Source organism: Bubalus kerabau, chromosome 21 (genome assembly GCF_029407905.1).
Source record: "Bubalus kerabau isolate K-KA32 ecotype Philippines breed swamp buffalo chromosome 21, PCC_UOA_SB_1v2, whole genome shotgun sequence".
NCBI lineage: Eukaryota > Metazoa > Chordata > Mammalia > Artiodactyla > Bovidae > Bubalus > Bubalus kerabau.
Window position 1 is genome coordinate 29,404,739 of NC_073644.1, and position 72,089 is coordinate 29,476,827.

Sequence of the window (72,089 nt, forward strand, 5' to 3'; positions counted from 1 at the left end):
CTCTGCATTCAAAGGGGTGTATTTTTCCTTTTCTCCTTTGCCTTTAGCTTCTCTTCTTAGCTATTCGTAAGGCTTCCTCAGACAGCCATTTTGCTTTTTTGCATTTTTTTTTCTTGGGGATCGTCTTGATCATTGCCTCCTGTACAATGTCACAAACCTCTGTCCATAGTTCTTCAGGCAATCTATCAGATCTAATCCCTTGAATCTATTTGTCACTACCACACTATAGTCTTAAGAAGTTTGATTTAGGTCATACTGAATAGTGGTTTTCCTCACTTTCTTCAATTTAAGTCTGAATTTGCCAATAAGGAGCTCATGATCTGAGCCACAGTTAGCTCCCAGTCTTGTTTTTGCTGACTGTATACAGCTTCTCCATCTTTGGCTGAAGCTGTATAATGTAATCAATCTGATTTTGGTATTGACCGTCTGGTGATGTCCATGTGTAGAGTTTTCTCTTGTGTTTTTGGGAAAGGGTGTTTGCTATGACCAGTGTGTTCTCTTGGCAAAGCTCTGTTAGCCTTTGCCCTCCTTCATTTTGTACTACAAGGCCAAAGGTGCCTGTTATTCCCGGTATCTCTTGACTTCCTACTTTTGCATTCCAGTCCCCTATGATGAAAAGGACATCTTTTTTTTGATGTTAATTCTAGAAGGTCTTGTAATGGGAGGCACTGCAGACCTGGGAGTCACCACGTGTAGTATAACTCCTCTTGGAGCAGGTTGCAATTAGCCCCACCAAAGAGCTACTGAGCAGATGACCCACAAACTGGAGAACAGTTTACCAAGGAAGTTCTGGCTGTTTAGCATAAGGAACTCAACTTGGTGCTCTGTGGTGACCTGGATGGGAAGAGAATCTAGAAAAGTGTTGATATATGTATAACTGACTCTGCTACAGCAGAAACTAACACAACTTTGTAAACAACTCTACTGCAATAAAAATTAATTTAAAAAAGGACATTTTTGGTATTGACCATATGGTGATGTCCATGTGTAGGCTTGTCTCTTGTCTAATTCCATTCATGAAGACTCTACTCTCATGACCCAATCACCTCCCAAAGGTCCCATGTTCTAATACTATCACTTTGGAAATTAGGTTTCAACATATGAATAATAGAGGACACAAACAGTTTAGAGAAAGCATTTTATTTTATTCACCGCTGGACATTACTTTCTCTCCATATGAACCACTGCAAAATAATTAACCATAAATACCCACACAATAAATGTTGATTTGTTGTTGATGTTCAGTCTCTAAGTTTTGTTCAACTCTTTGCAATCCCAAGCATGCCAGTTTTCCCTGTCCTTCACTATCTCCCGGAGTGTGCTCAAACTCATGTCCACCGAGTAGGTGATGCTGTCCAACAATCTCATCCTCTGTCATCCCCTTCTCCTCCTGCCTTCAATCTTTCCCAGCATCAGAGTCTTCTCTAATGAGTCACCTCTTCACATAGGTGGCCAAAGTATTGGAAATTCAGCTTCAGCATCAGTCCTTCCAATGAATATTCGGGGTTGATTTCCTTTAGGATTGACTGCTTTGATCTCCTTGTGACTGAAACAGCTAGTTTTTCCCTCAAGATTTATTCTTCCCTACCTGTTTAGTAACAAAGTTTTGAACTTGTTGGATATGCAAGTGAACAGTTAAAAAATTACATTTCCTAGAATCCCTTGCAAATACATGATATAGTTTTTGCCATTGTGATCTAAGGGAAAGTATAGCGTGTGTCTAATTTCTTAAAAGGAAGCCACCTCAGCCAGAATGGCCCTTTGCACTTTTATTCTTCCCATCTTTCTGCCTGGAATATTGTGATACTGAAGCTCCAATAGCCATCTGTCACCATGAAATGAGGTGAACATGCCAAGGACAGATGAGAAATTGTGTATGTGCTCAGTAGAGTTTGGCTCTCTGTAACCCCACAGACTGTAGCTGTGGACTTGCCTGGAAAATCCCATGGGCAGATGAGCAAGGGGCATGAAGAATGTGAGTCTTTGCTAGTATCGTGGAGCTATAAAGCCTGACCTAAATTGCCCATAATGGAATTTTTATTACTTGAAGAAAAATATATGCTCTTCCTGTTTAAGCCTTTATTACTCACTTGGATTTTCTGTTTTATATGACTGAACTCAATATATTATTCTCATGCAGTACACGTTATTCCATTTCCTGATGACTAAACTGAGGTTGAAAGTGAAAGTGTGGTTAAATGATGTCAAAGATCACATTCCAAGTAAGTTTCAAAGTGGAAGGAGAAACTCTAGTGTTTTGAGGTTTCTTCCCCCAAGCTTTGTTCACTGTAAAACAACTGGAATGCTTACTTGAGGGTAATAACTTACCTTTATTTCTTTTGACATATCTTTCTATCTTCTGGATATGCGAATATGTGCCAGACACTGTTTTTTGTCTTTTAACTTTTTATTTTCTATTGGAGTAGGGCTTTCCTGGTGGCTCAGATGGGAAAGAATTTGCCTGTAATGCAGGAGACCCAGTTTCAATCCCTGGGTCGGGAAGATCCCCTGGAGAAGGGAATGGCAACCCTCTCCAGTATTCTTGCCTGCAGAAGAATCCCATGGACAGAGGAGCCTGGTGGGCTATAGTCCAGGGGGTTGCAAAGAGTTGGACAGGGCTGAGTGAGTAACACTTTCACTTTTGTACTGGAGTGTAGCCAACTAACAATTCTGTTATAGTTTCAGGTGGACAGCAAAGGAACAAAGCCATATATATATACATACATCCATTCTCCCCCAGGGCAGCCTCCCCTCCAGGCTGACACACAACATTGAGCAGAGTTCCCTGTGCTACACAGTAGGTCCTTATTGGTTATCCATTTAAAATATAGCAATGTGTACACATTGATCCCAAGCTCCCTAGCTATCCCTCCTGCCTATCCTTTCCTCCAGCAACCCTAACTTTGTTCTCTAAGCCTGTGACATACACTATCTTCTAATACTGGATGCCTGGAGAAGAAAAACAAGTCTCCTGTCTGCATGAAGTTTATCTTCTAATAAGTAAATGAATGAATGTGTTAATAACTAATCCTTTGCTCTTTATTTCTGAATGACTGACTTACCACAGACAATAATGATTTATTTCATTTTTCATATTTAAAATAGCACATGAATTTGTCTACCTTTTACCCCCTCCATTTTACCAGTGAGTTATCTGAGACCCACTGATATGAAAGGATATGCTCAAAGACACACAATCCTGTAACCAACTTAAGCATTAGATGACAAGTCAATATTACCAAGGTCATGGAGTAAAGTCAGTCCAATAGGATTCATATAAGGAATTGCAGGATCCCTCTACTAGTCTAGCTGTAGCTGGAAGCTGAAGGGAGAACATGGTGGTGGAAGGAATTCCATACATTCTAAGCAGGCTAATAAGATAACAAAGCCAACAAAGGGTGGTGGTTTTGGAATGTCTGCAAACTGAAAGGTCTACACCAAATTGTGCAGAAACGAAATGCTTTCTTTTACATCAGAGCAAGAGATAACCACCTGAGACCAAGGGAGGGACCAAGCAGAGTCTAAAACAGCAGGTGACTCCACAAAAAAGCAGTAGCTTTTGCAAGACAGAACACCAAACATCTCTCTGAGACAGCGAGTCAGTCAGTGCTCAAAGGCTCAGCCCTGGGCAAAGTTGCTCCCTTAGAAGCCTTTCTGTCAAGTGACAGGATAGCTTTAGTTGATGCTGAGTACAAAGGAACCAACCAGAACTGGAGTTTTAAAAAGTACTTAGTCCTTAATGCAATATGCTAACAATTTGGATCAAATCTGGCACTTCTTTGTCATGGGCCAAACAGGGTTTAAGACAAATATTTCTCAACTATTTGAAGGACATGAATGCTATTTACAGATACAATAAGATGTAGTATGGATCTTAAATCTTAACCCTCCCATTACTTGTTGTCTCAGTAAATCCCTTAAATATGGGCTGTATTCCTAGAGGATTCAGACCATGTAGGTGACCGTGTATTTCAAATAGAATAATAGGCTTTGTTTTCATTTTTATTTATTTATTTTTTTAACTTGTGGAACCAAGTCAGGCTTAATGCATTTTATTGATTTTCTGTCAACCAGTTTTAAATACATGTGTGCCTGGTAGGTACAAAGGCATAAACATATCTCAACTACTTCTAACAGTTTTTTTTTCAAGTGCACTATAGCAATCTAGATTTCTGGGCTTTTGTTTTACCTTCTTCAAATTATGAAGGGAATGTAAAATAACTTGCCATATAACTATGAAAGCCTCATGAGGATACTTGCTATCCACATGAGAAGAAACTTCCAGAAAATTTACTGCTTGTATGATATATTGATGAATCTTTTACTCACATAAAGAGTCACTTTATAGAGTCAACATTAAAGCTAAATTTTAAGGTCATTTTAGCTCATGGCTTTTATTTGTGTGTGTGTGTCATTTACACGATTACAAAAAAAATGAGTAAAAGAGAATAGTTTGAAGTTTAGGATGTTTATCCTGAGATTCCATTATTCTTTATGGAAAAAATGAGATTTAGAAAATGATGAGAACTTGAAAGGTTTTCTGTACATGTGGTATCATCTGTGTTTTAATATGAATTTATATAATGTGCAATCAAAAACTTTATTATATTCATCTTATATAAACATCATTGGAAATGATTATCTTTATATAAAGTCTGACATTAGGTATAAAATTAAAGCTTATATCTTTGAATACTGCATGCATTTCAGGATACATTTGAAAACCAAACTATTGTATATAAACTGTAACATTCATCCTTTCAAGAAAGATGTTTATACTACATGCTTGTATTTTTGTAGCTCTAGAAATTATTGGTCTTGTGATAAATGTCAGTGTTTTACACTAAGTACATTCTAAGTGTAACACAGCTGTTAGCTGAAATCACCCTGCACTTTAATAAAATATGTATGTATATTTCACAAACATATATATGAGATGTATATGCACCTATATATGCTAATTTTAGTAATCCATTTACTTCTGCATACCATTTTTTTTTTTTTTTTACAATATACAGACAAAGGGAGGAGGATTGGGTATGGTATACCCTTGATACAGATGTCCTCTTAGATAATTTTAAAAAAACTGACACATTGATATTTTTATCACCACATGCCAACAGTTCTAAATAATGCCAATAATAAAATTATCCTCCTTGAAAATATCTTTGATCTAAGCAATACACAATTGTTACCGTTACTGTTGGACTTGAATTAAGTACACAGATGTGTGTGTATATGTGTGTGTGTGTGTACAGGTGTGTGCTCCAAATTAGCCCAATTTATGATTTGTCCTCTAAGTATTTGCTGCTTCATTTCCTTTGTTCCCTCTGCCCTCTATCTAATCAGATATGAAACATCAACTGAATTTTCATGATGTTCTAACCTACAAAAAACCCATGCAAAACATTTGTGGGTGGCCTTTTCTATGGAAAAGTCAGCCTCTTGAAAACTCAATTTCATTTGCTCTAACATACAAAGAAGTTTAATTCTCTACTCTTTCTGACTCTACCTCACTGTAAAAAAGACTCTTTAATGTGCTCTATTTGACAACAGATAAATTATCTATTTCGAGTCCCATCATTTAGCAGCACAGAAGATATTGAATCACTCTTGGCATTTGCAGAACACAGATGTATTTCCAACCCATCTGAGCTGCCCTGAGAGGGAACAAGTGACTACTGCTGACTTTGGTTATAAATAATATATGTACTCTACTACATAGCAATTTAAAAGAGATTTCATGTTCATAAGAATAGATTTCAGGACAATTTGGCTTTGAGAATAAAGTTGGCATTGAGTGAAATAATTTCTTTAATTTTTAGTCTCATTACCTGTAAAAGGGAAGCTCATTTCAGAATTAAGTATGAAAATTGATGTTGAAGAACCTTAATGGGACTTTTTATGGTTGTCATGATCAAGTGCACAGACAATGCTTTATATTAAGGGTTTTATAGCCTCTGATGAGGCAATCCAACAGGGAAAACAATTTTTAGAATGGCATTAATGAAACATTCCTATGTGCCTGTGTGCTCAGTTCTGTCTAACTCTTTGCGACCCTATGTTCTGTAGCCTGCCAGACTCCTCTGTCCATGGGATTTTCCAGGCAAGAATACTGGAGTGGGCTATCATTCCCTCTTGCAGGGGATCTTCCCAATCCAGGGATCAAACTTGCATCTCCTGTGTCTTCTGCATCGGCAGGTGGATTCTTTACCACTGGACCACCTGGGAAGCCCTATGGTTTGGGCTAAATGCAGTGCATGCATCCTTTCAGTTGATCTTAGTCTTTCCAAGTTTTCTCAGTGAATGGAATTTCTGTCCTTTGATCTGTTCAAGTCCTCAAATATTGGATTCTTCTATGTCTCTCACCCCTACATGCAATCCTTTCAGTGTGTGGCTGCTCAGTCACTTCATTCATGTCCGACTCTTTGTGACCAGGTGGACTGTAGGCTAGGCTCCTCTTTCCGTGAGATTCTCCAGGCAAGAATATTGGAGTGAGTTGCTATGCCCTCCTCCAGGAGATCTTCCCCACCCAGGGATCGAACCTGAGTCTCCTGCATTGATAAGTGGGTTCTTTACCCACTGAGCCACTGGGAAGTCTTTGATTCCTTCGGTGCATCCCTATCAACTATAAGCTGCTAATGCCTTTTATTAGGCTATGATGATGACCTTGTGATAGGTTTTCTGCCTCCATTTCTGTCCCACAATCCATTTTCTATACAACAGACAGAACGAGCTTTTGAAAATGCCAATTAGATCATGTTACTGACTAGTTTTAACCTTCTGGGGGCTTCAGAATTGCACTAAAATCCATTTTCTCTACTGTCAGCGACCTTAGTCCCCACCCACTACCTGCTGGTCCAACCATCTCTGTCACTTCTCCATGCCTCCACTGTAGCCAGCAACCAGGCATTGTTCTATTTTTCATGAATTCCATATTCATTCTCACCTCAGGAGCTTGGCATTTACTGTTTCTTCTTGCCTAGGCAGCTCTGTCCCAGGGCTTCACTCTGCTGACTCTTTTTTGCCAAATGTCACCTTCTCAAGGCCACCTGCTCAGGAACACTTCCTGGAGTCTTATTTTTACTATGTTATATCTCTTTAGTGTCAAAATTGGCTCTCAGGTGGTATCAGGTCTCCTTAGGTTCAGGCCCTGGAGCAATTTGTCATTTGTGCACAGTGCCATGTTGTGTGATTGTGTGTAGGTGCTTGTTTGAAACAAGTGCATACATAATCCATGATAGTGGAGGATTTCTCCCTGGGGCCTGTGTATTGTGTCTGAGAGAAAATCTGTCACATGCATATTTTATATAGGCTTTTGCTGGGCACAAATGTAGAAATTCAGGATAACCCTCCTGAAGGAGTTCACATAATAAACACTAGAATATGTACATTTACACATATATAAAAATAAGAAAGCATAAGTGGATAGCTTGGTCAATTGTTACTACATTAATACCTCCTTTGAAGTAGCATATTAACAAACAACAACACTGCCGATCCATGAGAAGTCACCCCTGTTTTACTTCCAAGTACTGTTACCTCCCTTCCTCCCACCCCTACTAGGAGTAACTGTTGTCCTGATTTTTAAGACATTAGGTTAGTTTTTCCTGGTTTTTAACTTCATATAAATAGAATTATACTGTATGTACTCATTTATATGTGGCTTTTGTTGTTTGTTTCTTTGTATGTTTTTCTAGATTTGTCCATGTTGTCATGAATAGCTGCCCATTTTTCAGGGATTTCTATATAGTATTACACTAATTGAATTGTTGTTGCTAACTCAGTTGCTAATTCTTGTCCAATACACTGCAGTCCCACGAACTGCAGTATGCCAGGCTTCCCTGTCCTCCACTATCTCCTGGAGCTTGCTCAAACTCATGTCTGCCGAGTCGGTGTTGCCGTCCAACCATCTCATCCTCCATCATCCCCTTCTCCTCTTGCCCTTAATCTTTCTCAGCATCAGAATCTTTTTCAGTGAGTCGGCTCTTCGCATCAGGTGGCCAAAGTATTGGAGCTTCAGCTTCAGAATCAGTCCTTCCAATGAATATTCAGGGTTAATTTCCTTTAGGATTGACTGGTTTTGATCTTGCTGTCCAAGGGACTCTCAAGTCTTCTACAGCATCACGGTCTGAAAGCATCAGTCCTCTAATTGAATAGAACAAATGTATTCCATTTGGATCGTTTTTCAGGCTTTTTGGCTATTAAGAGTAAGAGGCTGTGAACATTCTTGGATATGTCATTTGGTGACTGTGTGCACATGTTTGGTTGTTGTGTGACTAGGCTTGGCCACAGAGTGTGCATTAGTTCACCCTAAGTTGATAGCAAGACGATCCAACCAGTCCATCCTAAAGGAAATCAGTCCTGAATCTTCATTGGAAGAACTGATGCTGAAGCTGAAACTCCAATACTTTGGCCACCTGATTCGAAGAGCTGACTCATTAGAAAAGATCCTGATGCTGGGAAAGATTGAAGGCAGGAGGAGAAGGGGATGACAGAGGATGAGATGTTTGGATGGCATCACCGACTCAATGGACATGAGTTTGAGTAAACCCCGGGAGCTGGTGATGGACAGGGAGGCCTGGTGTGCTGCAGTCCATGGGGTCGCAAAGAGTCGGACATAACTGAGTGACTGAACTGAACTGAACTGAAGTCAATACTGACAAATGGTTTTTCAAAGTGACTGCACTGAATTTTACACTTAACAGAAGTGTAGCTCTCTTGCAACTTTTTATTTTTTTTTTTACTTTTCATAGAAGAACATTGTAGGTTCAGAATAAAGCAGTCATTTAATTAAACATCTTTGTCAAATTATGTTCTGTTAAATCAAATAAATAAGAACTTAAAGGGAATTGTCTAGTGGTCCAGTAGTTAGGACTTGTTGCTCTCACTGCCTCAGCCTTGGCTTTGATCCTTGGTCAGGCAACTAAGATCCCACATGTCACACTGCATGGCAAAAAACACTTAATGAGTAGAATGTTTCTTCCCTTTCTGCAGGCATTTCCAGGGCGGTACTGATTTCAAAACAAGAGAACTCTAAATATTATAAGTTAGTGGAATCCTAAAAGAGTCAGGCAGCTTGATATATGGAAAGACCACGGGGCCTCTGGCCAAAAGGCCTACTTTCCAATCTTGGCCTCTTCCTCTCTTGAAAATCTCTCATCCATAAAATAGGGACCAAAGAAAAATTTTATTTAACTAAGTTTTTCAAGGCTTCAAAAAGAAATGTGTGGAATTCTCTCTGTTTATCAAGAAGTAGAAAAATCCCTACTTTAGTAAAAAAAAAAAAAAAAAAAAATGGCTGCCATATTTGACAGACACTTGTATATGCCTTGACTGTATTTGTTGCTTCATTCCTTCCTTTTGAAAAGACCTGAATTGCATTTGGAAATCCATATGGTTCTTTAGAAACTGATTCCATCCGTTGTCTTATGAACAGAGTTCCAGGACTTAGACTCTGCCAAACCATGTGTGTCATTTTCTTGGCCACAGAGATTATTTTGGCAGCAAGCCCTCCAACTCTCAGATCCCTTCGAATATTGCGAGCAGCTTTTTCTTCAATTTTATCTTTTATAACAGTTTTATTGAGGTATAATTCACAAGTCATGTAATTCACCCATTTACAATGTACCATGTAATGTTTCTAATGTATTCACAGAGTTGTGCAACCTCATCACTATCTAATTTCAGGGTATTTTCAACACTCCCTGAAGGAAAACTACTATACCCGCTAACAGCCATTCCCCATTTCTTTCTAGTCCCAGTTCCTCACAGACCAGGCAATCACTAGATTATTTTTGATCTTTTATATAAGTGGCAAAATACAATATGTGATGACTGGCTTTTTTCATTTAGCATGATGTTTTCAAGGTTTATCTATGCTGTAGCTTGATTTTTGGCTTGAACAGCCAATGCATATTTTATCAGACACAGCTCCTGGATTGAGAATGCCTCCTGAAATTATCAAGGCTTAAAGATCTCCTTAAAGACTCATTAAGAAAAAAGGGAGAGCTGCTGCTGCTGCTAAGTCGCTTCAGTCATGTCCGACTCTGTGCAACCCCATAGACGGCAGCATACCACGCTCCTCTGTCCCTGGATTCTCCAGGCAAGAACACTGGAGTGGGTTGCCGTTTCCTTCTCCCAAAAGGGAGAGGACCCAAACCAATAAAATTAGAAGTGAAAAAGGAGAGGCTACAACTGACACCAGAGAAATACAAAAGATCGTAAGAGACTATTACAAGAAACTATATGCCATTAAAATGCACAATGTAGAAGAAATGGACTAGTTCTTAGAAAGATACAATCTTTCAAGACTGAACCAGGAAGTAGAAAATATGAACAGATCAATCACAAGGACTGAAGTTGAAACTGATTTAAAAACTCCCAACAAACAAAAGTCCAGGACCAGATAGTCATTTCTATCCAACATTTAGAGAAGAGTTAATACCTATCCTTCTGAAACTATTTTAACACATTTCAGAGGAACACTTCCAAACTCATTCTAGGAGGCCACCATAACCCTGATATCAAAACCAGAAAAATATATGATAAAAAAACAAAAATTACAAGCCAGTATCACTGATGAACACAGAGACCAAAGTCCTCAATAAAATATTAGCAATCCAAATCTCACCACATACCATGATCAAGTGGGAATTATCCCAGGGATGTAAGGGCATTTCAAGGGCCACATTAGCATACATTTATTGAATGTTTTGCAATTTCCAAAAAGCAAAAACAAACCTGGCAGAGTGTTGATTGTTCATTACTCAAGCTTATGTGATAATTTGAGTGCCTTTCTGGACAGCAGTATCCAAGTACTTTTATACATATATCATGAATTTTTGTTGCTGCTATTGTTACTCAAGGCTGATTATGTCACTTACTTTACAATAATTTTATTAGTTTTGTACTACTTTTATACTTATTACTTATGAAATTGTCCAATAAGTTTTAATTTTGCAATACGAGCCCCCCTTCCGAAGAAAAACACAACAAGGGAAGAGACCATGCAAATAAGAGAACTAAGGCAGAATGACCAGTATTTTAGCCTGGAGAATCCCCATGGACAGAGGAGCCTGGTGAGTTACAGTCCACAGTGTTGCAGAGTCAGATACAACTGAGTGACTAAGCACACACACAAAGCAGAATGAAGAGAAAAATAATAATATTTTAAATTAAATCAGGGTAGAAAAATCACTTCAGGCAATTCAATACAAATAAATGTACTTTCTGATCCATGATTTGTATGGTTTTGGTGTGGATTTGGACTAGACTCATTCAACAGACACATTTTAGGATTCTTAAAGAGATGGGAACACCAGACTACTTTACCTGAGATATCTGTATGCAGGTCAAGAGTCAACAGTTAGAACCAGAAGTGGAACAATGGACTGGTTCCAAATTGGGAAAGGGGTACGTCAAGGCTGTATATTGTCACCCTGCTTATTTAACTTATATGCAGAGTACATCATGTGAAATGCCAGACTGGATGAAGCACAAGCTGGAATCAAGATTGCTGGGAGAATTTCAATAACCTCAGATACACAGATGACACCCTTATGGCAGAAAGCAAAGAAGAACTAAAGAGCCTCTTGATGAAAGTGAAAGGGGAGAGTGAAAAAGCTGGCTTAAAACTCAGCATTCAGAAAATGCAGATCATGGCATCCAGTCCCATCACTTCATGGCAAATAAATGGGGAAACAGTGGAAACAGTGAGAGACTTTATTTTCTTGGGCTCCAAAATCACTGCAGATGGTGACTGCAGTCATGAAATTAAAAGACACTTGCTCCTTGGAAGAAAAGCTGTGACCAACCTAGACAGCATATTTAAAAGCAGAGACATTACTTTGCTAACAAAGGCCTGTCTAGTCAAGGTTATGTTTTTTCCATTGGTCATGTATGTATGTGAGAGCTAGACCATAAAGAAACTGAGCGCTGAAGAATTGATGCTTTTGAAATGTGGTGTTGGAGAAAACTCTTGAGAGTTCCTTGGACTGCAAGGAGATCCAACCAGACCGTCCTAAAGGAAATCAGTCCTGAATCTTCATTGGAAAGGACTGATGCCGAAGTTGAAACTCCAATACTTTGGCCACCTGATGCGAAGAACTGACTCATTTGAAAAGACCCTGATGCTGGGAAAGATTGAAGGTGGGAGGAGAAGGGGACAACAGAGGATGAGATGGTTGGATGGCATCAGTGACTCAATGGACATGAGTTTGAGCAAGCTCTGAGAGTTTTTGGTGATGGACAGGGAAGCCTGGCTTGCTGAAGTCCATGGGGTCGCAAAGAGTTGGACATGACTGAGCAACTGAACTGAACTGGTAGTCATGGCATGAAATGACACTAACAAAGTGAGTAAAATATAGAGCTTGTTTTCAAATCTGGGAGTTTGAACAGTTGCCTGTGGTTCTAATTCACTTGGCTAGAACCAAGAAAAGCAGAATTTCAAAATAAAAAATTCATCAAAAAGTCTCAGGTTCTCAAAATTAGAGTTTAAGAAGCTCATTCTACTCAAATTAAAATTTTCTTTGTTTTCTTTTGTTATTAATTTTATGGTAAATTATTCTATTGGATTTGGATATCCTGCAAAAGACAATGTTTGACTAAAAGGACGGGTACAACTTTTATTAAAAACTAACACCACCAAAAATAAAACAAAAGTCCAAGGATTTCTCAGTTTGAGGATGGTTATTTCAAAATAATATGTGATTCAACTGGGATGCTACTTGAAAGTCTCCAGTCACTAACACAGGGGAGCACATGTTTGTAAATCAACAATTGGAAGCAAATTTTAAGTGGGGATTTGGGGAGAAACATGGCATTGTAGAGGAAATAAGATGAATGGGAGCAGTTAAAGAAAAGCAGAGATTCAGGAAGTATTTGTTTATGGAAGTTAAAGTTTTTGTTAAGATCTTATTACAACCATCTTATTACAGGCTTTTCTAGCTTGTTTATCCTGATAATTTTTAGGTCTAATTCCTAAAGATCTAAGACACCTCATAAGACTTTCTATAGAAGATTGGGATTGAAAAGTGACCTTTGGCCAGAATGAGCAAGCTTATTACATGAAATCCCACATTTATGCCTTTTCTGTTTGGTAGAAAAATGGAAATAAGAGTGATGGAAAGTTAAAAAATAGAATACTTTTAATGGCAGTAGATATGACAAATATACAAATAAGGTTGTGTTATGATTCAAGATGAAGATACATTGTCTTTACTATGTCACAGTTACCCACAGAGATTTGAATTACTGATGTTACACCCACCCAAGTGAGAATTCTGACCAATGGAAAAACATGCTCTCTTCCATTCTTTCATGACTATCTTGCTTAGTGTCCTTGAAAATGCTGTTAGCTGTCTGTCTGGTCTCCACAAGTAAGGAAATGTTACAAGATGATCATTGTTCATTCTTGAGTATTTGTCATGAGACTAGTAACCTCAAGATTAGATTTTCAAGTATTCCTGAGGTCCCTACCAAGACTAAACTCCAGGAATGTTTGAGATCCCTTCCAGCTGTTAAGGACTTGTTGGCTCCTTTAGTAAGCAACTTTAATGCATTTTTTCGTCTAGTCCTCAAAGCAATAGCGAAGTCATTTTCTATTTTTAACTCCACTGTAGAGATTAGAAAATTTAGGTTTAAAAGGATGAATAATTTATCTGATTGAGGTTATATGATTAGGAAGTTATGTTGCTGCTGCTGCTGCTGCTAGGTCGCTTCAGTCGTGTCCAACTCTGTGCGACCTCAGGGATGGCAGCCCACCAGGCTCCCCCATCCCTGGGATTCTCCAGGCAAGAACACTGGAGTGGGTTGCCATTTCCTCCTCCAATGCATGAAAGTGAAAAGTGAAAGTGAAGTCGCTCAGTCGCATCCAACTCTCAGCGACCCCATGGATTGCAGCCTACCAGGCTTCTCCATCCATGGACTGTTCAGCCAAAAGTACTGGAGTGGGTTGCCATTGCCTTCTCCAGGAAGTTATGTTACCATAATCCAAACTCAAGTCTATTTCTATCTGCTATCTATTCTGCTGTACTATTATGTCTGTGTAAGAAATGTTTCCAAATAATATTTCTTTTTTTCCCCTTCCTACTTCATCCATTGCTTTCACTGATATGGATTTCTTTCCTATACTTGAGTTCCACCATGGTGTTTAATCAAGTAAAGATAACTTTATTGTCAAATGTTTTACCTTCATCATGAGGATGACTATTTCTTTAAAGGAAAGAGAATTTTCATATGATTTTAACTTAATTTTATTTACATTCTTGTCATAAGAAAACCTAACGAGGGATCTCAGAGTATATGACTTGGGGAGATAAATAGAACAAAAGTTCATTATTTAAACTTATTTTATCATAAAATCATAGAAGAGTGGTATAAACTAGGTGCAACAGAAACGGTTTGCTTTTTCTATTCATTTCTATTTGGGGAAAACGGAGATCCAAGGATTTAAAGATTGTTCAGACTCAAGGCACAAACCACCCATAGCAGAGCCAGGTCTCAAGTCTTTTGATACAGTTCCAGAGATTAAAAAATAATTTAATTAGATATTTAAAGATGTTTTCTTCTTTTATTCACTAGAGTCTGTCCTGATCCTGTCTTACATAGGGAGGGAATGTGGAAATGTCTTAACAATGAGGTAAACAATTGTGACTTGAAAGTTCAATATGGTGATTCAGATCAGTTTTTGCTATTATTATTCAGTAAAACTTTCTTCATAAAGTTAAAGGATGAAATAATAAGCTAAATGTAAGCAATTTAATGGAGACTTTTTGAATGATGCTAAAGAAAATACACATTATTTGAATATCTCAGCATGATTGGCAAGTCAGAATTTGACCAAACTTAACAATAAATCTTCCTAAATTCTTTTGTTTTTAATTTATTTTTTTTAAATTTTATTTTATTTTTAAACTTTACATAATTGTATTAGTTTTGCCAAATATCAAAATGAATCCGCCACAGGTATATATGTGTTCCCCATTCTTAACATGAATTAGAATGACTGTCTTTGTTTCTGCTGTTTTAGAAAAATGCTGTAGTTGCTGTTTTGGTTGAGTATTCTAGTTCCAAAAGAACAATTTACATTTCTAACTCGAAAATTTACAGAATGATGTAAAATGACAGATATTAGGAAAAGAACTTCAGTTTTGACAGATTTTCTTAAATCAAAGTTTGTTAAATGAACATATTTATAAGAATGTTTAATCAATGGAATTTCTCGAGACAAAAAATGCCACATCTCTAGGAGATATCCAGTTAGAACAAAAAAAAATATGCTGCATGCTCTTTTGGTTGGACCTATATCAATACTTTAAAAGCTTTTTGCTGCTTTGAAACACAGGATTGGTTTCCTGACAATGATTTATGTACTAATATTGCCAGCATATTGCCTCTTTTTCATAATCATAAACCTGTTCAAGTTTGGATATTAGATGTAAACATGCCAATATAAAACATACTGACCCTGAAAGAGGTGTTTCTATCACGTGTAAGCACACCATAGATAATAGCAAATGGGTAGAAGTGAAAAATGCAAGGAAAAACAAAACCTTTTAGCCCATGAAGGACTTTTTTTTTTGAGGATTTTAAATTTATCTTCTTGGACTAAGTGGATTAAATGCATGAATACTCTAAGAATATTAACAATTGGTGCTTCACACAGGCCAAGTAATTTGGCACCTTTTTAAACAAATAAAATTCTGACAATTTTTAGAGGAGAAGTCAAGACCAAGGCAGAGAAGGAGGACTCGTGGAGGCAGAGTTGGATGTTTCCTATTTTATAACCAGGAAATTAGTTCTGTCTCAGAAATTGCAGGCTGTTTTCCCAAAGGCCCTTGAATATGTATAACAGGGCCCACCTTTCTTGGAAAACCATTTAGTGACCATATGTTGTTATTTAAGAAGGGCTCATTGGATTCTTACTCATCTCCACCCAGACCTTACATGATTTATCAACATCTTGCTTCTAACCATATCCAATATTCTGTTCAAGGTGAGTTTTCATTAAGTGCAATTTTATCTGTTTTACTGCACTTCAGGGCCTGGTCAGCTTCTTGTTGGCCCTGCTGTAATTTCACTGATGGAGATGACACTCATTTTATCACTGAGTTTTCTCAATTCTACCTCTTGTTGACTCTAATAGAAAGCATGAATTGGTACATCAGGTAAGCCATTTTCAAAAACATTTGAAGGCAAAGCCTTAGAGCATGATACTAAAAATATCTAAAATATTACTAAAATGCTAAAATATGTTTTTAAAGAGTAGAGAACAATTACTTTATATTTTCTTTAGACCACGTACTTCCAATGCAACTTCTGGATCAATTACTCTAATATCAGTGGTTTAAATATTACTAACATTAGATATCAAGTTTTTTTGACCATTTGTAGAGATTTTATGAAAACTTCCTTATCATGTAAAACCGAAAAAAAAAATAGATTTAAAAATATTCTTTCTCCAGTAACAAATTCCATCAAGGTTTACATAGGAGCTTCCAACTCAATGTAACCTAAAGAAAGCTTTCTTTCCTTCAAACTCTTGCTAAAAACAAGACAAAACAAACTTATTTTCCATTCTATATACCTTGTCTTATTAAGATCATTCTCTCATTAGCCCAATCCATAAACAGAGGACCGTCAGCCTAGATTTCCCCTCTTGTTTACCTTTTGGAGTCAAAACTTAGCACTGTCTCACTGCCTTAAACATCTCCCTTTTTGGTCTGTTCCCACCCCTCTGCCCCCATCAGCCCCATCCTTACTGCCCCTGCCCTAATTCTCTTCCCTCACTCTTCTCAGTTGGATAATTATATTCTCTTTCTTTCTCCCTCTAAGCTTACTTTTCTCTAGTCCAGCCTAAATATCATCTCCAGAGTGATCTTTTCAGCACACAGCTAACTAGACACCTACAAATGGAAATGCAATTAAAAAAAAATTAAAGAATAAAATCTGGTCTTAACCTTACATCCAGGTTGTGTTTCACCTGATTCACCCTTCCACATGCCCCTGGGAATCACTTGGAGTGGCCAGACCCTGTCAGATGCATACCTTCACACTTGATAGTCCTCTCATCTATCATCCCTGCTGCTCACTGTCACCCACAAGCCTCTTCATCTTGTCAGTCTTGAATTCTTCTTGCATTTGGTATATAACTTTACTAGAGCAACGAACCCTTGCAATATAATTTTTGGTTAGCATGCCTATTTCAGTCTATCTCCATTCTATACAGCCCTAGAAGGTTGAAACTAGTCTCTCTCACCCATACTTGTATCTTGAGTGCTTAAACAGAGTAGATGCATAGCACATATTTTGTAGAATAAACAAACATCAAATACTCTCTTCTATGAATGCAAGGATAGAAAAACATTGTACAACTTTTCCAAAATATGATTAAGATCAAATAATTCCTCACTCATAACCACATCATGAACCCTAGCTCTTAAATCTCTTTGGTCTTTGTGAGAGACAAACTACATAGATGCTGACATTGCCCTGCTTTTTGCCAATAGTGATAAACAGGGAATCATTTCCCACTGGTTTCCAGACAAATATTACCTGAAAAAATCATGTTTATTAAATGTAAAAATCCTAAATTTGGATGTCTGTACTTGTTCTGATACCCAACTTGTAATAGAACTGTGCATTTTACTTTCCTATGGTGATAAGTGATAAGCGACTCATCTGTTTTCCCCTACTAGGAATAGGACAAGATATCAATTTCAAAAACAGAGATGCTGATTGTAGCAAGTGGATGGTAAGCTTACTGACTGATAATGTGGAGTTAGGTAGTTGGTTGCTAGGAAGGCAGAAATAAGCAATACCTTATGCAAGGTATCAGAGAAGGCAATGGCACCCCACTCCAGTACCCTTGCCTGGAAAATCCCATGGGCAGAGGAGCCTGGTAGGCTGCAGTCCATGGGGTTGCTAAGAGTCAGACACGACTGAGCGACTTCACTTTCACTTTTCACTTTCATTCACTGGAGAAGGAAATGGCAACCCACTCCAGTGTTCTTGCCTGGAGAATCCCAGGGAAGGGAGAGCCTGGTGGGCTGCCGTCTATGGGGTCGCACAGAGTCGAACACGACTGAAGTGACTTAGCAGCAGCAGCAGCATGCACGGTATAGACTTCCCTGGTGGCTTAGATGGTAAAGCCTCTGCCTACAATGTGGGAGACCTGGGTTCAATCCCTGGGAAGATCCCCTGGAGAAAGAAATGGCAACCCACTCCAGTATTCTTGCCTGGAAAATCCCATGGCCCAGACGGGCCTGGTAGGCTACAGTCCATGGGTCACAAAGAGTCGGACACGACTGAGCGACTTCACTTCATGCAAGGTATGCGTATTCTATGTAAGTTTTGTCAGCAAATATGAAAATTGAATTTCTTGTATTTGAAATAGCATATGTTACAAATACTTTAATATAAAGTAACAGTGTCAACTTACTTTGACTTGAAAATTCCTCACTTGAATAATTGCTGCTTTTTCCAGTAGTAATTTTTAAAAAATATTTTCTGATATGGACCATTTTTAAAGTGCTTTTTGAATTTGTTACAATACTGCTTCTGTTTTATGTTTTGTTTTATTTTTGGCCACGAGGCATACGGGATCTTAGCTCCCTGACCAAGGATCGAACCCGTACCCCCTTGCATTGGAAGGTTAAGTCTTAACCAGTTGACTGCTATGGAAGTCCCTCTAGTTGCTATTTTAAAGTTCTCTATAAGCTGAATCTATGCATATATGAGAAATATTAAAATAATTTATTCATGAGTCTTTCCTGATCTTGAAAATATTTTGAAAAATTTCTTACATACCACTCAATGTAAAAACTGTTAAAGGTCGTTACTTTTAAAAAGCTTAAAGATATATAATGGGCATAAATTATAAGTATATACATGAAATAGAATTACAACCAAGGTTAAGATACTGTGATGGGTGCTTCCGAATTCATATGAATATGATTAAACTGGATAATATATTTTTTATGAAAGCTTTCAGAGTTTGAGCATAAGTGCTGGATTAGGTGCAGTGCTGTGTGAAAATGATTCTCCCAGGGCAGTCATGTCTGGTTTCTGGGTTTAGAGATCCCTTTCCTTGTCTGCATGTGCTTAGTCACTCAGTTTTGTATGACTCTTTGTGGCCCCATGGGCTGTAGGCCACCAGGCTCCTCTGTCCATGGGGATTCTCCAGGCAAGAATACTGGAGAGGGTACCATTCCCTTCTCCAGGTATTTTCCCTGCCCAGAGATTGAACCCAGGTTTCCCGCATCGCAGGTGGATTCTTTATGGTCTGAAGCACCAGGGAAACCCTTGGCAGTTCCTAGTCTGGATACTGCCATTTCAATTACACTCACTGTCCTGTGTCTGCAGCCAAGCATTTTGAACTGAAAAAATAAAAGGGAAGGTGGGATTAACATATACACACTATTGAAACTACATATAAAGCAGATAACTAATGAGAACCCACGGTACAGCACACGGAACTCTACTTAGTGCTCTGTGGTGACCTAAATGGGAAGGAAACCCCCAAAAGAGGATATTTGCATGCATATAGCTGATTCACTTTGTTGTGCAGTAGAAACTAACACAACATTGTAAAGCAACAACACTCCAATAAAAGTTAACTAAAAATTAACAAAAATTAAATTAAAAAAAAGGAAATACATATTTCCTATCCAGTATTTCCTAAAGAGTGACATGAAGTATGATGGAGGGATAAGAAACTCCAAAAGAAAGAATTGTTTCCAGGGAAAGTGAAAAATGAAAGTGTTAGTCATTCAGTCCTGTCCAACTCTTCGGGACCCCATGAACTATAGCCCACCAGGCTCCTCTGTCCATGGGATTCTCCAGGCAAGAATACTGGAGTGGGTTGCCACTTCCTTTGGGAGGGAATCCATGGATGGCTTACTGTGGTCTCAGAATAGACAAAAATAAGACGTTCCTGGCTCTCTGCTTCTTCCAGCTTGGAAAAGGAGGAGCAAAGGGAAGAGGAGAGAATAGGAGAGGAGCTAGGCAGCCCCCTACTTCTTTCCACTTGAAGTGTCCTTGCCGTCAGTGGGTTCAAGTAAAGGGACAAAAAGAAGCTTTGCATTTTATTGAAGTTTACAGTTTTGACTGTTACTTTGCTTGAAAGTAACAGTTACTGGAATGGATCTCTTGGATAATTGGAGACAGTAATGTGACTGAGGCCTTTATAAAAGCAGACAATGACAGAAAAATATATGAACTCTGCTTGAGATTTCATCTGGAAAAGGAGACAGTTAATTCTCATTGAAAGGGTTTGTGGGGACAGGGGAAGAAAAATGTCAGCGTGTTTCATTTTTGCATCTGAAAGTCCTACCTGTGTGGTTTTGATGAGTATGTCATGCAGCAGCTTTATATACTGCTGCAGCTAGGAAGGAGGGAATGCTGTTTTTCCCCTAGTTTGTACAAATTCACTGCATGTGGAGCAAACTAGACTTAATTTATATTATACACAGGAATAATTATAATTATTAGCTTTGTGTGTGAGTGCTCAGTAGCTTCACTCATGTCTGAATCTTTGCGACCCCATGGACTGTAGCCCACCAGGCTCTTCTGTCCATAGGATTCCCCGGACAAGAGTACTGGAGTGGTTTGCCATGCCCTCCTCCAGGGAATCTTCCCAACCCAGAGATCGAATCTGTCTCTCCTGTGTCTTCTGTATCACAGGCAGATTCTTTACCACTGAGCCACCAGGGAAGCCTATTAGCTTTAAATATGGAAAAAACAATTTGCTGTTGTACATAAGCCATGCTAATATGGAATCTTTTTTTCTTCTAAACCTTCAGAGAGGTAAATTTTAAGATAGACACATTTTTAAAATCTGTGTTTAAGTTTATATTTACAATGCATTTTTAAATGCAGTGTTTTGTCTAAGATGTTTATATGTGTGAATATGGGTATTTGGGAGCAATTTCCATTAAAATTGTATTATATTCATCTATAATTTAGCATGCTTTTTATGAACCTCAAATAAGATAGTAATGCACATTTTGAGTCTTTGATAACTTTGAAATAAAGTTAGACACTATAAATACTGCTATTATTATGTAAGTCCTGACAATTACTCTGTATTTATGACAAAACACTTTTATCTTTAATTTCTGTATGTTTGTAGCATTAATAATATTAAGTTATAAAGTTATAAAAACATCAATACATTAGAGTGTATTTTTCCAGTTTTGAATTTTAAAACTAATTTGATTATGGCTTTTATATTTGGATAAATAGAGAAATAGATATTTGACCATATCCCAGAAGACCAGTATTTTTACTATACTGTTTGGAATTTTATATTTGAATGTTTTACAATAATTTTAAATTGTCTATTAAAAAAAAGTAGTAATATAAACCAGTATATGACAAAACAATACCACACAGAGAGATACAGAGGGTCTACTATATGAATAAAAATTAAAAAAATTAGTCTTTATGATCACTTCCTCCCTTTCTCAGAACTAGCCAGTTTTGCATGATAAAACTAATTTTATGTAATATGACCATTCTTAACCACCGTTCTGTGATTTATCCTTTATTTTATGTTTACTGAGTATTTATTACAATCCACCTTTTGTGCCATTTCATGTCAATTTACCACATTCTTTTTAATCCCTGCATGATACTCCATTGTATAGATTTATAATAATTTGTTTGATCTATCTTCTGCTTCTTGATATTAGTATTGTTTTTAACATTTAAAGGAATTTTCAGCTGCTTATATTTTTAAAAGTTTTCATTTTTAAGTTCCTGTATATTTTCTTAAAAATAGACATATCTTGTCAATAACAATTGACCATATCCACCCTCTCATAACTTCACTAACTTAAGATTTTATAAAATATTTTATCTGAATCATTTTATAAATGGGGCATTGTTTTTGTTTAGACATGGGGCATTATTGTTGCTTTGTAGTATATATTTTTTGTGAATAAATCTGAACATTATTTAAATTATTCCATTTTGTTTTTTTACTTTTTGTGAAATTCTTGCTATATAATTTACCTTTATATTTAAGTGAGATATTGTTATTATCTCATTTCTTTGTGAAAGCAATTTAGTATTTAGATTATTTCTGTGACACAAATGTTATGTGTTACAAATATTTTTAAACTATTAAACTAAAAGTTTAAGGAAGAAAGTCATAATCATCCATAATCTAAGAATAATTTTTAGTATATTTATTGAATATTTTCCTAGTTTCTGTTTTTCCTTTCTCCTTCTTGCTCTCTCTCTTTTCTTGCCTTATACCTTCCTTCTTTCCTTCCTTTCTACTTATCAAAAAAAATACTATCATAGAATACATGGTTTTGAGTGTTCTCTTTTTTCACAATATTATTTGGACCCATCCAGAAGTCAACAATATAATTTTTTCTGATTTCCACAGAATATTTTTTTTTTATTGTATGGATCTAGCTATGTAACTAAATGCTGCTGATGAGCATTTAGGCTAATCATACTTTGCACCACTATAAAAAAACCCAGCTGTGTATATTCTTGTACATTTACCACTTACAGTATGTCTATTTCCTAAATTTTCAGAAGTGATGTTTATAGGTCAAAGCATATGCATATTAAGAACTGTGATATTCATTGTCAAGTGAGGTCTCAATACTATGTGAATCGAGAATTTCTAGGTGTTCAAGCTGGATTTAGAAAGGGCAGAGGAACCAGAGATCAAATTACCAACATCGGTTGGATCATAGAAAAAGCAAGGGAATTTCAGAAAAACACTACTTCTGCTTCATTGACTATGCTAAAGCCTTTGACTGTGTGGATCATAACAAACTATGGAAAATTCTTAAAGAGATGAGAACACCAGACCACCTTACCTGCCTCCTAAGAGACCTGTATGCAGGTCAAGAAGCAACAATTAGAACCACACATAGAACAATGGACTGGTTCAAAATTGGGAAACGAGTATGTCAAGGCTGTGTATTGTCACCCTGCTTATTTAACTTCTATGCAGAGTACATCATGAGAAACGCTGGGCTGGATGATGCATAAACCGGAATCAAGACTGCCAGGAGAAATATCAATAACTTCAGATAATGCAGATAACACCACCCTTATGGCAGAAAGTGAAGAACTAAATAGCCTCTTGATGAAGGTGAATGAGGAGAGTGAAAAAGCTGGCTTAAAATTCAACATTCAAAAAATGGAGATCATGGCATCTGGTCCCATCACTTCATGGCAAATAGATGGGGAAACGCTGAAAACAGTGAGAGACTTCTTTATTTTCTTTCAGTGAAAAACTTCTCAGTTGATAAAGAATCCGCAATGCAGGAGACCCCGGTTGGATTCCTGGGTTGGGAAGATCCCCTGGAGAAGGGATAGGCTACCCACTCCAGTATTCTTGGGTTTTCCTTGTGTCTCAGCTTGTAAAGAATCTGCCTGCAATGCAGGAGACCTGGGTTCACTCCCTGGGTTGGGAAGATCCCCTGAAGAAGGCATAGGCTACCCACTCCAGTATTCTGGCCTGGAGATTTCCATGGACTGTATAGTCCATGGGGTCACAAAGAGTTGGACACAACTGAGTGACTTTCACTTTCACAGAAATCACTCTGGACGGTGACTGCAGCCATGAAATTAAAACATTCTTGTTCCTTGGAAGAAAAGTTATGAAAAATCTAGGCAGCATATTAAAAATCAGAGGCATCATTTTGCTGACAAAGGTTCGTAGAGTCAAAGCTATGGTTTTTCCAGTAATCATGTATAGATGTGAGAGTTGGACCATAAAGAAGACTGAGGATTGAAGAATTGATGCTTTTGAACTGTGGTGTTGGAGAAGACTCTTGAGAGTCCCTTGGACAGCAAGGAGATCAAGCCAGTCAATCCTAAAGGACATCAGTCCTGAATATTCATTAGAAGGACTGATGCTGAAGCTCCAATACTTTGGACACCAGATGGGAAGAGCCAAGTGATTGGAAAAGACCCTGATTCTGGGAAAGATTGAAGGCAGGAGGAGCAGGGGATGACAGAGAATAAGATGGCTTCATTAACTGAATGGACAGGTGTTTGAGCAAACTCCTGTAGAAAGTGAAGGACAGGGAAGCTTGGCATGCTGCAGTTCATGGAGTCTCAAAGAGCCAGACAAGACTGAGTGACTGAACAACAAATTGTCAAACTGCCCTCCAAATTGTTGGATCTGGGACTGGGTTATCATTTTTACTCTCATTTTTATTATCAATTTTTAATTTACCATTTTATTTAGTTTAAATTAATGAGGCTCTTTCCCATATTTTAATGATTGGACATTTAAAATAACTTTCTAATGATTTCCTGTACATAGCTTATTCTCTTTCTTTAATTTTATCTCTTTGTATTTGACTTGGACTATTTCTTGCAATTAATCTCTTACCTTATGTACTAAAATATTGTCCTCCTTTTGAAGTATATCTGTCAGTTTTTGTTTATGGTGTTCTGTAATTTAAAATATTTTCTTTAATGCTATCTGGCTTGATAATATATCTTAATGAATGAATAAATGTGAAATAATTAGAAAATAATAAGTGCTGAGTGGTGAGATATAGACAGTGTACATTATTAGCAATAATACAAATAATAATGGCAATAATAATCAGCATGTACTTAAGGCTGACTTTAAATGCTGCACCTTAGTAAACACTTTAGAGGCAACACCTGACTAAATTCTCACAAGAATCCAGGGAGAGAGGTATCATTATCTTTATTTTACACTTAAGAAAATAAGCCTTAGAGGGTCAAAGTAATTTAACTGACAGGCTAAGATTTAAATCACAATTTTCATTATTTTTGGAAGCAAGTAATCCTTCCTTCCTTCCTCCTTTTCTTAATATATATTTATTGAGGGCCAACTTAGTGCCACAGGTATAACTCAAGGCATTGGAGATGTAGCAAGGACAGGTAAATTTAATAAGGCAGAGACTAGTTTAGAACCTTCTCAGAAGACAACATAAGCAAATAATTGGAAGCTCACAAATAGAGAGACGTATTTTTGTGAACACAATCTCAAGCTACAACTCAGATGTGGCAAATGATAACTTTGTTTGTTTCAATAAAAATGTTTCCATTCAACCTTTGTGGAGAAAAACATTATTTTCCTTAGTGAATTTATACAAACTCAGTCAATTTAAGATTAAAAAATGAATTTAGGATTCTTCTCAATCCTGCATCTTCCCAGGAACATTTTCCCTCCGTGTTCTGCCTACACCATCAGGAACTGTGGAAGTTCCCAGTCCATGGTCTCAGCATCTCTCTATCGCCTTGTGCCAGGAGAACTCCCATTTGATTCATTCTCCAATTACACGAAGGCATGTCTTTTCAGGCCCATCAACTCTGGGTGTCATATCCTCGACACCCTCCACTAAGGGATGTGAAAGGGGCTAGGGGTTAGTTGCTCCTTGTTTCCTGTCTGAGCATGTGGGGTGTCTCTTGACACTGTCTTAGGGTGCTTCCAAGCATGCAAAAAACATGTCTCCTCTGAAACACCTTGAAGATCAATTTCCCCCCTCAGGCACACATACACTCTGGAGTTAATGTTAGATAGGGCAAGATCCAAGGCCCCTTTAATGCCACTCACTTTCTGCCTCTTCTCCCTTCTTCCTAAACCACAAAAATCTTTAGTAGTTTTAGGTATGCCTGGGGGTATCAGTGGAAGTGAAATTCGCTCAGTCATGTCCAACTGTTTGTGACCCCATGGACTGTAGTCCATGGAATTCTCCAGGCCAGAATACTGGTGTGGGTAGTCTTTCCCTTCTCCAGGGGATCTTCTCAACCCAGGGATCAAACCCAGGTCTCCCACCTTGCAGGTGGATTCTTTACCAGCTAAGCCACAAAGGAAACCCAAGAATACTGGAGTGGGTAGGCTATTCCTTCTCCAGCGGATCTTCCCAACCCAGTAATGGAACCGGGGTCTTCTGCATTGCAGGTGGATTCTTTACCAACTGAGCTATCAGGGAAGCCCTGTGGATATCATGAACTGATGAATTACTTACTCAGCTCTGCCTATATTAACGCTAAGAACCTGCCTCTTACTTTAATGATCTAGGCTTTTGCAACTCAAAAAGGTAAAGAATTTGTCAAAAGGTTCATTTGTTTACTTTGATACAAAAGGTAAACATTGATTCTTTCCATCTTTATTTCAATTATGATAATTACCTAAGAGAGGAGAGGTGTTCAAGCTTCAAGCTTGATTTTTTTTTTTAACTCTCTTTTTCTCTGTTTCCATTCCTCTCTTTTTGCTTCTTTCCTACATAGGATCCTCACTCAAAGCTCTTAGTTCTTTCTGATCACAGGAAGAACTTAGGAAACTTAAATGCTGTCTAAAATCTTTCACTGTGAAAAGGTTGCAAGTACTGAGAATTTACAAACTTTAATAGTATTTGTAGTCACTTTCAAGATTGACAAATCTTGGAGAGAAATTCATAGTGAATTCCTTATTGATTTTGCCTACTATTTCTCACATTTCTTATACTAATTCTATAAAACATGCCCTGCAGATTTTGCTTGCTTAATCACTAAGTGGGAAAGAAAGGTCAATCAAAGAATGACACACAGTGTTCCAACCTCTAGACCTGAAAAAATAGGGGAGAAAAGAATCAAAGTCTTTTAGAAATAATATTTCCTTTAACTCATGCTTTTCCTAGTCCCTTCCATCATATTGCTTTCATGTTTGCTGGAGTTGAGCATAAGTAAATTAAATATTTTCACTCAATTTACAATCCTGCAATCTGAAGATGCTCTTAGCAATAATGTTTATTTCTGTGTATACAGATGTCCTAAAAAAGATAAATGCAGAGTGTATGACAAAAGGTTACTTTAATGAATTGAATCACTGCCAACTTGTCCAGATTCTATATAAATGTACCTTTCTTTGGCTTAGAATTTAATGACTTATTTCCTAGGTTAATTTAACTGTAGGTAGCAAACTGCTAGCAAGATTAGCATAGGATCACATTTGAATTCAAATGTTAGAATTAGATTCACATCTATGAGCCCCTTCAATTGCTTTATCTCAGATCCTGCTGTGCAGCATCAGTCCTAAATTCTCCATTTACTTCATAATCTTACAGAGCTCAAACTGAGTATTCTAATACTGACACTTTGTTAAAGGTCTTGGGCAATCAGCAAGACTCTCATTGTAGTGGAAACACACAAGAGTTAAGGCTTGGTTGCCCTTTTTTATAGTCTATAGTAGTCTAGTGGTGGTGGAGTAATCAGCTCACTGCAGTTTGTTATTTCTAATCTATTACTGCCACCCTGGATAGCTCAGATGGTATAGAATCTGCCTGCAATGCAGGGGCCCTGGGTTTGATTCTTGGATTGGGACGATCCCCTGGAGAAGGGAATGGCTACCCACTCTAGTACTTTTGCCTGGAGAATTCCATGGACGGAGGAGCCTGGCAGGCTACAGTCCATGGGGTTGCAAAAAGTCAGACATGACTGAAAAACTAACACGAGGATACTAACACACATACAAGGAAAACCAAGAAATTTTTACTTCCTTGAGGTTATGTTTCAGTGCCTTGGGAAGAGTAATTGATTAGTGTGCTCATCAGAAACAGGATATTTATAATTTTCTTAGACATCCTCTCTTCAAGGTGTTGAAGTGCTGCCAGAATACATAGGAATAGTTGTTGAGTACAGTATTAATTTTAGAGGAATTTCATAGATAAATGGTGATTTAGACATGACTTTGGGCAGAATGGTCACTGAAATATCCTGTAAGTATAATAGTGCAGAGTAACTTTAAATATATAATTTCTGAAAATGCAGTTACCCACGGGAAAAAGTGCAAAGTAGAACTTCTGTATATGTTGCTGCTTCTGCTAGAATAAGGTAGCAATTACATAGATCTATGTTCTGTATAAATTGTTTCTTACTTGCCTACCTGGTTTTATTTAAGCGACTCCATTTTTTTACTCATCTAACCCTAAGTATTTAGAGTCAAACCTTGTAATGCATCATATTCATGGTTCAGTTCAGTTCAGTCTCTCAGTCGTGTCCGACTCTTTGAGACCCCATGAATCACAGCACGCCAGGCCCCTCTGTCCATCACCAACTCCCGGAGTTCACTCAGACTCACGTCCATCGAGTCAGTGATGCCATCCAGCCATCTTATCCTCTGTCGTCCCCTTCTCCTCTTGCCCCCAATCTCTCCCAGCATCAGAGTCCTTTCCAATGAGTCAACTCTTTGCATGAGGTGGCCAAAGTACTGGAGTTTAAGCTTTAGCATCATTCCTTCCAAGGAAATCCCAGGGCTGATCTCCTTCAGAATGGGCTGGTTGGATCTCCTTGCAGTTCAAGGTATATACATACAAAACTGTTTTTTGAAGAATATAATTTTCAGATTTTTATTGGGAAATAAATTGCAGGTGATTTTCTATCAATTTATTCATTATTTCATTTTACATGTTCATTGAGCTCCTAATTTGTTTCATTGATTCTACACAAAAAGACAATATAGTATCATTTTGATGTATGTAAGATAATTTGATAATGGAGTGATTAATGAAAAATCTGTAGGTCAGATGAAACTTAACTTTTGTTACTTTCCCAATTTCCTTTATCTTTCCTGCCTTTATCTGAAGATACTGAAAGAAAGAGAGAATATTTTAGCAGAGCTGTAGAAATCAATACTATTTTTTCTTTGGAAAGTAACGAACCCCTTCCTAAGGGAGCCTGTATTGTTTTATCTTCAGACCTCTTATTGATGTTTCTATACATTCCAGAAAGTTCTGCAAACTGAGAGCTTTGAAATTCAGGAAAATAGTTCACTTATACATATTATATTTTCAATCAACTCTGTGAAACTCTGCATTTTATATGCCTATTGCAGATACCTATTTTGGATTAAAAGTAAAGGTAATGATATTTTAACTAGAAAGATTTTCATGATTGACAGTGAAAATCTAAATAAATAAAGTGAGAGGACTTGCCAGGAGAAGCTCCCCAGAGGAGAGGAATGTCAAGTTTGTCATTAACAGAGAGAATAAAGGCCTGCCTTGACAGCATTTATGGTTATGTCTCCTTTGAAACAAAGCTGGCTTAGGTTGAGGGGGTTGGGGATTTATTTCCTTGGAAGCCAACTGTGACAAGGAATTTGTTGAGCAGCATCCTCTTAAGGACAGCCTTTGGGATCAATACCTGTGAAGTGGGTGGGTGGGTCAGTGGGGGTATGAAGCAGAAGTGAGCAGAAGGAGAAGCGGAGGATTCAACTGCAATCATGGTCTCAGTCAATATGGTGAGCTCTGAGCTAGAATGACCTTTTAGAGCTACTGGCTGAGTTGATCAGGACTTTCTGTGCTTCCCTGGTGGCTTAGACGGTAAAGCATCTGTCTACAATGTGGGAGACCTGGGTTCAATCCCTGGGTTGGGAAGATCCCCTGGAGAAGGAAATGGCAATCCACTCTAGTACCACTGCCTGGAAAATCCCATGGACAGAAGAGCCTGGTAGGCTACAGTCCATGGGGTCGCAAAGAGTTGGACACGACTGAGTGACTTCACTTTCCTTTCACTTTCTGTGCATCTAAATAAATAAAGTGAGAGGCCTTGCCAGAAGCTCCCTAGAGGAGATGAATGTCAAGTCTGATGAGACATTGGAGGTAGAGTGCCCTCGGAAGGGACACAACCTTGTAAAAACTGAATCTTGTGTTGGAGGTCCACTCTACTCCAGTTTGACTTCATCTTAGCTAATTACATCTGAAAAGTAACTGAAAAAATCCTTATGTCCAAGTAAGGTTGCATTTTAAGGTACTGGGGAGTTGTTGTTCAGTTGCTAAGTCGGGTCTGACTCTGTGACTCCATGGACTACAGCATGCCTGGGTTCCCTGTCCTTCATTATCTCATGGAGTTAGCTCAAACTCATGTTCATTGAGCCAATGATACCATCCACCTATCCAACCATCTCATCCTCTGTTGCCCCTTTCTCTTCCTCCCCTCAATCTTTCCCAGCATCAGGGTCTTCTCCAATGAGCCAGGTCTTCCCATTAAGTGGCCAAAATACTGGAGCTTAACTAAAGCATCAGTCCTTCCAGTAAATATTCAGGATTGATTTCCTTAAGGATTGACTGATTTGATCTCCTGCTGTCCAAAGGACTCTTCAATACACATTTTTTTGAAAGCACATGATTTAACTCCCAATGCACACATGAAAATCAACATTTGTGGCCAAAGTTACTTTATATTTCTTGTCACATATATAAAAAAAGTAGATGAAACTTTGCTAAGCATGTTCCATGTATAGCATTCTCTTTATATAACCTATCTGAACAAGTTTTATTCTTGGTGGGAATAACATTGTTATTTATCTTTGTATGGAATTCTAACAGATATTATTGTGGGGAGCAAATGACTTTACTGATATTACTTATGATTTTGTTATTCCCAGTGGGTTGCATTTTCTTTTTGCTCATTTAGATAAGTTCCCTCTGGATCACAGAGTCAAAACTTGTAGAGTAGGCTTGGGAAATTTGTTCCTCCTAATGTGCTTTATTCTAATTATAATTTTTATTACCCATATTCTAAATGAGAGAGACTAAAGAGGTATTGTCAGACTAATTCTTTTTTTCAAATTTGTATTTTGAATTACTTTCCTTCCACATGTATCTAATTATAAGAATGTCTTAGATATAGATATCAAAGAATCTTAATATTAGATTTGCCCCTAGAAATATGAAGGGCAAAGTCTAATGTTTATTAAATTAGACTCAGGGTAGGCAGCCTTAAAGACAGATGCTGTGATCCATAATTTGTATTTAGATGTCATAAACCATGTACAAATTATGCGATTACTTTATATATCTGTAGCAAGGAAATACAGAGAAGGCAATGGCAACCCACTCCGGTACTCTTGCCTGGAGAATCCCATGGGCGGAGGAGCCTGGTAGGCTGCAGTCCATGGGGTCACTAAGAGTCGGACATGACTGAGCGACTTCACTTTCACTTTTTACTTTCATGCATTGGAGAAGGAAATGGCAACCCACTCCACTGTTCTTGCCTGGAGAATCCCAGGGACTGGGGAGCCTGGTGGGCTGCCGTCTATGGGGTCACACAGAGTCGGACATGATTGAAACGACTTAGCAGCAGCAGCAGCAAGGAAATAATACCTGTTAATTGCCAAATGTAATTATCTATTTCTAGGTCTTAGCCCTATTTACCTTTTTGTACATTTTATGATTTCTTCCTCCCTCAAACTTCTTTTGTATCTACCACACTGCTCACGTGTACTTTATACACTAATGTTCCTTCTTAGCCTCCTTTTCTATCTTCTTTTCTGCAATCTATCATCATGCATTTGCATTTATTCCAAAATAGTATCCCTTTTATCCTGTCATATTGCATGTGCTGCAAAGTTGTTACATGCCTGTATACCAGTATTGTCCTAATCTATTTCCTTAGCTCCAATATTGAAACAGAGCAGGACCTTAGTTCATGCTCCATGTTCGCTGCCTGCTTTTTTTCTGTAAAAAAACTTTAACCAAAGAACAAGTTTAATTGGAGAAGTGAGAAAATGCAGAAGCAAAGAACAGTCAAACAGGACAAGCAATAATAGCTTGTCAGTAAACAAAGTCAAGGACCTTCAGTTCCTTCTCAAGGGCTATAGATAATATTCTGAACCATATTCTGTGAGCTGCCTTGTAGATATTGAAACCCCCACCAGCTGGAAGAAGTTAACTCCATGATGACTGTAGCCAAGACATGAAGATTGTAGCCATGAGATGAGCTGCCACAATTTCAAGAATTAGCCTCAAAGAAATGGGGATAAACCGACCCTGGAAATGAAGGCTAACTTACCCAAAACAATTAAGATGAGGTTGATTGGATCATGGCATGACCAATTTCAGGATGACTGTCAGAGATGACTGTGCTGTTTTCTGGAGCCCCCTCCTGCCGTCTGTAAAAACTCTTGTCCACTGGTTGTTAGCAGGTGAGAGGGAAGTCAGCCTTCAGACAGAAGTGCCCCCCACCCCACTCCTCCCACTACTCCCATTTGCTGGCATCCAAAACAAAGCAAACTTTCCTCTTCACCAGCCTTGCATCTTTACTGACTTTTGAGTGGCATGTAGCCAGACTGCCCTACACATACTTTTGGTTCTAGTATCACCAAGCCTTTGATCTCAGTGGCCTCCTGGAAAAATCTTAGGGGTTTACATTCATTTCTGAGTATAAAATGCAACAAAATCATTATCTGTTCTACAGAATCCTTTAATAGTAAAGTAGATCTCATTCCTTCCTCAACAGACATGCTTTTCACAAAATTTTGCAATTCCTCCCCCCAAACAGAGTGTTCTTCTTTAAAGTGCTCTTCCCTTTTAAAGTCCCCAAATGCACTGGTTTGTAAAGCTCTAAGGAGAAGGAAATGGCAACCCACTCCAGTATTCTTGCCTAGAGAATCCTGTGGACAGAGGAGCCTGATGGGCTGCCATCTATGGGGTCGCACAGAGTTGGACATGACTGAAGCGACTTAGCATGCACGCATGCACATAAAGCTCTAAAAATTTTCTGCCTCTCTAACCCTGCTAGACAGAAAAATATGATCAAATTAAGAAACAGCTTTGGGGCAAAGATAAAATCAAGGGTCTTTAAGACGTAGCTTAGGGGTACAGTCCAAATTAAGGAACAGCTCTCCTGTGCTTTCTTATGATATTTGAAAGAATTAAGGTGCCACCTAGAATATCCTCATAGAAATTAAATGTCATGAGAAAGCAGTTTCACAGGTTCTTAATGGACCAATAGTACTGAAAGCACACAAAGGTCTGTCTGTGGCTTTAATAAATATAGTTTATGGTAATAGAAGACACAATAAAACCCACAAATTTGTTACTTTTGTAAATGTGGTTGACTGTAAAATTTTAGTTACTCAGTCATGTATGACTCGTTGAGACCCCTCCAGACTCTTCTATCCATGGAATTCTCCAGGCAAGAATACTGGAGTGGGTAGCCATTTCCTTCTCCAGGGGATCTTCCCAACCCAGGGATTGAACCTGGTCTCCTGAATTGCAGGTGAATTCTTTACCATCTGAGTCACCAGGGAAGCCCATAAGTAACTATAAACAAGTATATAAAACATTCAGGGATATTGGGGAACATGCCTAAGGCATCGCAAGCCAAGCCTAGATGACATTGAGGCTGTTTAATGTAAAAAATAACAGCTGGTTTTCAATTTTGCAGGCAAAATTTAGGCTAAGAGAGCTACTTAGATGTGACAGAACTTTTTTCTTTAACAACCATTTTATAGGTGGAAAGGTCAGTTTTCATTCCAATCCCAAAGAAAGGCAATGCCAAAGAATGCTCAAACTACCGCACAATTGCACTCATCTCACACACTAGTAAAGTAATGCTCAAAATTCTCCAAACCAGGCTGCAGCAATATGTGAACAGTGAATTTCCAGATGTTCAAGCTGGTTTTAGAAAAGGCAGAGGAACCAGAGATCAAATTGCCAACATCTGCTGGATCATAGAAAAGGCAAGAGAGTTCCAGAAAAACATCTATTTCTGCTTTATTGACTATGCCAAAGCCTTTGACTGTGTGGACCACAATAAACTGTGGAAAATTCTTCAAGAGATGGGAATACCAGACCACCTGACCTGCCTCTTGAGAAATCTGTATGCAGGTCAGGAAGCAACACTTAGACCTGGACATGGGACAACAGACTGGTTCCAAATAGGAAAAGGAGTACGTCAAGGCTGTATATTGTCACCCTGCTTATTTAACTTCTATGCAGAATACATCATGAGAAACACTGGGCTGGAAGAAGCACAAGCTGGAATCAAGATTGCCAGGAGAAATATCAATAACCTCAGATATGCAGATGACACCACCCTTATGGCAGAAAGTGAAAAGGAACTCAAAAGCCTCTTGATGAAACTGAAAGAGGAGAGTTAAAAAGTTGGCTTAAAACGCAACATTCATTTTGATATTTGGCAAATCTAATACAGTTATGTAAAGTTTAAAAATAAAATAAAATTAAAAAAAAAAAAACAACAAAAAAACCCCGCAACATTCAGAAAACAAAGATTATGGCATCTGGTCCCATCACTTCATGGGAAATAGATGGGGAAACAGTGGAAACAATGTCAGACTTTATTTTGGGGGGCTCCAAAATCACTACAGATGGTGACTGCAGCCATGAAATTAAAAGATGCTTACTCCTTGGAAGGAAAGTTATGACCAACATAGACAGCATATTAAAAAGCAGAGATATTATTTTGTCAACAAAGGTCCGTCTAGTCAAGGCTAAGGTTTTTCCTGTGGTCATGCATGGATGTTAGAGTTGGACTGTGAAGAAAGCTGAACACTGAAGAATTGATGCTTTTGAAGTATGGTGCTGAAGAAGACTTTTGAGAGTCCCTTGGACTGCGAGGAGATCCAACCAGTCCATTCTAAAGTAGATCAGTCCTGGCTGTTCATTGGAAGAACTGATGCTGAAGCTGAAACTCCAATACTTTGGCCACCTCATGTGAAGAGTTGACTCATTGGAAAAGACTCTGATGCTGGGAGGGATTGGGGGCAGAAGGAGAAGAGGACGACAGAGGATGAGATAGCTGGATGGCATCACCAATTCAATGGACATGGGTTTGGGTAGACTCCAGGAATTGGTGATGGACAGGGAGGCCTGGCGTGCTGAGATTCATGGAGTAGCAAAGAGTTGGACATGACTGAGCGACTGAACTGAACTGAACTGAATGATGATTAAAAAAGAATAATTCCCCATAGAAGAGATTAAAGCCAAGGGGAGGCACAGACTGAGAGTCACACCCAGGACTTGGACTTAATCAAGGACCATTCATTACCTTCAGTTAGAGGGGAATGGGGCTTCCTGGGTGGCACTAATTGTAAAGAATTTGCCTGCCAATGCAGGAGACACAGAGCCGTGTGTTTGATCGCTGGGTTGGGAAGATCCCGTGAAGGAGGATGTGGCAACCCACTCCAGTATTCTTGCCTGGAGAATTCCAAGGACAGAAGAGCCTGGCAGGCTATAGTCTATAGGGTCATAAAGAGTCACACAGGATTGAAGAGACAGCATGCATGGACTGACTTGCAAAGTAGAATTCTGAGTTACCATGGAATGGTGATTTCTATGTGCTTCTCCTTCTTTACCCTTTTCAATGTAAGCATTTATGGGAGTTCTCTTGTCTCTATTCCGCGGATTGTGTGATGTATGTTTGAGGTAAAAAAAAAAAAAAAAAAAAAAGACCTGTCAGTTTATCAGTCTCTTCTTCTATTTACATTTCTAGATCTATAGACCAAGAGGATGCATATTTAGACTTGACATAAATCACCAGGTCCCAGGCTTTCCTGATTCTGTGATTACATTAAGACTTTTGAGGGTTTTTAGATGCAGTGCGGTGAGTGTTACTATGATCAAAAAGGCCATTCTGGCCTGGAATTATATATATCATGAGTCCTAAAAGTTAGACTACCTTCTGAAGCTCCTGCAGTGCTAAGCACTATGACATACACTGTCTTATGTTCTCTGTTACTGATGTAGACACAAATTGGATGTTTATTTTTTTATTTTAAATGTCTATTACTGCTTATTTAGATCAACAAATACACTTGTCAAATATGTCTTATTATTTCAGAATTTTGAAAAATTTCTAATGATTTAGTTCTATATACATCAACAGTTATATAATCAGTTGCATGCACCATATTTTAATTCTATTTAAAACTTATTCAGAAGGTCTTAAAATTATTAAAACAAATACCATTTAAACTGAGTTCTGCTTACAAATGAACCAGAGGTGAACAATGCATTGCTCTTCTTTGGACTTTCCTGGTGACTCAATGATAAAGAATCTGTCTGCCAGTGCAGGAGAAATGGGTTTGATCCCTGGTCTAGGAAGATCTCACAAGTGGAGCAACTAAGCCCTTGAGCCACAACTACGGGGTCGGTGCTCTAGAGTCTGGGAGCCACAACTACTGAAGCCCTCATGCCCTAGAGCCCAAGCTTCACAACAGGAGAAGCCACTGCGATGAGGCACCTGAGTACTGCAGCTAGAGTAGCTCCTGCTTGAAACAACTAGAGGAAAAGCCGGAGTAGCAACAAAGATGGCACTTCCCTGGTAGCTCAGCTGGTAAGAATCCACATGCAATGCAGGAGACCCCAGACCAATTCCTGGGTTGGGAAGATCCCCTGGAGAAGGGATAGGCTACTCACTCCAGTATTCTTGGGCTTTCCTGGTGGCTCAGACAGTAAAGAATCCACCTGAAATGCAGGAGACCTGGGTTCAGTCCCTGGCTTGGGAAGATCCCCTGGAGGAGGGCATGGCAACCCACTCCAGTATCCTTGCCCGGAGAATCCCCATGGGCAGAGGAGCCTGGTGGGCTACAGTGCATGGGGTCGCCAAGAGTCAGACATGACTGGACAACTCAGAACAGCACAGTTCAGTTCAGTTCAGTCGCTCAGTCATGTCCGACTCTTTGCGACCCCATGAGTCGCAGCATGCCAGGCCTCCCTGTCCATCACCAACTCCCGGAGTTCACTCAGACTCACATCCATCGAGTCAGTGATGCCATCCAGCCATCTCATCCTCTGTCGTCCCCTTCTCCTCCTGCCCCCAATCCCTCCCAGCATCAGGGTCTTTTCCAATGAGTCAACTCTTCTCATGAGGTGGCCAAAGTACTGGAGTTTCAGCTTTAGCATCATTCCTTCCAAAGAAATCCCAGGGCTGATCTCCTTCAGAATGGACTGGTTGGATCTCCTTGCAGTCCAAGGGACTCTCAAGAGTCTTCTCCAACACCACAATTCAAAAGCATCAATTCTTCGGTGCTCAGCTTTCTTCACAGTCCAACTCTCACATCCATACATGACCACTGGAAAAACCATAGCCTTGACTAAACAACACAGCAATAAAGACTCAGCACAGTCAAAAATAAATAAATAAATATTTAAAAAATACATTGCTGTTCCTTAACTAGAAATTCTTGACTCCTTATACCTTATTGGAGACTTAAGGATTTTATTTTTGAATATTGAACTGAGTTTGATAGGACCCAAGTGACATATATTCAAGAGTCATCAACATGAAGTAATGATCTAAATTTGAAGTAATTATTTTCTGTTATTTAAATATCAAGCTAAAAATGTGCTGGGAGACAGACAGGAGAGGAGATTTCTCCATATCTCTCCTGCAGGCTCCATACTCTTGGGTAGCCATCGTGGTCCCCAGGTCTCCAGCTTCATCACTGTCAGGTATGTTATTTCTCTGAATACCTCAGAGAAGCGCAGGAAAGTAACTGAAGGGATGCTCAGCTCCATTTCAGTCTTGAGATTGCCCAGGAGGTCTTGTACTGACCTCTGAGGAACCCCCTGCATCTTGAAAGGTGAATTTCTGTGCTATTACTTAGTGGCAAGGATGCTCCTTCCCCATCTAGCTCCATGAAAAATTTGCCTCTATAGATTTACTACTTCCTGCTTTCCAAATTGGTCCCGGACACAAGACATAATCATAAAATTTCGTTTCAACTTAAATGGAAATTTCTGGCATGTAATCAGGACTATAATAGCAAATATTAAAAACCGAACAAAGTGGAACTCTTACAAGATGAAATACATATGAGGTTTATATGTGAGCACTATTTCTATGCTAATCAACCTCAGTAACTGTTAAATGAATGAATTTTTTTCCCCCCTTTCCTTATTTCCTTCTCGAAGCTTGGACAGTGTAGCCTGGATGATTTATTATCCAAACTCTGAATTTTTCACAGATGTTAACTTCAATGTTTTGAAATTGAGACAAGGTGGATGAATCCAGGGCCTTACATTTGGGATGTTGGATTCTGCTAGGGTAGCAGTCTGTCAAGAAAACCTTTTTGTGACACACAGATACGTCCAGATTCTTGTGCCAAGACTCGAGGGCAGCGAGGCTCTCTGCAGGAACTAAAGTTCCAACTGTGTGGATGAGCAGAAAATGGTGAAATTGTAAATGCATAGTTTTCATGTTGTTATTGAGAGGAAGGCATTGCCATTTAGAGATTTCTTCACGTTTCATTCTACTCTAGAAATAGAAGAGCAGGGAAAAATTTTCACCCATTCAGGGTATCAGAGCAGTGTGGAAATACTGTTCTGGGAAAAAGGGTTTTCCTATCTGTGAAATTTTCTAAGTTAATATAATGGATTTATCCTTTAGTTTTATTGTTTAGCTGTTAAGTTGTGCCTGACTCTTTTGTGACCCCATGGACTGTATGTAGCCTGCCAGGGTCCTCTGTCCATGGGATTTTCCAGGCAAGAACACTGGAGTGGGTTGCCATTTCCTTCTCCAGAGGATCTTCCTGACCCAGGGATCAAACCCTTGTCTCTTGCATTGCAGGCAGGTTCTTTACCACTGAGTCACCTAAGAAGCCCATCCTTTATTTTACTAAGGTTATACTGAGAAAAATTTGTCTCCACTATCTACTTTTGGTTATATGCTGTCAAACCTCCCCAAATCTTTAATATCCTTGTTTGTGTTTTGGGACAATTATTTTTTTCCTTTTACAATATCTCTAAATTTCTAGACTCATTTTGCCTCTATTTCCAAAATTTTTTTTGATCAAAATATTTATTTTGGGATATTTGTTTTTGAAAACTGGATTAGACAATTTATTGTGGATTTAGGGTTTTGCATTGTAGCTCAGAGCTTTAGTGGCTTTGACTGAATTCACAAGCAGAGTTGATGGACATATCTTCAGGACATCCGTGTTCCCTCCCTGCTGCTCAAGCCCACAATAGTCTATCCATCGTAATGACATTGGCATTACCACAGATAAACTTCTAAAAAAAACTTTTATTGGAGTATTTACAGTATTGTGTTACTTTCTTTTGTAGAGTGAATCAGTTATACATATACATATTTTAGATTATGTCATTTTTAGATTTCCTTCCCATTTAGGTCACCACAGAGCATGGAGTAGAGTTTACTGTGTTACATAGTAGGTCCTTATTAGTTATCTATTTTATATATAGAAGTATGAATGGATAAAGAAGATGCAGTACGTATATGAAATGGAATATTACTCAGCCATAAAAAATAACAAAATGCCACTTGCAGCAACATGGATGGACCTAGAAATTGTCAAACACAGTGAAGTAAGTCAGAAAGAGGAAAATATCACATATTAACACATGTATGTGGAATGGTGTTGTTCAGTCGCTCAGTCACGTCAGACTCTTTGCAACCCCATAGACTGCAGCACGCCAGGCTTCCCTGTCCCTCACTATCTCCCAGAGCTTGCTCAAACTCATGTTCATCCTGTTGGTGATGCCATACATCCATCTTATCCTCTGTTGCCCCCTTCTCCTCCTGCCTTCAGTCTTTCCCATCATCAGGGTGTTTTCTAATGGGTCACCTTTTTGCATCAGGTGACCAAAGTATTGGAGTTTCAGCTTTAGCATCAGTCCTTCCAGTGAACACTCAGGACTGATCTCATTTAGGATGGACTGGTTGGATCTCCTTGCAGTCTAAGTAACTCTCAAGAGTCTTTTCCAACACCACAGTTTAAAAGCATCAATTCTTCAGTGCTCAGCCTTCTTTATGGGCCAGTTCTCACATGCATACCTGACTACTGGGAAAACCATAACTTGGACTGGATGGACCTTTGTTGGCAAAGTAATGTCAACACTTTTTAATATGCTGTCTAGGTTGGTCATAGCTTTTCTTCCAAGGAGCAAGCGTCTTTAATTTCATGGCTGCAGTCATCATCTGCAGTGATTTCAGAGCCCAAGAAAATAAAGTCTGTCACTGTTTCGATTGTTTCCCTGTATATTTGCCATGAAGTGACGGGACCAGATGCCATGATCCTCGTTTTTTGAATGCTGAGTTTTAAGTCAGCTTTTTCACTCTCCTCTTTTATATTTATCAAGAGACTCTTTAGTTCCTCTTTGCTTTCTGCCTTAAGGGTAGTGTCTGCGTATCTGAGGATATTGATATTTCTCCTGGCAATCTTGATTTCAGTTTGTGCTTCACCCTTCCCAGCATTTCTCATTTTGTACTCTGCATATAATTTAAATAAACAGGGTGACAATATACAGCCTTGATGTACTTGTTTCCCAATTTTGAACCAGTCCATGTCCTGTTCTAACTGTTGCTTCTTGACCTGCATACAGGTCATCACAGCTCCACCTATCAGCATAAAATTTCATTAAAGATATACTGAACATGGCCTTGCCCACAAGAGCAAGACCCAGTTTTACCCACAGCCAGTCCCTCACACTAGGAAGCTTCCACAAGCCTCTTATCTTCATCCATCTGAAGGCAGACAGAATGATAGCTGCAATCACAGAAAACTAACCGAACTAATCACATGGATCACAGCCTTGTCTAACTCAATGAAACTATGATCCATGCCATGTAGGGCCACCCAAGATGGATGGGTCATGGTGGAGAGTTGTGACAAAACGTGGCCCACTGGAGAAGGGAATGGCAAATCACATCAGCGTTCTTGCCTTGAGAACCCCATGAACAGTATGAAAAGGCAAAAAAGATATGATACTGAAACATGAACTCTCGAGATCAGTAGGTGCCCAGTATGCCAGAGATGAGAGAAGAAACATCTCCAGGCATATTGGAGAGAATGAAGAGGCTGAGCCAAAGAAGAAACAATGCCCAGTTGTGGATGTGTCTGGTGTTGAAAGTAAAGTCCGATGCTGTATGGAACAATATTGCATAGGAACCTGGAATGTTAGGTCCATGAATCAAGGTAAATTGGAAGTGGTCTAACAGGAGATGGCAAGAGTGAACATTGACATTTTAGGAACCAGTGAACTAAAATGAACTGGAATGGGTGAATTTAATTCAAATGACCATTATATCTACTACTGTGGGCAAGGAAAATGGTTAAATGATCTTATTTGCAAAACAGAAATCGAGTTACAGGCATAGAAAACAATGTAATAGCTACCAGGGGTGATACGGCAGAGGGATAAATTGGGAGATTGGGATTGACAAAGCTAGATTTTGTTGCAGGTCACTAGGCCGTTTTATGAAATAACAGTCCTACAAGTGGGCACAGTGCCCAGTGACTACATATTCTTAGAATATTGAGGAATAGGAAAAATAAGTTTTGATCATGTGCTTAGTCACTAAGTCGTGTCCAACTCTTTGCAACCCATGGATTGTAGCCTGTCAGGCTTGTCTGTCCATAGGGATTCCCCAGACAAGAATCTTCCCAACCATGGGCTCGAACCCAGGTCTCCCACATTTCAGGTGGATTCTTTACCATCTGAGCCACCAGGGAAGCCCAATTATGATCATATATTATTACAATAGAAGTATCTCTTTGGTGACACATAACAAATGCTTGTCTTCTAAATTCATTCCAGAGTTAAAGAAAGAAAAAAAAAATCAAAAGTGTCCCAGCCCTATGCTAGATTTCTCAGCATTTTATGTGGAATTACAATCTTGCTCCTAAAATGGCCTCACTTTTCTATAGAAACCCTGTGCTCTGAGCATATTTACTCATGGTTTCACATTTTTGTCAAAATATCTATGCCCTTTGATATTTAAGGTGCTTTCTCTTTCTCCTTCTTCATCCAGATAAAGTCTTACTTCCTCCATGAAGAAATCATAAAGTCTTACATGACTGAAGCTCTCCTTGAACTCACTCATTTAGATTTCAATATGCAATGGGTTTTATGCAGTTTTTTTTTTCTATGTGTAGTTATTGAATTCTGGAAGACTGAGATCTATCTCTTTTACTTCTGTTGAACAACAAAAAAAAATGCCTTTACCAAATTAATCTCCACATAGGCATAATTAATTGCCTTATGGACTCAGGGATTTTTCCTTGAAAGAAAAATTCATCTAAATCAATCTCTCAATTCATTGCATTGACAATTTCTGACAGAATAATTAGCTAGTACTTCCTTGCCCAACATAATTCTCCTAAATAGCTTATTGGCTAGTCTCTCAGTTTGTATCCAACAACCCCATGTGTTGGAATTATTGGAAAAATTCAAATTATTTTTGTGACCAAAGTGAGGAAATGGATTGTACACTCAGAACCTCAAGGTTGAAGTCAGCGAGTGGAAGAAAAAACTTGATTTGCTCAGAGTTTGAGTTTTCCTAAAACTGGTTTCTTGGCAAAGCAAAAACAAAAACAAAAACAAAAACCTTAATAGCAGGAATAATGGCGGTTAAGAAAATAACTCATCGGTTGTATTTTCTCTTCTGACAGCTCTTTATGGAAAATTACTTTTCCTTAGTTGAAGTGATGGTGGTAGTGAAATACTTTAAAATATCTGTTGGTTCCCTGAAATGTTTGCAAATGGAATCTTTTTCCTCTAATTAATTCTACCAAATTGGAACTTAGACAAAGTTGTTGTGTCCTACATATCTTTCTAAGTTTAAATTTGGACTATTGTTTGGGCCTCTGTTTTTCAAAGACACTGGAAAATAAAGATGAGTTTATAGTAAATCACTTCTTTTTTCAATTTAAAAAAAAATTAATTCTGAAGAGAAAAAATCTAAAAATCAAAGTTACATAGTCATTTCAGAGTGACAGAGAATTAAAAGATCACTGTTCTGAGTTATTCAGAAGAAAGAAAGCATGCTTTTATGAGAAGCTTGAATACTAAGTTTGCTCTGCTCTTTAAATAAAAACTGACTGTAAGATGGTTTGGATAGGAGCTCTGAAAGGTTGCAATATTGATGAGAAGGTGCAGAAGTAGCTGGTGTTCCCTGAGTGAACACAACTGAAATCCTAATACTGAAAACCCACATTCTTTAGCATGAAGGCTATGTGAAACTATAATATACATACTGAGAAAGAAATGTTACATAAAAGTTAACCGTTATATATTACAAATATGTTTATCAAAACAATATATGCTCATGTTTTTAAATCCTCCAGTCTAATCTTATTGATAAAAGCATTAGCATAATCCAATGAGAAAAGCGAATGGAATGGATCTAAGTATAAAATTGTGTGACTAGCTCAAAAACCCAGTGATATTTTACAACGAAGTAGACATCCAGTTATTTATTTCATGTCTTTTGTACTAGAATGTGGGCAGGGATCTATGTCTGTATTATTTACCATTATATTCTCAGCATTAGATTATAATGCTAGCATTATAATGCTAGATTATAATAGTCTACTTTATAAAAATCATTCAAGGGTATTGTTGATTGAATGAATGAATATTAAACAATTGTGAAAATAACTAGACCTATTGCACTTTGTAAAATGCTGTACACAGTCCATTATACATCTGCTTTCTATGAGTTATAGTGAGCTTTTTATTAATATGTAGAACCAAAATAGGTCACTAATATGGTAATATTGAATTGTTTTATACGTAACATTAGAAAACAAGTTTAGCTAAATCTACAAATCATAGGTTCTATAGAATGATTACAAAATTATTTTATTTATTTCCCCTTCTTTTTTCTCCCAAAATATTAATTTGGGTTTTTAGGAACATCCCAACTGATTTAAAATTTATTGACTGTATTTCTTACCATGTTATAAATCTTTTGGTCCTATTGAAAGAGAATATTTTTCTTTTTTTTAAATTTAACTTTATTTACTTTAATTGGAGGCTAAATTACTTTACAATATTGTATTGGTTTTGCTATATATCATGAATCCACCACGGGTGTACACGTGTTCCCCATCCTGAACCCCACTCCCACCAGCCTCCCTGTACCATCCCTCTGGGTCATCCCAGTGCACCAGCCCCAAGCATCCTGTATCCTGAATCAAACCTGGACTGGCGATTCGTTTCTTATATTGTATTATACAGGTTTCAATGCCATTCTCCCAAATCTTCCCACCCTCTCCCTCTCCCACAGAGTCCAAAAGACTGTTCTATGCATCTGTGTTTCTTTTGCTGTCTCACATACAGGGTTATTGTTACCATCTTTCTAAATTCCATATATATGCGTTAGTATACTGTATTGGTGTTTTTCTTTCTGGCTTACTTCACTCTGTATAATAGGCTCCAGTTTCATCCACCTCATTAGAACTGATTCAACTGTATTCTTTTTAATGGATGAGTAATACTCCATTGTGTATATGTACCACTGCTTTCTTATCCATTCGTCTGCTGATGGACATCTAGGTTGCTTCCATGTCCTGGCTATTATAAACAGTGCTGCGATGAACATTGGGGTACACATGTCTCTTTCAATTCTGGTTTCCTTGGTGTGTATGCCCAGCAGTGGGATTGCTGGGTCATAATGCAGTTCTATTTCCAGTTTTTTAAGGAATCTCCACACTGTTCTCCATAGTGGCTGTACTAGTTTGCATTCCCACCAAAAGTGTAAGAGGGTTCCCGTTTCTCTGCACCCTCTCCAGCATTTATTGCTTATAGACTTTTGGATCGCAGCCATTCTGACTGGTGTGAAATGGTACCTCATAGTGGTTTTGATTTGCATTTCTCTGATAATGAGTGATGATGAGCATCTTTTCATGTGTTTGTTAGCCATCTGTATGTCTTTGGAGAAATGTCTGTTTAGTTCTTTGGCCCATTTTTTGATTGGGTCATTTATTTTTCTGGAGTTGAGCTGCAGGAGTTGCTTGTATATTTTTGAGATTAGTTGTTTGTCAGTTGCTTCATTTGCTATTATTTTCTCCCATTCTGAAGGCTGTCTTTTCACCTTGCTTATAGTTTCCTTTGTTGTGCAGAAGTTTTTAAGTTTAATTAGGTCCCATTTGTTTATTTTTGCTTTTATTTCCAGTATTCTGGGAGGTGGGTCATAGAGGATCCTGCTGTGATGTATGTTGGAGAGTGTTTTGCCTATGTTCTCCTCTAGGAGTTTTATAGTTTCTGGTCTTACAGTTAGTTCTTTAATCCACTTTGAGTTTATTTTTGTGTATGGTGTTAGAAAGTGTTCTAGTTTCATTCTTTTACAAGTGGTTGACCAGTTTTCCCAGCATCACTTGTTAAAGAGATTGTCTTTTCTCCATTGTGTATCTTGCCTCCTTTGTCAAAGATAAGGTGTCCATAGGTACATGGGTTTATCCCTGGGCTTTCTATTTTTTTCCATTGATCTATATTTCTGTCTTTGTGCCAGTACCATACTGTCTTGATGACTGTGGCTTTGTAGTAGAGCCTGAAGTCAGGCAGGTTTATTCTTCTAGTTCCATTCTTCTTTCTCAAGATAGCTGTGGCTATTCGAGGTTTTTTGTATTTCCATACAAATTGTGAAATTATTTGTTCTAGCTCTGTGAAAAATACCATTGGTAGCTTGATAGGGATTGCATTGAATCTATAGATTGCTTTGGGTAATATACTCATTTTCAATATATTGATTCTTCTGATCCATGAACATGGTATATTTCTCCATCTATTAGTGTCCTCTTTGATTTCTTTAACCAGTATTTTATAGTTTTCTATATATAGGTCTTTAGTTTCTTTAGGTAGATATATTCCTAAGTATTTTATTCTTTTCGTTGCAATGGTGAATGGAATTGTTTCCTTAATTTCTCTTTCTATTTTCTCATTATTAGTGTATAGGAATGCAAGGGATTTCTGTGTGTTGATTTTATATCCTGCAACTTTACTATATTCATTGATTAGCTCTAGTAATTTTCTGGTGGAGTCTTTAGGGTTTTCTATGTAGAGGATCATGTCGTCTGCAAACGGTAAGAGTTTTACTTCTTCTTTTCCAATTTGGATTCCTTTTATTTCTTTTTCTGCTCTGATTGCTGTGGCCAAAACTTCCAGAACTATGTTGAATAGTAGTCGTGAAAGTGGGCACCCTTGTCTTGTTCTTGACTTTAGGGGAAATGCTTTCAATTTTTCACCATTGAGGATAATGTTTGCTGTGGGTTTGTCATATATAGCTTTTATTATGTTGAGGTATGTTCCTTCTATTCCTGCTTTCTGGAGAGTTTTTATCATAAATGGATGTTGAATTTTGTCAAAGGCTTTCTCTGAATCTATTGAGATAATCATATGGCTTTTATTTTTCAATTTTTTAATGTGGTATACTATATTGATTGATTTGCAGATATTGAAGAATTCTTGCATCCCTGGGATAAAGCCTACTTGGTCATGATGTATGATCTTTTTAATGTGTTGTTGGATTCTGATTGCTAGAATTTTGTTAAGGATTTTTGCATCTATGTTCATCAGTGATATTGGCCTGTAGTTTTCCTTTTTTGTGGGATCTTTGTCAGGTTTTGGTATTAGGGTGATGGTGGCCTCATAGAATGAGTTTGGAAGTTTACCTTTCTCTGCAATTTTCTGGAAGAGCTTGAGTAGGATAGGTGTTAGCTCTTCTCTAAATTTTTGGCAGAATTCAGCTGTGAAGCCGTCTGGACCTGGGCTTTTGTTTGCTGGAAGATTTCTGATTACAGTTTCAATTTCCGTGCTTGTTATGGGTCTGTTAAGATTTTCTATTTCTTCCTGGTTCAGTTTTGGAAAGTTGTACTCATCTAAGAATTTGTCCATTTTATTGGCATATAATTGCTGATAGTAGTCTCTTATGATCCTTTGTATTTCTGTGTTGTCTGTTGTGATCTCTCCATTTTCATTTCTAATTTTATTGATTTGATTTTTCTCCCTTTGTTTCTTGATGAGTCTAGCTAATGGTTTGTCAATTTTATTTATCCTTTCAAAGAACCAGCTTTTGGCTTTGTTGATTTTTGCTATGGTCTCTTTTGTTCCTTTTGCATTTATTTCTGCCCTAATTTTTAAGATTTCTTTCCTTCTACTAACCCTGGGGGTCTTCATTTCTTCCTTTTCTAGTTGCTTTAGGTGTAGAGTTAGGTTATTTATTTGACTTTTTTCTTGTGTCTTGAGGTATGCCTGTATTGCTATGAACTTTCCCCTTAGCACTGCTTTTACAGTGTCCCACAGGTTTTGGGTTGTTGTGTTTTCATTTTCATTTCATTTCTATGCATATTTTGATTTCTTTTTTGATTTCTTCTGTGATTTGTTGGTTATTCAGCAGCGTGTTGTTCAGCCTCCATATGTTGGAATTTTTAATAGTTTTTCTCTTGTAATTGAGATTTAATCTTACTGCATTGTGGTCAGAAAAGATGCTTGAAATGATTTTTAATTTTTTTGAATTTACCAAGGCTAGATTTATGGCCCAGGATGTGATCTATCCTGGAGAAGGTTCCATGTGCGCTTGAGAAAAAGGTGAAATTCATTGTTTTGGGGTGAAATGTCCTATAGATATCAATTAGGTCTATTGTATCATTTAAAGTTTGTGTTTCCTTGTTAATTTTCTGTTTAGTTGATCTATCCATAGGTGTGAGTTGGGTATTAAAGTCTCCCACTATTATTGTGTTATTGTTAATTTCCCCTTTCATACTTGTTAGCATTTGTCTTACATATTGGGTGCTCCTATGTTGGGTGCATATATATTTATAATTGTTTTATCTTCTTTTTGGATTGATCCTTTGATCATTATGTAGTGTCCTTCTTTGTCTCTTTTCGCAGCTTTTGTTTTAAAGTCTATTTTATCTGATATGAGTATTGCTGCTCCTGCTTTCTTTTGGTCTCTATTTTCATGGAATATCTTTTTCCAGCCCTTCACTTTCAGTCTGTATGTGTCCCCTATTTTGAGGTGGGCCTCTTGTAGACAATATATATAAGGGTCTTGTTTTTGTATCCATTCAGCCAGTCTTTGTCTTTTGGTTGGGGCATTCAACCCATTTATGTTTAAGGTAATTATTGATAAGTATGATCCCATTGTCATTTACTTTATTGTTCTGGTTTCGAGTTTATATACCCTTTTTGTTTCCTGTCTAGAGAATATCCTTTAGCATTTGTTGGAAAGCTGGTTTGGTGGTGCTGAATTCTCTCAGCTTTTGCTTGTCTGTAAAGCTTTTGATTTCTCCTTCATATTCGAATGAGATCCTTGCTGGGTACAGTAATCTGGGCTGTAGGTTATTTTCTTTCATTACTTTAAGTATGTCTTGTCATTCCCTCCTGGCCTGCAGAATTTCTATTGAAAGATCAGCTGTTATCCTTATGGGAATCCCCTTGTGTGTTATTTGTTGTTTTTCCCTTGCTGCTTTTAATATTTGTTCTTTGTGTTTGATCTTTGTTAATTTGATTAATATGTGTCTTGGGGTGTTTTGCCTTGGGTTTATCCTGTTTGGGACTCTCTGGGTTTCTTGGATCTGGGTGATTATTTCCTTCCCCATTTTAGGGAAGTTTTCAACTATTATCTCCTCAAGTATTTTTTCATGGTCTTTCTTTTTGTCTTCTTCTTCTGAAAGAGAATATTTTTCTTAATTCTAACCTTAAACCAACTCACAGTGTTGTCTTAGCCTCAAGGTAAAGAACTCTCAACTTAAGGAAATACATCCATAAAGTCATAGTTTTAAGGTAATATTTATTGCTATTTGAATATAAAATAAGTATGTAAGCTCATGTGAGAAGAGTTGACTCATTGGAAGAGACTCTGATGCTGGGAGGGATTGGGGGCAGGAGAAGAAGGGGACTACAGAGGATGAGATGGCTGGATGGCATCACTGACTCGATGGACGTGAGTCTGAGTGAACTCCGGGAATTGGTGTTGGACAGGGAGGCCTTGCGTGCTGCGATTCATGGGGTTGCAAAAAGTCGGACACGACTGAGCGACTGAACTAAACTGAACTGAACTATTAAAATAGATTCTTTAACATATCACATAAAATAAATTCAAAGTACATGTTTACTATTCTGGGAAACTCTGCTTTACATTATTTTATGCATCCTGAAATATGGTGCTCTTACTAGCTGCCATTTGACTACACTGCTATTTACAATAAATCTATGAGGTAATTATCACTGACCCATTTCACATAATGAAAAGAATAACCAACATACTAAATAAATGCTGGTTGACTCTAAAGCTAAGACTCTTAGACATTATCCTCTGACTTACTGTTGTCCTTTGATCTTAAGTCATGGATTTAACTCTGGATAAATATTACCAGTTCTCATTTTGTAAGAAAGTACTGGTATAAGAGATGTTTTGACAAGAAAGTATTAATGTTGATGTCTTGGAAATCAACATTAATCAAAAACACTCATTTCTTGACACGGTCTTCTAAGTCAGTTGTGTTCCAGCCTTGTCATATACCAACTTGCCAGGTAATTATAATCTCTGCTTCCATGGGTTCTGTGAAGATTAAATGAAATTATTGGATTGGCACAGTATAAACCATGGAACAAAAGGAAGTCTGAATGGAGCTCAGGAATGTTATTGTGTTAAATACATTTCCAAAATCCTTTCAAAAGTTGGATTTCATGTTTTGTTGATTTAGGATTTAGGATAATATTGCAGGATTTTCTTCCTTTAATTTCCAAAGGTATTTATTTATATCATTTTAAGTATTTATGCTTCAGTTTTATTTGTTGGGTTTCTTAAATTTTTACTACATGGAATCAGATTAATTGGTATCAATTGATGTGTCTGAGATTTATTTAAAATTGGAAACAGGCCTAAATGGACATCTGTTATAAAAAAAACAAGTCAAAAGCATGATATCTCCTTGGTGACAAAATATATTTGATTTAGAATTGCCAAAAGATATCATTCTTTAGAAGTTTTTTTCTTTTATTAGAACAACAATCCAAGAACTTGATTTTACTTGGCAGAGAAATAAAGTGTAAGTTGTATTTGAATATGCAATGTTAATTGTTTCTGAAAAAAACTTTTCTCCATGAAATTTTAAAATATCATGTAAAATAACAACTTCACCTCTAGACACATTTCAAAGGATGCTAACAACATACTTTTCTAACATAAAAAAGGAGGACTTTCCACATTCTGCACAGTATATTCTCTTGAACATTAGGGCACATGCTTAGGTACACCAAGCAAATTAGAACACCTTCCCTGGATATGCCAGATATATGCTGTCTGAGAGAGTTTAGCAAAACATATTTTCAAGATGTGTTGATGTAATAGTTACTTTTTTGAACTCTATAATACATATTTTTGCCAATTTTTCACCTAAATATTAGCATAGATTTGAAAATCTGGAAGTACAATCACTTATTATGCATATTTACATGAAGAATATTTCAATCAAAAGTTAGGAGGATTAAACATTAAGAAGTTATTTGCCAACAGCAAATATTCTTAAGTTCCTTTAAAACACCTCATAAAGAACAAGCTAAAGTATCTTAAAAGAGGGCTTTATCAATATTTTCCAATTTTTAGAGAGTTTATCTCTATTTTACTAACATAATATTATTATTTAGCACATGTATAAGTTCTAATATTAGTTCGATTGAGATAAAAATATAAAAGTATTTTAAATTGATGTTAAAATAATCAGATAGAACAGAGAATGTAAGAAAATGATCATAAGAAAAGAAGAATTGATTAAATGGTGAAATTCTTATGTTTCAGTTCAGTTCAGTCGCTCAGTCATGTCTGACTCTTTGTGACCCCATGAATCGCAGCATGCCAGGCCTCCCTGTCCATCACTAACTCCCAGAGTTTACCCAAACTCATGTCCATCTAGTCGGTGATGACATCCAGCCATCTCATCCTCTGTCGTCCCCTTCTCCTTCTGCCCCCAATCCCTCCCAGCATCAGGGTCTTTTCAATGAGTCAACTCTTTGCATGAGGTGGCCAAAGTATTGGAGTTTCAGCTTTAGCATCAGTCCTTCCAAAGAAGACCCAGGACTGATCTTGTTTAGAATGGACTGGTTGGATCTCCTTGCAGTCCAAGGGACTCTCAAGAGTCTTCTTCAGCACCACAGTTCAAAAGCATCAATTCTTCAGCACTCAGCTTTCTTCACAGTCCAACTCTCACATCCATCCATGACCACTGGAAAAACCATAGCCTTGACTAGACGGACCTTTGTTGTCAAAGTAATATCTCTGCTTTTCAATATGCTATCTAGGTTGGTCATAACTTTCCTTCCAAGGAGTAAGCATCTTTTAATTTCTGCAATCACCATCTGCAGTGATTTTGGAGCCTCCAAAAACAAAGTCTGACACTGTTTCCAGTGTTTCTCCATTATTTGCCATGAAGTGATGGGACCGGATGCCATGATCTTAGTTTTCTGAATGTTGAGCTTTAAGCCAACTTTTTCACTCTCCTCTTTCAGTTTCAACAAGGGGCTTTTTAGTTCCTTTTCACTTTCTGCCATAAGAGAGGTGTCATCTGCATATCTGAGGTTATTGATATCTCTTCCAGCAGTCTTGATTCCAGCTTGTGCTTCTTCCAGTCCAGCATTTCTCATGATGTACTCTGCATAGAAGTTAAATAAGCAGGGTGACAATATAAAGTCTTGACGAACTCCTTTTCCTATTTGGAACCAGTCTTGTGTTCCATGTCCAGTTCTAACTGTTGCTTCCTGACCTGCATATATGTTTCTCAAGAGGCAGGTCAGGTGGTCTGGTATTCCTATCTCTTTCAGAATTTTCCACAGTTTATTGTGGTCCACACAGTCAAAGGCTTTGGCATAGTCAATAAAGCAGATATAGATGTTTTTTTGGAACTCTCTTGCCTTTTCAATGATCCAGCGGATGTTGGCACTTTGATCTCTGGCCCCTCTGCCTTTCCTAAAACCAGCTTGAACATCTGGAAGTTCACGGTTCACATATTGTTGCAGCCTGGCTTGGAGAATTTTGAGCATTACTTTACTAGAGTGTGAGATGAGTGCAATTGTGTGGTAGTTTGAGCATTCTTTGGCATTGCCTTTCTTTGGGATTAGGATGAAAACTGACCTTTTCCAGTCCTGTGGCCACTGCTGAGGTTTCCAAATTTGCTGACATATTGAGTGCAGCACTTTCACAGCATCATCTTTCAGGATTGGAAAGAACTCAACTGGAATTCCATCACCTCCACTAGCTTTGTTCGTAGTGATGCTTCCTAAGGCCCACTTGACTTCACATTCCAGGATGTCTGGCTCTAGGTCAGTGATCACACCATCGTGATTTTCTTGGTCATGAAGCTCTTTTTTGTACATTTCTTCTGTGTATTCTTGCCACCTCTTCTTAATATCTTCTGCTTCTCTTAGGTCCATACCATTTCTGTCCTTTATCGAGCCCATCTTTGCATAAAATGTTCCCTTGTTATCTCTAATTTTCTTGAAGAGATCTCTAGTCTTTCCCATTTTGTTGTTTCCCTCTATTTATTTGCATTGATTGCTGAGGAAGGCTTTCTTATCTCTCCTTGCTATTCTTTGGAACCCTGCATTCAGATGCTTATATCTTTTCTTTTCTCCTTTACTTTTCGCTTTTCTTTTCTCAGCTATTTGTAAGGCCTCCTAAGAGAGCCATTTTGCTTTTTTGCATTTCTTTTCCATGGGGATGGTCTTGATCCCTGTCTCCTGTACAATGTCACGAACCTCCATCCATAGTTCATTAGGCATTCTATCAGATCTAGTTCCTCACTTCCACTGTATAATCATAAGGGATTTGATTTAGGTCATACCTGAATGGTATGTTTAGTATTATAAATTAAGATATGAAGTAATGTAATGAAAAAACAAGTTAGAAAATGAGGTGACCAATTTTTTAATTTAAAGGTAGCTGGTAAAATTTCAAAATTTTTTTTTAATGTGTCAGGGCCCCTCTAGAGACCAAGTAAAAATCAGATGTGTCTGTGTACATCTGGTAAAATGAAGAGGACATGAATCTTGAGCTGTTGCCAGTGTTCTGACTACACAAGGAATGAGACATCTCTGAAGAAAACTCATTCCACACAGGGGAAAAATATATCATGAATATTAAACCTGATTTTCTGAAATGAGTAAACATTTCAAGTATATTTTTTTGATATTATCAAATTGTTAGTCCAAGACCAGTACCACTGGAGCAAAAGAAACCCTACCATGACTGATTATTTTACAGCCTTCTTAATCCATTGCCAGTGAACTTACATACCCACCACTCCACTGACTAGCCCTCATGCACTGGTGCAACACTGAAGATGCACTGATGAGACTACCTGCCACACCTGAGGATTGCTTTCAGCTCTTATCAGGTGACATCTGAGTGTTTTCTCAGAAACCCTTCCCTGCCTCGGACCCCACAAATCCAATTTTTTCTGGTCTTCCTACTTCTCTGATTGTCTTTCCAACTCTGTTTTCTTTTTATCACCACAGTGGTTCAAATGTTGATCATCCCCAGGGTTCTCTCCTAGCTTCTACTTTGCTACAGATGTATTAACTTTCCTGGGATTATTTCCTATAGCCTTTACTAAATAAGTTAATGTCTCCCCAATTTGTCTCTCTCCATCCAGATGATTTAGACATTTATCTAGACATTTATCTCTAGACATTTATCTCTAACTATCCTTTCTACTCTACCACTCTAGTGGGTCGCCTTGCCTCTAAGCACAATTATGTCTTTCACATTAACACCAAGACTGAGACTCTTAAAAAAAAGATTTAACTGTGTAATTCTATTATTTAAAATCTTTTGGAATGCCTCAGCACTTGTCCTAAAGGAAAAAGTAGCATGTTATTAAAATCCTTCACAGCTTGGTTCTGAACTACCTTTTCTACCTCATCTTCTGTTCCTCTCCTAACTGATATTATGCAAAGTCAGTATCTCAAACAAGCCACCTATGTTTATTTCTATCAGTATTAATAAATCTATCACTCAGACTGCCTAAAATGTATTTCATCCTCATTTGAAAGCTATCATGAGACCCATGAATAGAACATAGTGAAAAATTGAGAGCCAAATGTATCACTTCCCCACACTTTACCACATGATGCCATCTAAGCGTTATAAGTGGCTGAAACCACAGAGGTCATTGTGGTGGCAACTGGGAAAATCTGTAGTGCTGCCTGGGCCACAGAATGCTGGATGAAGTAGATGCTTTGCTAAACATATGTGAGCAATCATGTAATCATATGATTCCTCATAATGGCGGGGTCTGGTGGGTTACAGTCCATGGGGTTGCAAAGAGTGGCACACGACTGGGTGACTAACATACACATACATAATCAAAGAAATACTCAGGGACATTTGCATGGGAGAAATGTCTTGAGAAAGACATTTTATGGGTTGTAAAATTGGCAAAAGCCTAGGAGAAGAATTCACATGCATTTCAAAAAAGGAGAGAGAGAATTTACAATGACAGATTTTCTAAAGTAAGTGTTGTGAGAAAATGGAGATTAGGGGGCCATGGTCAGAAAGAAATCTGTCTGAAATTCATTCAAGCTGAGAAGAACTTTAAGACCATCTGGATCACCATCACCCTCATGCTTCTTGATACATCTACAGCTTTCTCAAAAGTGCTCTTTGCAGTTTTGATGACCACCAATTAGTAAGGAGGTCCAACCAGTCCATCCTAAAGGAGATCAGTCCTGGGAGTTCATTGTGTTAGGTAGGTAGAATAGGGAAAAGGAGTCCAAAATGGTGGTGGCTAAAAGACAAGGAAGGTCAAAGGAAGGTCCGAGGACCAGAGTGAAGACTTCAGGCAGAACAAACAGCACTCCTGGCTAAGCCCAATTTGCATAGGGCAGGCCCAGGTGGAGGGAAAAAACATGTAAAAGGAGGAGCCAAAGCGCTTTCTCACGGACTCTCTCTCTCCCGTGTGCGTGCGCTCTTTCTCTCTGTCTCCCTCTCCTGCTATCTTCTAAATAAAATAGAGCTGTAACACTGATTTGCCTAAGAGCTATAACACGGTTTGTCCAAGACCGAGAGCTGTGACACCCGGGGGCTTTAACGTCCGTTGCTCCAAATCTTTGTTGTGACGAGACAAAGAACCGAGGAACATACACTCACGTGACAATTGGAAGGAATGATGCTAAAGCTCAAACTCCAGTACTTTGGCCACCTCATGCGAAGAGTTGACTTGTTGGAAAAGACCCTGATGCTGGGAGGGATTAGGGGCAGGAGGAGAAGGGGACGACAGAGGATGAGATGGCTGGATGGCATCACCGACTCGATGGACATGAGTTTGAGTAGACTCCAGGAGTTGGTGATGAACAGGGAGGCCTGGTGTGCTGCGATTCATGGGGTTGCACAGAGTCGGACATGACTGAGCGACTGAAGTGAAGTGAACTGAATTGAACTGAATTTTGTCACCCACAGTTGTGACGAGAAGCTCTTGATGTTCATATTGTCCAAGTGAAGTGAAAGTGTTAGTTGCTCAATTGTGTCTGGCTCTTTGCAACCCCATGACCATAGCCCATAAGGCTCCTCTGTCCATGGAATTTTCCAGGCAAGAATACTGGAGTGGGTTCCCTTCTCCAGGGGATCTTCCTGACCTAGGGACTGAACCCAGGTTTCCTGCTTTGCAGGCAGATTCTTTACCATCTGAGCCACCAGGAAAGCCCCTTATTGTCCAAGGTGAAAGAGTATTCTAGCTTCAACTTCCCCAGAATCCAGGCAAACAAGAGTTTGAAACTCCAGTTTATCTTTACTGCTTTTTAACAATCTCCTTATTTCATGCTGCATTTAATCCAGCTATGGTTGCCTGTCCTGGAGGCAGCCTCTATTTTTTTCCTCTTTTGTTTCAAAAATTTTTGAAACAAAATTTTTATCACACACACACACATACAAAGTTGATTTTGCAAAGCACTAATGACTAATGTAGATTTTACTAAAGAATCCTTAATGGGGGAAAGGATAAAAATTTGGGTCACCCAAAAATACAATTCTAATTTCCCTCAGAGGCCCCCTATCCTTCATCCCTTTTGAACTTCCTGTGAACCTCTGTCCTTCTCCTGGAACACAGAAAATGTTTTCTTACAGCTTACTCAGAGATAACTGTAGGGCCAGGCAGTAGAGACAGTCTTTGTCTATGCCTATCAAAACATCCACCCCATTCCCCTCCATCTTCACACAGTTGACCCTTCCATCAGGAGTTTTTACTGCTATGTTATAGAAGATCTCTATTGAGAGAGTCAATTCTTGGGTAGGTTGATAAGAAGTCCAGGATCCCTGAGGAGGAAGGGGGCTGGGGCTCTAGAGAAGGAGAAAAGGACAAACTTTTCCCCCTACATTTCTTCATCTTAGTCACATAAAACATTTTTTTCTCTAAGCCCAGAGCTGATGATTACAGAACAAAACAACTCAGTTTAAACTCTGTACCAGTGATTATATAACAACAATGTATCCTGCTTGAGGACATGTTTCTCTTTGCCTTCTGACTGACTAATCCTGTCCTTTTAAAATGTATATTATGGGAGTGGGTCTAGTAAGATCTTTCCATTTATAGTTCTAATTCCATTATCTTAAAATATAAATTGTGGGAGTGGGTCTGGTAAGACTTTTACAACCTTGAGACATTTTTTTTTTAATTTACTGTAATAACCAATTGAAAAAGTATATAACTCCCTTGCTAACACTAGCGAGGGGGCACTCTCTGTCCCCCTTCTGATGTCTGTGTCAGAAGCTTTCTCTGTCCCTTTTTATACTTTAATAAACTCTGCTACACAAAAGCTCTTGAGTGATCAAGCCTGGTCCCTGGTCCTGAAAGTAAATCTTCTTTGGAGATCAGGAATCTGATATCAACATCATTCACCATAAGCTATCACTATCAATAGTTATATTTGGATCCTTTGTCTCTAAATGAGAAATGTACTTTTGTTGTTGAAGTACACTTTTCAAATTTATAAAAATTCTAAAGAAAATCCCCCAGGAAAGAACGTACCTATATTGTTATCATTCCCAAGATCCTGAAACTATCAGCCAGGGTTAACTCACTGATCCCCTGACCCATGATTTTTCTGAGAATTCTGGCTCTTCCTTACTCATGCATAATTAAGTTAGGTCTTCATGACTTGGCCTCAGCTCTCAGGCAAGTCAAGTTAGCTTTTCCTAAGAGTCCTCCCTTATGTGACTAAAGTTCAATTTTTGTTCCCTCTAGTGAAGAATTAAATTATAGTTTCCATTCCAGGTCATACAAGTTTTAAAAGAGGTCATGACCGTCTAGTGACTTCACAAAATCTTTGTGCTTTAATTCCTTTTTTGTAAAAAAGATAATAAAGTAAGTTTTTTTTTTTTTTTTTTTACTGTTCTGGGATAAGTAGTTCTCAGGTATTATTTTCAGATTATAGCATAGTTATTCAGCATAGATAGAGGCTGTAGGATCAGAGCTTAACAAACTTTTAGGCAATAAATTGTACACAGGAAAAAAAGAAAAACTAGGAGTTTTCAATGAAAGAATAAAATCCATTGTCACAATGATATGAGCTTCTTATTGTCAAAAGAATCCTACTTGAATTAGGATAAGGGTAAGATATCTTCTTATAGAAATAATAATTATAATAACAAACATTTAAAAATTAGCTCTTCTGTTTTCTCTGGAATGGAAAGTTGGTAAGACCATTAATTAACAACAATTAATGATTGGTAATAAAAAGGGCAATTTCCAATTTGTCAATTTGTAGTCTAAGGACATGCAAATATTTAATGGGCTTAAGTTTCTAGACAAATCCAGAATTGTTCTTTTAATCCGTGATGTAGCTGGTAAAATATATAGATGCAATAAATGGTAATGGAACAATATCCATTATTGGCTTTTTTCTTCAAAATATTACTATCTAATCAAGGCATTAAAGGTATCAAATAAATGAAGAACCCACACATCTTTTAGGATTTGAAACAGATCAACTGGAATTCCATCATCTCCACTAGCTTTGTTCATAGTGATGCTTCCTAAGGCCCACTTGACTTCCAATTCCCGGATCTCTGGCTCTAGGTGAGTGATCACACCATTGTAATTATCTGTGTCATGAACTTTTTTGTACAGTTCTTCTGTGTATTCTTGCCACTTCTTAATATCTTTTGCTTCTGTTAGATCCATACTGTTTCTATCCTTTATTGTGCCCATCTTTGCATGAAATGTTCCCTTGGAGTCTCTAATTTTCTTGAAGAGATCTCTAGTCTTTCCCATTTTATTGTCTTCCTCCATTTCTTGCATTGATCACTGAGGAGGGCTTTCTTATCCTAAAAGATGATGTGAAAGTGCTGCACTCAATATGCCAGCAAATTTGGAACCTCAGCAGTGGCCACAGGATGGGAAAAGGTCAGCTTTCCTTCCAATCCCAAAGAAAAGCAATGCCAAAGAATGTTCAGATTACCACATAATTGCACCCATCTCACATACTATCAAAGTAATGCTCAAAATTCTCCAAGCCTAGCTTCAACAGTACATGTCTGTTAACTTCCAGATTTTCAAGCTGGTTTTAGAAAAGGCAGAGGAACCAGAGATCAAATTGCCAACATCCTTGGATCACCGAAAAAGCAAGAGAATTCCAGAAAAAAAGTCTACTTCTGTTTTATTGACTAAGCCACAGTCTTTGTGTGGATCATAAAAAACTGTGGAACATTCTTAAAGAGATGGGAATACCAGACAAACTTACTTGCCTCCTGAGAAATCTGTATGCAGGTCAGGAAGCAACAGTTAGAACCACATACAGACTGGTTAGAACCACAAGAAGCAACAGTTAGAACCACACATAGACTGATTCCAAGTTGTGAAAGGAGTACATTAAGGCTGTATATTGTCACCCTGCTTATTAACTTACATGCAGAGTACATCCTGAGAAACACTGGGATGGATGAAGCACAAGTTGGAATCAAGATTGCCAGGAGAAATATCAATAACCTCAGATATGCAGATGACACCACCCTTATGGCAGAAAGCGAAGAAGAACTAAAGAGCATCTTGATGAAAGTGAAAGAGGAGAGTGAAAAAGCTGGCTTAAAACTCAACTTCAAAAAACTAAGATCATGGCATCTGGTCCCATCACTTCATGGCAAATAGATGGGGAAGCAATGGAAACAGTAACAGACTTTATTTTCTTGGGCTTCAAAATCACTGCAGATGGTGACTGCAGCCATGAAATTAAAAGACACTTGCTCCTTGGAAGAAAAGCTATGAGAAACCTAGACAGCATATTAAAAAGCAGAGACATTACTTTGCCAACAAACATCCGTAGAGTCAAAGCAGTGGTTTTTCCAGTGGTCATGTATGGATGTGAGAGTTGGAGTATAAAGAAAGCTGAGTGCCAAAGAATTGATGCTTTTAAACTGTGATGTTGGAGAAGACTCTTGAGAGTCCCTTGGACTACAAGGAGATCCAAGCAGTCCATCCTAAAGGAAACCAGTCCTGCATATTCATTGGAAGGACTGATGCTGAAGTTGAAGCATTGACCACCTGATGCAAGGAACTGACTTATTGGAAAAGACCCTGATGCTGGTAAAGATTGAAGGTGGTAGGAGAAGGGGATGACAGAGGATGAGATGGTTGAATAGCATCACCGACTTGATGGACACGAGTTTGAGTAAGCTCTGGGAGTTGGTGATGGACAGGGAAGCCTGGCATGCTGCAGTCCATGGGGTCACAAAGAGTTGGACATGAGAGATCAACTGAACTGAACTCAACACATCTTTGTCTTGATGAACTAAAGTTTCAGAAACATGATTAAGATAAAAGGTATCTTAATCCCTTATGTCTCCACTGCACTGGATTTCAGAAAATAAGAGGAAAGATAGAGAAACAGGAAGATAATAATTTGCAAGTAGAAAGGATTCTGTGGAAAATGAAGCTTAGAACTCTGAATATCTTATCATTTCTTATGATAAAATTTAAAATAACACCCATTCCAGTAAAATGAACTTGGAGAAATGGAAATTTGGTATTATAAGAGGACATAGTGGAGAATACTAGTTCACCCACCCACCATCTTTTTGTTTTCCTGGCCCTTCAATTAGCCATCTTGTCAAATAAGCAGGCATAAAAGTTGACACTAGGAAAAAGAATTTCTCCAAAGGAAAAGGAAATGGGTAAGCCATAACCAGTGACCTTAGTTTTTGGGAGTGGAAAACAAGGATAGATTAAAAAGAAGAAAGTTTCATCTAGAAGCTTCCTGTTGGGGGGGGGGTGGGGGGAAACAGGTAGAGGGAGGGAGAAATGAATAAATTAACAATACAGTTATGCAAAGTTGGCACAAACTGGTTGTTGGCACAACCAAATACCATTCTTGCAGCCTTGGTAATGTGAAGAATGTAAAGACAAGACACCTAGAGACATTATCTCTGTAGAAGTAGTCCAGGGGAAGAAATAATGACACAGGGCAGAGATGATGACTAGAAGGCATGAAGGTGGTGATCTGACATCCAAAATGGTGTGGAATGGTTGTTTGGGAATGAATCTCATTTTCTTTTCTTTTTTTCTTTTTTATAATTGACTGTGCTGGTTCTTAGGTGTGGCATGCAGGATCTTTAATTGGGGCATACAGACTCTTAGCTGTGGCATGTGGGCTCTAGTACCCTGACCAGGAATGGAACCTGAGCCCCCTGCATTGGGATCGTGGAGTCTTAGCCACTGGACTACCAGGGAAGTCCCTGAATCTCATTTTCATGTTAATAGCTGTCCGTGTGGAGTTCATTCTAGTAATTTGAACTTTATAAATCATATTTTCATAAATAATTTTCAGGTGTAGACAGAGCCTTCAGACAATGTAATAAAAACTCTTGAGCACACTTGTTAGAATTCCTGCCATTTCTGGACACTGTATTATATAGCTCAGTGCACCATGTAACATCATCATCACCAGCTTGCTGATGGCATCACCGACTCGATGGACATGAGTTTGAGTAAGCTCCAGGAGTTGGTGATGGACAGGGAAGCCTGGTGTGCTGCGGTCCATGGGGTTGCCAAGAGTCGGACACCACTGAGAGACTGAACTGAACTGAGCTGAACCATGTAACGTAAAACAAGAAGTTGGGAGTCTGAAGATAATGTCAAATTAATGAAATGCTGTACACACAAGTGGCATTCTCATACTGTTTCATTGTATTTTGAAATAAAGTTTTATGTCTCAAATTTTTATCACACTCTTTTTAAGAAAATAAACCATAGTATGCTAAAATATTTAAAATATACTAGTTGGTTAAATACTACGTAATAAATTAGATGAAAAGATATTTAAATTTTCATACCTTGAACATCATTATATAATTCAAAATCTTTTTGATGGGTTTGAACTTTTATTTATATTATCATTATTCAATATCATAGGTTGACATAATTTTTAAACAATTCCTTGATTTAGGCTCAAATAGGAGAAATATTAGAAGCTGCAATAGATTTCAAAATCCATGTAGGATGTACAGTTTCTAAAGAAAAGGAGAACATGATAAAAATATATATATATAAACATTAACCTATTTGCTGCATAATCTTTTACGTGAACTCAATGAAAAAATTGTTTTAAAGTCATTAAAATTGCTAATGAAAGTTCACTTTGCAGGTATAATCAGTTCTGAAGATTTTGACTACAAAAGATCGATCGATGTCCAGTATAGAATTATTGGAGGAGTTTGGTTTTGCCTTTAGCTTTCAGCCCTATCTTTCATGATAACACAGCTGAGGTGGATATACATATCTTTATGACTCATTCACTGATGAAAGCAATTTCCTGCCAATAAAACAAGGGGTGTTTAGAACTTTCATAGCCACCAGATTCCACAAGTGCTGCCTAATTTAACATAGCATTCAAAGACAGAGAATGTAGCTGTCTTTGCAAATAAGATATAACATTCAGAAGAATACATTGTAATTAAAGCAAACTTAGAACTTGAATATAGAAATTATATGTGGAAACTCCAACTCTTCTCCCATAAAAGTGAGATTTAAGTGACCTGTGACTGCCAACCTCTTTTTATTTTATTTTTTAAATGAATTATATTTATTTTGTTCAACTTAACATTTTTAGGAAAGTTTATTTAGTCAAGTGCAACATATGGATGCTTAAATCAAGTTTATGTCTAAATTTAACATAGATCTTACCATGAGTTAAAGGACACCTTGTTAGATTTAGTGGTGGTGAACATAGGTGGGTGGTACTTTCCTGATGGAATGCATTTGTTAATTTTATCTCTGTATAAAATGGATCATTATTTCTTTCAGTTTTAATTTAACAGCAAGTAGAAATCTATACATCTTGTATTTTTTGCTAAGATTTTTATTGATAAAAATATTCAGTGAAAATTGTTAACTGTCACCAGGGGCATATGCAATAAAAAAATTGTATTCTCCAGTAGAAGCCAAAGACTTATATTTTAAAATTTTTATAATTTTATTGGCTTTTATAGCTTTAAAATATTGTTCCCCTGTTGACAATACATTTATAATGATGAGTTGCCTGTAGATGCTTTTAAGTATCCTGTCTTTTTAAATTTATGTTACTATTAGCTTTTGTACATAACAGTAGGAAATCCACTTGTGATAATTTAGGCAGTATATATTAGTGCAGAAGAGAGCAAAGGCTAGATCCCATAATATAATAAATTAGAGTGGTATAATCATCATATTTACAGTAATAGAGAAATTTTCTTTTCATTAATGGTTGATTAATAGTGTGGCTAAAAATCAGATCAGATCAGATCAGTCGCTCAGTCATGTCTGACTCTTTGCGACCCCATGAATCGCAGTATGCCAGGCCTCCCTGTCCATCACCAACTCCTGGAGTTCATGCAGACTCATGTCCATTGAGTCAGTGATGCCATCCAGCCATCTCATCCTCTGTCGTCCCCTTCTCCTCTTGCCCCCAATCCCTCCCAGCATCAGAGTCTTTTCCAATGAGTCAACTCCTCGCATGAGGTGGCCAAAGTACTGGAGTTTATGAGTACATTTTGAAAAAACCATCATGCCTATATTTTTCGTACAAGTAAAATTTAAATTAGTTTTCAAGTTAGGATTCATCTCAATTGTGCTAGCTTAAAAATCACAATTGTCTGAATGTCATGACAGTCTTATATTAGAGTAAATGTACATGGGGTGTGCAATATTACCTATTTACATTAAAAAGTTATGTAACAGAAAAATTGATTATCTTTTTATTTTGCTACATAAAATTTACTAGTCTGAATTAGCCTTATTTGTCACTATGAATATAATAACATTGTTATAGGCGCTTGCTATTTAGACATGTGAAGAAGAAAAATGACTTCTAACAATTTATATGGGTAGATTTCTAGTCCTGAAAAGTCAGAATACATTAAAAAGCAAAAGCTTGCTGAATATCCTCTACAGTTAGAAAATAATGGAAAATCTGAATACAACTTCTAATTGGCTCCAACCAACTGTGGATCATGTAGTACTGTAGTGTTTGAAAGAAAGTGAAAGTTGCTCAGTTGTGTCTGACTCTTTGTGACCCCATGGACTATGCAGTCCATGGAATTCTCCAGGCCAGAATACTGGAGTGGGTAGCCTTTCCCTTCTCCAGGGGATCTTTGTAACCCAGGTATCAAACCCAGGCCTTCTGCATTGCAGGCAGATTCTTTACCAGCTGAGCCACAAGGGAAGCCCAAGAATACTGGAGTGCGTAGCCTATCCTTTCTCCAGCAGATCTTCCCCATCCAGGAATAGAACCAGGGTCTCCTGAATTGCAGGCAGATTCTTTACCAACTGAGCTATCAAGGATTGAAAAATCCATGTATAAATGATCCCACACAGTTCAAATCTATGTTGTTCAAAGGTAAAGCGTAGTCTGTTAATGAATTCTTCATAGAAGTTTTGAAAATATTCTTTACATAGAGTTGTTATGAGCATTTTGTATCTCAGTTTCTAGGTTTATAAACCTTGAGGGTTGTTATGTTCTTTTAATGAGTTGACATTTTTGTCATTATGAAATTATCCTCTTTAGCCTTGGCAGTATTCTTTGCTTTGTAGTCTGGTTTCTCTGATATTAATATGACTATCCCAACTTGCTTTAGGTTAATATTAGCATGATGCATATTTTCTACCCTTTAAATTTTCATCCATGCTTATCTTTATATTTAAAGTATGTTTCTCATAAGCAGCCTATAGTGGAGTGTTGCTCTTGTTACCCAAATCTATAATTTATCTGGTTAGACCCTTGGATGGCATCATTGACTTAATGGACAGGAGTTTGCGCACACTCTGGGAGATGGTGAAGGACAAGGAAGCTTGGATTGCTGCAGTCCATGGGGTTGCAAGGAGTCAGACACAACTTAGGGACTGAACAACATCCATAATATTTAATGCAATTGATAAGTTTGATTTTAAGTCTTTCCTCTTGATATTTCTTTTGCTTTCCCCAATTTTTCTTTATTGCTTTCTCCCTCTTGTTTTGCCTTCTCTTTGATTACTTTTTATGATTCTATCTCCTTTGTTATCAGTTATGAATCTTTATTATTTTTGTGTTTGCATTTGGGTTTACAGCATATAACTTTGTTATCACAGTATATCTTCAAGTGAACTTACAACACTTCATGTATGAGAACTTTCTAATAGTATCTTGCATTTCTCCCATTCCACTCTTTATGTTATTATATTTCACATTTAATATATAATAAACCCACACAAATTGATACTATTTTTGTTTAAACAGGCAATTATTTTGCATGGCTAAATTGCTTCAGTCATATCCAACTCTGTGTGACCCCATGGACCATAGCCCACCAGACTCCTCTGTCCACATGGGATTCTCCAGGCAAGAATACTGGAGTAGGTTGCCATTTCCTACTCCAGGGCATCTTCCTGACACAGGGATGGAACCCACATCTCTTATGTCTACTGCATTTTCAGGTGAGTTCTTGACCACTAGCACCACCTGGGAAGACTGCAATTATGTCTAAAAAATTAAAATGACAGGCAATAATTTTTTCTGTCTCTGTCCATATGTGGAAATTCTTTATTGAATCTCAGACATTGTTCATTTTAACTTGTTTGTCTAGTTTGTCCTAGATATTTTTGTATTCCTACAGATACTGTTGGGGCTTCCCAGGTGGTTGGAGTGGTAAAGAATTCGCCTGTCAATGCAGGAGACACAAGAGACATGTGTTTGATCCCTGGGTCTGGAAGATCCCCTGGAGTAGGAAATGGCAACTCACTCCAATATTCTTGATTGGAGAATTTCACAGACAGAGGAGCCTGGCGGACTACAGCCCATGGAGTCGGAAAGAGCAGACATACTGAGCAGACAAAGAAATGATTGAAGTTTACTGCAGGACGCATCTAGGTACTTGGAACAGTTTGATCCCTTATGTATTACTTTTAAGATTTGTTTTATGAGACCTGACCCATATCTACTGTATGCTGATTTCTGCTACTGAGATAAGCTTCTTCTGAGTACTCTAGCCAATGTCCAGTGAGTCGTGGGTTCTTTCGGTCTAGCTAGTGAGAGGAGTCACTATCCACCTTATGTCAGCATCAGCTCTGTTTCTTTTAATCCTTTTGGATTGCCTCAGCCCTGAGCTAGTCTTCTTGGAAGTGTATGCTGATCAGTACTCAGCTGAATACTTGAGAAGTTCCCTTTATATATTCAGAGTATGCTTTCTGAGCAGCACTCTTCTCGTAGGTTCTCAGTACTGCCAATGTTAGTCCTTTTGGTCACCCAGAACTTCCAGTTCAACTTAAATATTCTGCTGGGCTCCCCTTGTCTGCATTATGACCAGGAAATACATCAAAGCCACTGAACAGCCGTAGGGCTCTCATGGTATTTCTGTTTCTCAGGGATCACTTTAAATCAGTGGCTTATGTTAGTGTCTTTAAAATAATGTTTTATATATGCTGTGATTTATTTATTTATTTTGGTTGTCCAAGGCAAGAGGGTAAATATGGTTCCTTCCCTGGTGGCTCAGAGGTTAAAGCGTCTGCCTGCAATGCGGGAGACCTGGGTTTGATCCCTGGGTTGGGAAGATCCCCTGGAGAAGGAAATGGCAACCCACTTCAGTATTCTTGCCTGGAGAATCCCATGGATGGAGGAGACTAGTGGGCTACAGTCCACGGGGTCGCAAAGAGTCGGACACGACTGAGCGACTTCACTCACTCACTCACTTAACAATCTTGCTTGGAAACGTAACAGAAGTCTCTCTTTAACCAGTCTCTAAAATAGGAACAAATTGTTAGCAATTTTCCCATTGCTAGATGCTTTCTCTTACCACTTTGTAATTTGCCTTACTTCTGTTCAAAGATTTATTTTCTCTATTTTTCTCTATAATTAACTTGAAAGATTCTTTAAGACTCCATGCAATGATTCCTTCCTTTCCATCAGGGTTACCTGAAGTGTCTCTATTTTCACAACACCTGTTATTACACCTACTCTGCACTTACAGTGGATTATAATTTTTGATTAACTTCTCTGTTCCCTCTACCAGTCTGTGCATGATTTAAAGACAGAATATAGTGTCTCTCATTATGGTATTTTGGTGCTCAATAGTACCTGGAATATAGTAATGACACAATAATGATTTATATAATGAATGGGTCTTCTGTAAGGTGAACAAATAATAATGAGTAAAATTGCTCTTATTCCATTATTTTTATAAAAGAGGATGATATATATTAAGATGCCACTGAAGATCAATTTAATTATTTCTAGGTTACTCTTATTTCTAATAATCCAGTTCTGAGACCATGTGATCCCACCTACAGAGAAATAACTTGTTCCAAACACATTATTAATTGGTAGTTGGAGGTTTTGAAAGTTTAAAACTCAGATGAAATTGCATGACGATAACTTCACTGCTGTACTAGTTCAATTATATTATCCGACAACATGTACTGACTTTATTTTCTCGTTTGTTCCTTGTCCTCATGTGTATGGGTTGCTGCTGCTGCTGCTAAGTCGCTTCAGTCGTGTCCGTCTCTGTGCGACCCCATAGACTAGCAGCCCACCAGGCTCCTCTATCCCTGGGATTCTCCAGGCAAGAGTACTGGAGTGGGCTGCCATTGCCTTCTCCGTGTTTGGGTTACCAACTGTTAATTGCTTAGTATTTAGGGGACATGCTTTGCTCCATTAGTTCTTTATAGATTCTATGCTGCTGCTAAGTCACTTCAGTTGTGTCCGACTCTGTGCGACCCCATAAACGGCAGCCAACCAGGCTCCCCCATCCCTGGGATTCTCCAGGCAAGAACACTGGAGTGGGTTGCCATTTCCTTCTCCAATGCATGAAAGTGAAAAGTGAGTCAAGTTGCTCAGTCGTGTCCGACTTTTCGCGACCCCATGGACTGCAGCCTACCAGGCTCCTCCGCCTATGGGATTTTCCAGGCAAGAGTACTGGAGTGGGGTGCCGTTGCCTTCTCCTTATAGATTCTATAGTATGACATAAAAGATAAGCATAATGATATGACTGGTTTAAATTTCAGCTTGGCCACTTACTATGTGTCCATAAGGAAGTCAATCTCCCTGTGCTTCACTTTCCTTTTTTATAAAGTGGGAATAATAATAGTGAATAGCCTATAAAATGAGAGTGAGGATTAAATTTTATTATACAGGGCACACTTTACAGTAATTCTAGAAAAGTTCCTGGTAATTGTAAGAATCATATAATATTAATTATTATCTTTATAGCAATTACCATTTGTCTTTAATCCAGCCTTGCAATTTATCAATTCCTTTTAATATAATTTTTTAATTTTCACTGCTATGAAAAATGCAAGTAAAAAAATCAAACAAAATATCTATTTATATTATTGTGGGGATGTAGAAGTTATGGGAAATGGAGGTCATAGTATCAGGTTTCGACCACATAAAGGACTTTTACATGGAAGGGACTGAAATTATTCTCTATTTTTCAGAGCTAGTATGCTGAAATGTATGGAAGTTATAGGAAGTTATTTTGAATTTTTATAATACAGATGACAAAAATGTAACATAAGAATTTAAATTTTCCTTTCTAGAAGTGCAGGAGGTGACCTTTCAAACTAGATGGCCTCTGAGATGTCTTCTGATTCTAAAGACCTACATGATTTTAAGTAATATTTTCAGGCAGAGAAGACTTTCATTTATCCCTATACTATATGTTGCATGCATGCTTGCTTGCTGAGTTGCTTCAGTTGTGTCCAGTTCTTTGCAACCCTATGGACTGTAGCCCACCAGGCTCCTCCATTCATGGGATTCTCCAGACAAGAATACTGGAGTGGGTTGCCATGCCCTCCAGGGGATCTTCCTGACCCATGGATAGAACCCATGTCTTACGTCTCCTGCTTTGGCAGGCAGGTTCTTTACCACTAGTGCCACTAAGGAAGCTCTCAGTAAGTGTCCACTATTAGATAAATATTTATTTGCTGGTGTACCACATTAACTGAAAAGTTGACTTTCATTTTGGGTAAATAACTACTTACAGTTTTGAAGGACTGTCACTTGAAGCAAGTTATAGATTGCAAGTCACATCTATATTTCTTCCTTTAGAGGACCAGTGAGTAGATTGACCATAGGCCTACTTAAACAAGAATGAAGATTATATTTTGTCCTCTACTCATTCTGGGTAAGTAGTGTATTGAAACAAAGTTACTATGATCTAAAAATCTTTAAGTGTTTATTGCACTGGCTAAAAATCTTCTTTATCTAGCAAATATGATTTTGAAGAAGGCCATCAAAGCCCTGTACCTGAAATGAGAGTTACTTGGAAGTGTGAACTTGGGTGAATTGCTTTAACCACTAGGAACTAGTTTTTTCATTATTAAATCGACCATGTAAACAATGGCCCACAACATATTCTGTGAAACCTGCGGGCCCAGTTGTGTTTAAATTCAAATTTAGCAAAATCATGTAGTGCGTCTATCATATATTATTTAATACTAAATGGGGTCTGGAGCAGCATCCCACAGAGAAACATATTCACATATTTGCAGTGATTCATGAATATTTATACTAAGTGGGGAAAGAAGGTCTATAAACATACTGACAAAAGCTCAGATTAGTTTTGTCTTTAAATGGGTTTTGGCAGCAAACCGAAAAAAAATTTAAAAAAAACTTGGTTTTCAGAGATTTTTGAATTTTGAAAGAGGAGATAAAAGATCATATACCTCTATACTTCTATAGTGTGAAAGGCAGTTCTGAAGATCAAATGAGATAACTATGAGAAAGTTTATAAATTATAAAGCAGTATGTAAAGTAAAGCATTATTATTAGCTATGCATTTGACTTTATGCCTATTTTCCAGGCTTTCACTGAATATGAGACATGGGAGATAAGTTTTTATTATGCTGGGTTTGAACCTAGTTTAGAGAAAAAAAGATTAAATTTTTCTCTTAGAAGTGTATGGTGCTCGTACTACTCAGATTTCATTGAAATATGTGTTTTCCAGGCATTCAAGTTCTCTTTCTTACCAAAATCATGTTTGCCCATTTCATCCATGATAGTAGTAGTGTTAGTTGCTCAGTCATGTCCAACTCTTTGTGACCCGCAGACTGTAGCCTGCCAGGTTACTCTGTTCATGAAATTCTCTAGGGAAGTATACTGGAGTGGGTTGCCATTTCCTTCTCCACTTCTATGATAATAGTCTTTAAACGATATCTCAGAGATATCAAAAGCTTTGAATTTGTTCATTTATTCATTCAATAATTGCTCATTTTGAATTATTATACATAGAATAAATATTCAGCGAGAAATAATATCAGTTTGAGAACCTGACATAAAGTTGTTTGAGTAAAAAAGAAAGATTAGAGAGGTACAAGAAATTCTAACTTACATGATAATTGAGCACAAGATGAAACTAATTAAAAAGTTCAAATATAGAACATGGATATTCATGTGTAGATAGATGTAACAAATTGGGGCCAGTCTTGTTGGATGTGTTAGGAGCTTCTTCTGCACTTGGCTGAGAAGCCATAATTGGAATTTCAGTGAGATGTTATTGGCAACTGTGGCCAGGAAAAGCAGTAAGTGTTCGTCTGGATTTGGCATGATAGGACAGGGTAGAGCTCTCCCCAGAGAGCTCTAGAATGCCGTTCACACTTCTAGCCCTTCTTTGGTAAACCACTCTGTGAGTGATATTAAATGTAAGTACAGGAACCACTGTACTGATTATTTCTCTCTTTTACTATTATTTGACATTTACATTACTTAACTCTACATAAATCCTAAATGATTGGAATCCACAGGAAATATGGGGATCTATCAATTAATATGTTTGATTTATGTAATTCTGCAGCATCCAGACAGATTTTAATACTCTAGCTCCTTGGACAAAAAAGGATGAAACTTTTTTCTTACAAAGTGAGAATGTGAACGTATGGTGGGAACTTAAAGGAAAGCATAATGATAAAAGCAGTGAAATGGTAACATACATGGTCTAGTCGTACTCATCTCCTAAATCAACCTGATTTTAAACTTAGAAACTTAATATGCCTTAATCTTAATTTTCTCCTGTAGAAACTGTAGTGATAGATGTGATAAGTTTTGGCCCTGCTACCTGCTCAAAGTTTTTCTTTGAAGCTCAGCATAATTTGGTGCTTTTTAATTTTACTTTAGACATGCACTATGCTTCAAAAATCCACCCAAAATATAGAAATGCCAGTGATTGTTTCCCCAGGTTAATATAACGTTTTCTTTTCATGTTTGTTCTTGAATGAAGAACCAGGCAATGTATCAATCCCTTTCCCCATTACTCAGCATTCTTCAAGTTCCCTGGATTTGTTGTTGTTCAGTCACTAAGCCGTGTCTGGCTCTTTGTGACCCCATGCACTGCAGCATGCCAGGCTTCCCTGTCCTTCACCATCTCCCGGAGTTTGCTCAAACTTATGTTCATTGAGTCAGCAATGCTATCCAACTGTTTCATCCTCTGTTGCCACCTTCTCCTCCTGCTCTCAGTCTTTCCCAGCATCAGGGGTTTTGGCCCCCTGATGCAAAGGTGGCTAAAGTATTGGAACTTCAGCTTCAACATCAGTCCTTCCAATGAATGTTCGGGTTTCATTTCCTTTAGGATTGACTGGTTTGATCTCCTTGCTCTCCAAGGAACTCTCGAGTCTTCTTTAGCACCACAATTCAAAAGCATCAATTCTTTGGCACTCAGTTTTCTTTACAGTCCAACTCTCACATCTGTATATAACTACTGGAAAAATCATAGCTTTGAATATATGCATTTTTGCTGGCAAAAGTTGCCTCTGCTTTTCAGTATGCCATCTAGGTTTGTCGTAGCTTGTCTTCTAAGGAGAAAGTGTCTTTTAATTTCATGGCTGCAGTCACAGTCTGCAGCGATTTAGGAGCCCAAGAAAATAAAATTTGTCACTCTTTTGAATTTTTCCCCTTCTATTCCACATGAAGTGATGGAATCAGATACCATGATCTTGGCATGACATTGCTGTCTATGCACTTAAGTGTTAAATGCAGTTTAACACAACTAGATATTTTATACTAAATATATTTTCTTCAATACTAATTATGTTATCATTTCTAATTTTTTGAACCCTTTTCTGTCCTTTTTATGAAAAGCAAAATAATTATGAGTTCCCACTAGAGAAAACATTGATGGCCACTACCATTCAGGTATGACCTAAATCAAATCCCTTATGATTATACAGTGGAAGTGAGAAATAGATTTATGTGCCTAGATCTGATAGATAGAATGCCTGATGAACTATGGAATGAGGTTCGTGACATTGTACAGGAGACAGGGATCAAGACTATCCCCATGGAAAAGAAATACAAAAAGCAAAATGGCTGTCCAGGGGAGGGGGGAGCTTACAAATAGCTGTGAAAAGAAGAGAAGTGAAAAGCAAAGGAGAAAAGGAAAGATATAAACATCTGAATGCAGAGTTCCAAAGAATAGCAAGAAGAGTTAAGAAAGCCTTCTTCAGCGATCAATGCAAAGAAATAGAGGAAAACAACAGAATGGGAAAGACTAGGGATCTCTTCAAGAATCAGAGATAACAAAGGAACATTTCATGCAAAGATGGGCTTGATAAAGGACAGAAATGGTATGGACCTAACAGAAGCAGAAGATGTATTAAGAAGAGATGGCAAGAATACATAGAAGAATTGTACAAAAAAGATCTTCATGACCCAGATAATCATTATGGTGTGATCACTGACCTAGAGCCAGACATCCTGGAATGTGAAGTCAAGTGGGCCTTAGAAAGCATCACTACGAACAAAGCTAGTGGAGGTGATGGAATTCCAGTTGAGCTATTCCAAATCCTGAAAGATGATGCTGTGAAAGTGCTGCACTCAATATGCCAGCAAATTTGGAAAACTCAGCAGTGGCCACAGGACTGGAAAAGGTCAGTTTTCATTCCAATCCCAAAGAAAGGCAATGCCAAAGAATGCTCCAACTACCACACAATTGCACTCATCTCACGTGCTAGTAAAGTAATGCTCAAAATTCTCCAAGCCAGGCTTCAGCAATATGTGAACTGTGAACTTCCTGATGTTCAAGCTGGATTTAGAAAAGGCAGAGGAACGAGAGATCAAATTGCCAACATCCGCTGGATCATGAAAAAGGCAAGAGAGTTCCAGAAAAACATCTATTTCTGCTTT